Genomic DNA, 72,089 nt, shown 5'->3' with positions numbered 1-72,089 from the left:
ACCATGTAAAACTCTACAACATCTTTATCCCTCCTAATTGTTCAAACTAACCAAGTATTTTTAGACCTTTGATATACCGTGGTATATTCGTTTAAATATTCCTTGAACTTGGGTATAACTATCTTCAATAATTCCATATCACTTGCTGCCAACATCCTACATATTCCAGTCCCATATTCTTTCTCATCCAGACCCATTGAAATTAAAATTTAGAGACCAAAACCCTTGGAGAAAACCCTATCCTCCATGTTAATAACAAAAAATATGGGTATTTAACAATTAGTGACAGTCTAGTAACCCAATTGTTAACAAGGAAATTCAAAACCTGCACCATTATTGTTACTCTTTTTTCCCCCAGAGGCCACCATAATATGAGGATGCTTACTGCATTCCCTGCGAATCTCACCCTCCCACATCCTAAAACCACCAAGTTATCGCCCCTTCTTAATTTTCTCAACAACACATCTACGAATTGTTCTAACACACACCAAAAGGATTAGACAGAGAACCGGGTAAGTAACAACAAGAACACATAGCAAAGTGTCAACCACGAAGTATCAAAAAGGACACATCGCAAAGTGTCAAACACGAAGTATCCATCATACATATATACTGTAGTATGTAAACACAACCAAAGTCCTAAACTAATGAGTAAAAAAGTTAACACTTCCTAAAACCACCAAGTTAACAAACCCGCTTAATTTTCTTAACAAGACATGTCTACAAATTGCAACAAAACGGATAAAAAGGATTAGGCAGAGAACCAAGTAACAAAAAGAAAAAGTAGCAAAGTGTGGAACACGAAGTATCCATGAGATGAATTATCAAAAAATAAATAAAAAATAAAAGAAGTATCCATTAGACATAGGTATGTAAACACAAATAAAGTCCTTAATTAATGAGTATAAGAAGGTCCACATGTTACCAATCAGCAGAAATTGTTTGACAATAGATAAATATTTGTAAAAAGGATGCATCTTAGGAAAAGGGGAGAAGCTCTAGACTGCACTTAGGCCAGACCACAAATCCCTAAAGTCAACCGGACTACGATCTCCATTTGTGCAAATTGTGTTTGGATTGATACATTGATAGTGTGTACAAATTAGTTATCGGATGAAATTTGTTACCTCTGCATTCCAACACATTATCATTTTCGTCCATAAATTTGCAAATATATGCACCTCTCCATTGGTAGAGCTACCTCAAAGATTAGTCGAAAATGGAGGTGCTCATTTGCTAAACAGTCGGGCCGGGGGCCTATAACTGAAATTACTTGATTTCCTTAAGAAACTTGAATTAGGTTTGTGTCAAGTGAATTAATAACTTGAGAATGAGATCATTCGCCTCCTTAACAGTGGTTATAAGCATAGTGACAAATTCATTAACGATGGATAAATGTATACTTAAAATTCCAAAGCATCACTAAACCAATGGAACTTTGTCAATTAGCATGGAGTTATTAGAGATAGAATTCTACCTTATTACAGATAGAAATCTACCAGAGTTTACATAAAGCAGCATAAATTACTAAAATTAGATCATCAAAGCCCCATCTAGGTAGCAATACTCTGACACTAGGATCTATTTCATCATATATATTAGGCTTATTAGCAAAACTTTGACCATACAAAGTATAATCACCAACAGGTGTGTCCATTGCTTCAAAATCCTTCGGAAAAAAAAATGTTACAATTCACAAAACAACCTCAACAACTTTCATGTTTGCAAAATAAGGAATCTTTAATTCAAGAATGATTGTGGGGCAAAATATGGAGATGGCTATGTGACTGAATCCAAGAGACTGATCTTTGCACAATTGTTTCAGCTCCATCATGTAGCACTACTTAACAGTCTTGACTCGAGATTAACTAAAAAGGTGAGCTACAAAGAAATATCTACAAGTGGAAAAGATGTTCTCGGGCATGCATCCACCCATGTATATGCAAGCTACAAACAAGACAAAAAATACATCGATGATGTTCAACATCAATGGCTAGGGCAAGGTCAGCCCTTACACTGTGCCTAGTTGTCAGAAACGAAAAAGGTAGAACGAACTTGAAACAATATCAAAGTTCTTGCAAAATTACATTCTATAACACATCAAACTAGTGAAAAATATTAAACTAGTGCAAGTAAAAGAACTTCTAATTAAGAAATTATTGTGCTACCTCACTTCTTAAAGTTTAGTATATGCCTTCTTATCTCTTCAACTTTCCCCCAACCACAGCTCAAGGGTTCTATCTGAAGATATACACCAGCAATACGAGGATCATACGCTGCTTTTATAAAGTTTTCACAAATTTGAGGTAGGGATAGCCCGGAAAAGAAAAATGGCTCTTTAGCGATCTGATATCTATAACAATTAAAACACAGGTACATCATTTCCCACTAAAAAAATCAAGGTATCCAACATGAACTATGTATCCTTTTTGAAGTATACAATTATCATTTGTATCGTTTTATATTTCTGTTGCATGCTACTTATCAGCAATCCTCCTATGCCACAACTCAATATCTACTTGAATTTATAAAAACTAGACACTCTTGTGCAATGAGAAGCCAAACCTTTCCTCACAAGTTAATCGACAAAACACTACCATTTTTAACGCGTTCCCAAGACGAAGCAAACAACATTCTAAGCTTAACCACAAACTTTTTCCAACCAGTAAATGCCTTAATACTCAAATTCACCACTTCGGTATTCCTCCTTAACTCCTTCTAAACTCCCATTACTACCTATATCCTTCATATCACTTTCTAAACTAGATACATTTTCACCCATATGGCACCTGATAATTGTCATTAAATCTGACATAATTAGCTTTTACCAGAAATCATGAATCAAGGAATCATGAAATTGTGATCAAAAGCATGAAATTCAGGAATCAAAATCATAATCAGGAAATCCACACAGGCTTTAAGAGGTCATATTCAAGATTAAATTGAGTAGAAACATGAACCATATTCATCTGCTTCTACACCCAAGTTCTACCAGGCAACAATAGTATCAAATGAATCACAAACCAAAATTCAAAGACAACCAGATTTGAGCACCCATGCATATACTAATAGGATACGATATTTAAAACTGATCGAATTGGATAATCAAAAGGAGAAAAACCAAAAAAAGGTGCATTCCTTCTGCTGAAGCTTCTGAAACAATAGTGTCATGTTTCCAAATCAATAGTTGTTTGACAGCCCGTTGAATTGCTTCAATAAGATTGGGGTTTTTTTTAGGGTTCGAAGGGTTTGCGCGATAGAAATGACCGGTTTCACGATTTGGGGGGGGGGGTGTACTGGGCTTTTGGTTGGGCTTTATTGTTTGGGCTTGGGGTGGAAGCTGCCCAATCTAATTTCATTTGCGCCCAATGCAGGACCCTAAATAAATAGAAAAAAAATCAGTACGCGGTTACTGAGCAGTAGACGACATCCCAAATAGCCCGGCCCATAACAGAACTGGAGGAGTAGTAATATAAATAGTAGGTAGTCGACTACGAGTCATCTAGAAACACCGAAAAAAAAAGTGTTAAAAATCATGGAAGCAGCAAACGATAGTAATAATAATAATAATAATAATAAGGCACAGCTAGAGACATTCTGTGCATTAACATCATCGACACCAGAAGAAGCAATTTTCTTTTTAGAATCACATAACTGGGATCTCGACTCAGCCGTTTCAACTTTCTTCGAAAACAACACAACAACAGAGTTTCCTCCTCCTCCTGGATCTACGGTACCCATCATGTCTTCTTCATCATCTCGAGGAGGAGATAAGAAACCTAAACCTACGAAGAAGCCTGTTGGTGGGATTCATACTTTATCTGATTTGAAATCTGATCACGGTCATGGTTCGGATAGTGATGATGATTCTGATGGGCCTCAGGAGTATTATACAGGTGGACAGAAAAGGTATTTATATTTGATATTTTTTAATTATTAATATTAGGGTTTTATTGTATTTGATGTACATTCATCTGGCGTCTGGTGTGTGAATCAGTTGTCCAACTAGACCAGGTGAAAATCAGTACTCGGTCATTTCAGCTGTCCTGTGAATTCTCCCTTCTGAAAAGGATTCACCAACCATTAGAGTTGTTATGTGGTTTATCTATTAAACGACTTGTTTTGAACATATTTTTATGTGTTTGAACTGTGTTAAAACTTTAGATAACTTTTTTTACATCCTTTATCTGTAATTTTTTTTTTATATATATTTTCCAGTGGGATGCTTGTCCAAGACCCTTCTAAAAATAAGGGTAATGATGTTGATTCAATATTTAGCCAAGCTCGGCAGTTAGGGGCCATGGAAGGACCAGCTGCTCATGTTCATCCATCTTCAAGTTCAAGAAGCTTTACTGGAACTGGTAGATTACTGTCAGGGGAGCCAGCGCCATCTGTTGCTGTCGCTCCTGAGCCGCCTCAGTCTGTTGTCCACAATATCTTTTTCTGGAGAAATGGTTTCACTGTGGACGATGGCCCTTTAAGAACTTTGGCCGATCCTGAAAATGCACCCTTTTTGGAGGTAATACCTACTTTGTCTCTATGTTCGTTGCGGGAAAGCTTTAATTCTTTTGTAGTTTTGTATAATACATGCTTAGTTGAACATCTGTAACCTCTTTCACGTTTCTTTTATGTGAATGATTCAAATAGGAAGTTCTTAATTTTATCCTTCTTAGGTATGATGTTTAGGTTTTCTTTCATTATTAATTCAGTATTCAATTGTGATGTTGGTATTATTTGCTAATTTTTACAAATTGAATAATTTACAGTTAAGAAAGAACGTTTAGTAGTATAAATTTGGCTCGAGTTAGTTAGTAGTTCGTTGTGTCTCAGGGAAATACTTGGTTATTGTGGTTTTTCATTCTCATGTCCATAGTACAAAATATCGGGATATGGCAAAATATCGACTTCTGATTTATGGATATGTATCGTGGATATATCCCCCTGTGTGGGGATATATTACATTTTGGCATCTGTAAATATTGTGGATATATCGACAAATATCGACAAACTATGTGTGGGTATTTCTGACTGCAAATATCGTGGATATATCGCGATATATCGACAAATATCGATAAATATCCACAAATATCAACAAATATCGACAAATATCTATATTTTCTTTAAATGTGGTCATTATAAAGGTTGAATTTGATAAGTCCTTACAAGTGTGAATAATGGAGAAGATTGTGATGGATCGAGTTTTGACTGAGCTCGCTTTGGGACGAGCTGCCCACATATCAAGATTTTGTGATGAACTTGAATCAAGTCAGACATTGTTCCCCCCTTTCCTCTGCCAGCTTAAGTCCCTGTCTTGATGAGAATAAATGAGCTTTTAGACAGTGTATTTATAAGCGAGACTGATGCTACGACTTTAACTAACACGCCTACGTTGGCGTTCGCCGTTATGCGTGCATGTGTGAGGTTGTCACCTCGATCAAGATGATGGATGTTATGTTATAACGATCTATCATGAGATACGGAGGTTATCATAGTTTAGACAAGGTGCTATGTTATAACGATTTTCCATAGTTTTCCCGATTGATTGTTGGACACGTGCATAATATATATAAATATATTATTCGTTAGAGTGTTGGATACTTTTAATATAAATTACTCTCTAATACTCAAAAAATAGGCCTCAATTCCTACATATTACATTGACTTTTCATTATTTAACAATGAATTGAATTTTTTCTATATATTACAATACTTGTGCAACAAGTATTGTAATATGTAGAAAAATTCAAGATTCATTAGAAATAATGAAAATTGAATCCATGATGAAGCGTGAAGGCCTATTTTTGATGTCCATAGAGAGTAATTTATATTAAATCCAACACTCTAACGAATAATATATTTATATATAATGCATTGTCCATCCACTTAATCGGGTTGTCTCATGGAAGATCGTTATAATTACACCACTTGTCCAAAACTATGTGATAACCTAGTATCCTCCATGATAGATCGTTATAAATAACATCCATCATCTTGATCGGGCAATCTACAACATATTGTAGCCCTTTGGTTGAAGCCGGATTTTACATCCTTCAATGGAGGTTGTTATTTGGGACAATAGGGAAGCATAAAAAAAAGCGAATAGAATGGTCTTGGTTCGTCCTCACCCTTGATGGAAAGAAGGTACTTGAGAAGATCCAGAGCCTTTAAAGCATCAAAAGCAAAGGGTGATTCCAAGTACTTCCCAACAAACAACATTGAATCAAGAAGATCCTCTCTTTTTCTATGATCATGATCCTTTGCCTCTTGCAAGAACTCTAGAACCTTACCCATCGTCTCGTTCAGACCATTGACCATCATTATTTCCATGTTTTTATCAATATAACTCTCATTGATTTCAGAGACGTTTTCTGCTGAGACCGATTTCATCATCTTTTCTGTTGAGACTAATTTCATCATCTTTTCTTATGATGATTCCTTCACGTATGAATCTTCAGCACAGATGCGCGCACACAAGAACAACTAACCCTAGCATTTCCAAAGAGATAAGAGATAAGAGAACGAAGATAACAATAAAAGCGATCATTTGAATACCAAAGACACGTGGCATCTTTAATTATTACAAAACTCAGGACGTGATATAGACCAACTAAGCAAAACCTAAACTACACAGAGACAAAAAAATCCTACAAAAATTTTGGCAGAGTTTCCTCTGTATTTTCGACATTTCATAAATTTAAATCCTGTCATAACCTTCAAATCCAATAAAACTACACCCAACTACTAAAAGAATATCGATTAGCGAGAACCGCTACTTAACCATCTCGACTAGTGCCGGTTAAGTCAAGTAACCAATCCTCGAATCAAAAAATCCTACAAAAATTTCGTGCAGAATTTCCCTCGTATTTTCAACATTTCATAAACTTAAATCCTGTCATAATTTGAAAATTCAATAAAACTGCACCCAACTACTAAAAGATATACTGATTCGTAGAACCGGCTACTTAACCATCTCGACTAGTGCCAATTAAGTCAAGTAACCAACCCTCAAATCAAAAGAAAACAATTTATATACAAACAAATCCCAGAAACCCTAATTTAGGTCTTATACAATACAAACTAACATACATACATCTCTACGTTATCATAACAACCTCAACAATATATATCACGTCTTCCACACTACTTATACATCAAAACCCATCTTCCAAAACAAAAGAGCTCAAATATGATACAACTTCATCATAAAACAAATAAAATTGATCAAATACAATACCTTCTAGCCGCGATTAGGTCTCCCACTGCTGTTCTCCATCTGCGTTCCAACACAGAACGCACCCCCATGCAAAAAACATATTACGAGGGGGTAAGCATAAAGCTGGTGTGAGTGATTTAGGGATAAGGCAGGTAGTTCCTCCCTCATAGGCATCGTAGTTCCTTATTACCCTTAACAAAATAATCAAAGTATCATATACGTGATTATACAAAATAACTATATTTAACTTTTCTTTTACCTTTACCCAAGTTAGTTTTTCATAGGGTAGACACGCGCCTTGCACAAAGAGTTAGTAGGGTCACCCTCTTGCAAATTACAATTCAATCAAGTGAATATAACTAACACTTAAGACATTCGTAACTTAACTATATCATCATATTTTATTTATAACATTGCAGACAAATATCCTTAGCCACGACCACGATAGTCACTTCTACACACTACTGTGACTGATACATATATCCAGGAATGACAATGCTAGTGGACGGAACATCGCCAGCATTCCCAGGTACTTCCTCCTCTAGTGTACCTAGGGCGCCCCGTTCTCGATTCCACTTCAATAGAAGGTAGGTCGTTTCTTGGTCCTCATATTTGTCGAGCGCGTTGTATGCATCCTGTGCTTCCTTGGCAATGGCCTTGCATTTCTTGGCATACTCAGTTACAGCAGCCAGCTCCTCCTTCAGCTTGGCGTTTGCACTGGCCAATGTCATCCTCTCCAACGCCTCATCATTACTCTTCTTCTGACGTTCCTCCGCCTCCCTCTTCTCCATCTCCTGGACAGCCCGGAGATTCGCCAACTCGTCCTTCACCTTCTCCAGCTCGCCACTCTCCAACTCAGCGATCTGTGCTATCTGCTTCAACTTTTGATATCCTGTCAACAGCTGCATAATAACACATAACATCTAAGTTCAGATCGCTCATCAAAAAATAAATCAACACCTCACGAACATCAAAGCTTACCAAGCATTGAGCCAGATCCATCGCTCTTAGATTCTGCCTTAAGCTCTTGGTGTCCATCTCCCTCCTGTCCCCATCCAAGACTGAAACGTCCAGGACACAGCTCGCGATCGGGGCCACCTTGAAGCTGCAGTCCGTTTTCTTCACAGAGCACTCGTCCCCGGACCGCTCATCAACGTAGACCAGGCGGCGATCCAGTTCGTCACCAGAGACTGTGGTGTTCTGCTTCTTTCTGCCTCCCTTGGTAAAAGCAGCAGCCTTCCCCTTTCCAGCAGTGTCCATTCCAAAACCCGTGCCTGCATCCACTCCCTCCAAGACGGGCATCCTCAAGTTCAGTCCCAGCTTGACGTTTCTCCCGCTTTTTCCCCCAGTTCGCTCAGCTGAAGTTTGCAGCACAGTACGCTGCGCGACCTTGGCCACCTTGGCCGCCCTCTCCTCAGAGGCACCCGCCTTCCGCTTCGCTGAACTTCCAGGAACAAACTCCACCTCCTCCAGCTCAAGCGGAGACCCCTCCCTCCTATTCCCCCGAGGAGCAGGCCCAAGAGTACCAGCCCCTCCTCTCGCGGCAGTTCGTCGAGCAGAAATCATAATCCCCGACAACTCCGCGTCCCCTCCAGGCTGCTTCGACGACCTCACAAATTCCACTTCACTTGCAGGACGCTTTCCTGAACTAGATGCCCCCGCATCACTACGTTCTTTACCATCCTTTTCCTCTCCTCCCTGGTCACCAGTTCGCCACCATCCTTTACAAAATCCGATATACAATACTTTCTGTTAACGTGATAGGGAAAAGAAAAGAAAAAACATGCAGAATATTAAGCAGCAAATTATGTGCATCTGCCAAAAGTAGAGAAACAAAGCTTCTTTCCATAATTCATAATACTTAATCTTGGGTGATTAATTGAACTATTCAAGGTCCAAACTCCAAACAGTGGCCCTTTAACATAAAAACCACATAGCAAACATCCCCCAACTAAAACCTCCCAGTATTTGAGTCTAGACTCTAGAGTAGTTATATGTTGTTTGTTTCAAGTAACAAGCATATTACAGTTAAATACTAATCATTTCCTGCGTCAGAATCATCTCCTAGATCGAAATCCTTGACTGCTATTGGATTTCCAATTTGTTTTTTCGCTTGACGAAAGGTTCTTGTTTTTTTTTTGCTAAATCTTAGTGATGTACACACTAACACACTAGATTGTCCTGACCCTAATGCATGGAGTTGCCTACTCCGCTTCTCAAATTGGAAGAATGATTGACAGACAAGCAGACTAATACTTAGAACTACTTTTCTTCCTAAACCACGAGTCTTTAGTCGACAAAATCAATTATAAACTTTGGATAACCTATTACAGGTTTGTTCTGATCATCTTCCCTCAATGAACTCATCAAAGATATCAATTTTAGAGAGAGAAAAAGTTGTGAAGAAGGAAAAAACTATATGACCATAAGAGCAACTATTCTGTGAGCACTAATGAAGTAATGAGTATATCTTCCGAGGTATTGCGGATAAGACATTGCCTATATAGATAGAAACGGGAGAGGAAAATATAGAATATCATAATTTTTGGCATGAAGTCACGAATGCTTATTCATAGTTTGGCTTACAATCAGTAACCCTTATGGAATCAGCCCTCACCCCTACCTAAAAATAATATTAATAAATAAACAAACAAACAAATAATAATAATCATCATCAGACTGAACACTATGTTCCAATTGCATCCCTCTCCAGCATGACTACCTTGTAGGCATCATAGATGCAACAGGGCATAAAACGCAGAACATGTTGGTGCGCCTTGCCAACTCACTAAACTCTACGACAATTTCGGACTAAATACCAGGCACTCCGTCTCGGACGAGGCGCCAGTCCAGCATATCCTTGGGGTTTCACAGGCCTAATTAGCAAGGAACGATATCCACATGGCTATGTACAAAAGAAAAATAACCAAAGAATTCCTTTGCAGACATTGAAGAGCAAATACCAACTTAAGTAACTATTCAATTGACAAACTCAAAGGGCCATGATACTAAGTAGTAAGTACAGCCTCATCGTCATGTGAGAACTGCAGGTCTTGCGCCGGGATTGAACTGCTGTCAGACTAAACTCAGGTCTTGGGGCGGAACCTAACCAATGTCAGACTACACTCCGGTCTTCGTCCGGAACCTAACAGTTGTCGAACTAAACTCCTAGTGCAACGTCAGTTCGTCACCCTATCTATATTGGTCAAGGTGCCTTTCAAGCATACCCGAGGGGTATCATAGTTCCCCGTCTTAAAGATGAGCAGAACCTAGCTCTATTACCAGTTTGTAAGGACCCACTCCATCACCATGTCGCCATTTTGGTAGGGGCTGGATTATGTTAGGTAAATAACTAAATATGGGTCATGAGTCAAATTAAGTAGAGACGCTGAGCGAAAAATAATACTAATGCTAATCGGTGATTGAAAGGAGAACATTGATCAAGCTTTCAGTGATTTAAAGTCAATCAACTTAACAATCAACTTAACTCAACTCTGAAATGCTTATACAATAGACCTCCTTTAAAACACATTTCACGGTATAGTAATGGTCACAATTTCATCTGAAAACAAGTTATTCTAATCAATAATTACTGACACTTTTATTTGATGCTAAGCCATACCTTGGCAACACATTGAATATTCATCACCCAGAGCATCCAGAACTGGTCGTGTAGTCCTCTCAGCTTGTTCCTACCAGCTCGTTCCTACCATCAAAATTCGCAAGTTCGCAAGCTCTTGTGCGAGAGTGGAGAAGGAGCTTTTGTAGCCATCAAAATTCGCATGGCTTCGGCGTGGGAGAGGTAGAGTAGCTTCGTGGGGGGAGAGGAGTAGCCTTTATTAATTTTGTTCGTCGGTTTGCAATTGTTCGTCGGTTTGCAATAATTCTCTCCTTTCAGGCACCAATTATCTCCGATAATATCGGCATTAAAGCATATCGTCGATATTTCACGATATATCAACAAATATCGTCGATAAATGTATTGGTATTTATCCAAATTAGTATTGCGAAATTTATATATCCATCTCTGAAATCTCGATATTTATCGCGAAATATCGCGATATATCGCGATATTTTGTACTATGCTCATGTCATTCTGAAATTTTGTTTTTTAGGGCTTTTGTATATCTTAATTCCATGGAAGCTTGTTATTTGCTTATTTATCATTCCTTTCCATTAAAAAGAAGATAGTGTCCTTATTGGAATGTGGACTAACGAAATTGATTTGTTAGAATACAAGGCTCGTGGTCCAGCTCAAAATTTGAAGTTTTGGGACATTTCTTTTTTCCCACTTCTTGTTTGACATGTGCATCAGCTAGCAAATTAGAATTTCCATTTCTGAAGGCCCTAATGTTCAATAATGTTCTTCAGTTTATATTTTTGTAACTGATTACATGTCAAAATGCAGAGCATCACGAAATCCGAGTGTCCAGAAGAACTTGCGCCAGCAGATAGGAGGACTCAAGTTACTGTGAATCTCATAAAGAAAGATGAAAACTTCACAGTGCGTCTCTTTGTCCCTTAGGCTACTTTTCTGCTTAGGTCATCTGCAACTTTTTATAACATATTAATTCCATGTATAACAGGAGCCCGAGAAGCGCCATGTTCCATTTCAGGGTGTGGGGAGGACATTGGGTAGCACCAGTGCAGCTCCAACCTCTGCTGTTACTGCTCCTGCACCTGTTACTGCTTCTGCTCCTGTTCCTCTTAACACCGCTCCATCGCGTTCTATAGGTCTCGTAGTAGATCAAGCTTTGCCCTCAACTTCTATTCAACTCAGGTTGGCTGATGGGACACGCATGGTTGCACGCTTCAATTACCACCATACAGTCAATGACATTCGTGCTTTCATAGATGCATCGAGGCCTGGAAGCCCTAGAACATATCATTTGCAGACTGTTGGGTTTCCTCCCAAGCAACTCACTGATGCGAGTCAGACTATAGAGCAGGCGGGCCTTCTCAACTCGGTTGTTATCCAGAAACTTTAAGCCCGAAGAACAAGAATATTTTTCTTTGTGGTATGGCACAAATGTTTATTTCACACAAATGTTTATTTCTTAGAAGTAGGGACCTATATACAACTTGAGAAGCCTTTCTGCTTTATGAGGAAGTACTCTCTCTTCTCTGACATTTGATTCCATGCAGCAAGTACTTGAGAAGTTCGTGTCAACTTTGATTATATTTTGTGTGTTTGTTCTGTTTTGCTTGCTTAGCTGATAGGAGCATGTGGTTGTCGTCTTTACCTGTTATCAGAGGTGGTGTGAAGGTGGGAATCAAACCTAAAATATTTGGCCCTCCCAACCTCCCAAGTCTTAAACCATAAGGCGACTGGACACACATTATTATTAACAGGTGTAATAAAGTTGTGAAGTTTTCTCTACTCTGGCTGGAAATGAAGCCAGGGGCCGGTAAGAAATCTTCTATTGGGAAATACTTATTAGCAATCTTCTATTGCGTGTATTATAAAGTCTTTTAGGCGTTCTGCAGGACTTCCATGCGTGTTTGATATTTGAATTAAAAATTGCCTTTGATAAAGCCCGAGGTGTGACACATGTTAGATTGTTTGAAGCCAAGCTTCCACAGGGATTATATGTAAAATTTTGGGATACTACGGAAGCAACCTGTGTTATAATTTTTCTATGACTATATCTATATTCTATACATGCATAGGCGGTTGGTGAACAAATTGGATTCTTGTCATGTGTCGTAGTGTTCCTCCCAACCCTTTCCAACTGTTTTTGTTTTTAAAAGCTGTTGGAAACTACTCTTTTGGCATATACGTCGGCTTTCTAAATGTTAGCATTTCGAAAGACAATGAAACACATTTATTAACCGTACAAGTACAGAAATTAGGAATGGAATGAATCTGATTATACCAATACGTTTACATGCATCTTGAGAATAACAAAGTGTTCTCTCGTTGACTTCTTTCCAAATTCTCATTCCTTACCCTTGTTGTCGTAGTTCCCCTTCTCTACTGTTTTCTTGTACCCTTCTTTGGCAGACTCTGCTTTGGACTCGCCAAATAGAGCTTCCTTAGCACCTTTCAAGGTTTCTTTTGCTGTCTGACTTGCTGATTCCGCCTTTTCCTGGGCGAGTCTACTGAACTCTTCAGCTGTCGAAGTTGCCTTCTCTTGTACGTGAGTTTCTCTATCCTTGCTCTTACTGCACAACTGAAACATTCAGAAACATTTTAAGAGAGAATAAATTTTCAGCCATTTATATATGATGCAGGACTTATTGTTGTACACTTCATATTAAGATTGACCATTTTCCTGTTTTGATGGGAGGTGAAAACTTAGTGCTAGAGTGCCCTACTTGAAAAGCACCAAGCTACTAGAGTGAAATGCCCTACTTGGAAAGCATCATTAAGGTCGGTCACTGTACATATGTAGAAAAATGTACGCATAATCGGTAAGAAAAGGAGTAATTAATAAACAATAGTCTGCAAGAATTGTGCAGAGTAAGTGTTATGGATGGGGATACACTGGAATAATAGATGCCGGTTACGTATGAAGTTTCAGTCCAGGTGCAACTAAGTGAACTAAACTGTTCATTTTGAACTACAACTAGTAACACAGTAAAACGTTCACACAAAACAATGTCTAAGTATCTTAGGTGAGGAGGATAGAAAGCAGTATAAGAGTGATACTTTACTCATTTGCACGTATTGTTACCTTGATGTTCTGGAACCGAGAAGGTGTTGATTGAAGCTGTAGCTTGAAGAGATATGAGCCTGATTTGGAGAAGAATCGATTAGCCATCGTATACGCTTTAACTTTTGCAAAACGAGGAGAAGATGTTGGTCATTGGTACGATGATGTTAGTGAAGATAAAGAGAGATTTGTGGTTACACATGTCAAATGTGTTGACATGTGCTTGACTGCCTGAATGACACGTATTCTGTCCATGCAATTTTTTGTTGTCTCATACTCTCATTTATCCATTTCAGTTTTGTTACTTGAGGCGACATAGTCACTCCGTCACTGCTTCACAGACCCAGTTGCGAATCTTAACTACTAATCTTGTAGTTACTTGTAACCAGGAACATCAGTACAAGTGTACAACACTACTACATACTTTATATCGAGAATTAACCTTAAGGTGAAAGATTGTATCCACTTCGTTATGACTGGCTGTATTAAATATTAACCGCTGCTATTGAAAAAGGGCTACAAGGTTGGTTCGGCTGTATTAAATATTAACCGCTGCTATTGAAAAAGGGCTACAAGGTTGTCAGAACCATTGTTTTAGAAGAGTAGAGATCAATTCTGACTCTCTGATTGCAGTATAGATTGCTAATGGTTTGGTGCAATCCCCATGGTACTGTCAAAATATAGTGAAATCTATTACTATGTTGTGTAACCGAATGGATGCTGGAATAGTTAGCCACTGCTACAGAGAAACTAACAGGTTAGCTGACTACCTTTCTAAGGTTGAGATATGATTCCCTATTATTTGCTTCACACCTCCTTTGGATGCCACTCGTGACTCTTCTGTAAAAGAGGATGCATATGGAGCTATCTATATAAAGCCAGCTAGGGGTCTGCCTAAATCAACCATCCTAAGATTCTTCATATTCGTATAGAAACGCATATCTAAAGTGCTTTTAAGAAGAGCTTGCGCCTAGTTAACACGCAAATTAACTTCTGCATTAAGCGAAGTATCAGCAATCTCTCTAAAAAGAAAAGACAAAATATCGAAAACCGTATCTAACCATACAGGGATAATACAGAATTTAAGCTTTTGTACATTCACTAAATATCACTTCCAAGTCACAAACACGTTTCTAGTAAGGGTTACTAGATTTTGAACCCGGGCATACGCCAGAGATCTTTTAGGTATTTTGCGTATATAAATCGCAATATTCGAACATTGTTTGTGTACTGAAACACTATTAAGATCAAATGTGTTCTATGTTTCAATGCGTACTCTATTAATCTATCACATGTGTCATATGCAGTCCAAGTAAGGCATCCATTTCCGGTTGTGGTTTTGGTCTAGCACTTTTTTATGGAAAATATTTTAAGTTATATGGCTCTTTCACAGAAATCTCCTATGAGTATAAGCTACTAAACCCAGTGACCCACTACTAACATTACTAACAATTTGTTTCATTGCACAATCTCTCTCCTCAAGTATCACTTTTATAATGTGTGATTTATGTAATGTTGGACTGAGTGGAACAATAACATATTAAACAAAAATTAATGCAGAGAACATAGTGTCTAGACTATTTTTGAACGTACAATATAATTTCTTTAATTGACTCTTGTTTTGTGTAAATTTAAGTAAACAAACAAACTAATAATTGAAACAATGCAAATCTTCAATAATCATTGCTAATATTGATGAATTTTTCTTTGTCGTTGGTTATGCATTACCAGTGGTGAAGATAAAAAAAAAATCTAAAGAGTTAAGGCCAACAATTTCTGAGGATCCCAATAGACATTTATGGATACTCTCCCATGTAAAGGTTTATATCAAAAAGTTCCCAACTCATAAACATTGCCTCTTTAAAAAAAAATGTAACCAATGGCTTCTGTGTTGGCTGGAGGACCAACTGTTTGCCTATTCCCATGGTTTACCTCCAAGTTGGCTGGAGTTATTGTTTGAAGCTAAAGCAATTCCAGTGCCTTACTTTGAGTTCTTGTGCTTATTTGGAGAGTTAAGTTAGATGATTCTTGCGGCAACAAAGGGGGGCAATATTGAGATCTCTCAGCGGGTTCAGGAGATCAGAAAAGCTAATTATGTCCCAACTCTAAGCCATCATCTACGTCTAAGCTATAGCATATGAGAAATTTTTATGAACTGTTCGTTCTGTTGATAGTAGATTATGAAAGATTTCTTAGGGAGTCTGAGGATTCAAGTTAAAATTCTATTGTTACACAACTATCTCTTAATAAAAACCTCATTCAAAGTGTTGATGTTCTTGAATACATATCGACTATCTATAGACAATATATAGCTTCCAAATTCAAGGATCTTCTATAGCTTACTATCTTACCTTTGCTGCAGCAAGTTGCAATTTCTTACTATATATATACAATCTATAGCTCACACATTCAAGAATCTTATATAGTTTATTATTCTTACTATATATATATATACAATCTATAGCTCACACATTCAAGGATCTTATATTTATGATTCTTACTATATATATACAATTTATAGCTCACACATTCAAGGATCTTATATAGCTTATTATCTCACCTATGCAAGAGCAAATTGTCATTTCTTGAGAGTATAGATGGGAAGATCGAAGTAGACTTGATCCTGTGGGGAATTATGAGAAGCAAGACTGAAAGTATATATAGAAATTCCAATTGTATTATTTTATTTGTCAATGAATCCGGAAAAGAGATTGGACTTGTACAAAACCGAAATTGGAAATATTGAAATACACTCAAACTCCTTGGCTATGTGTTCCAAAGAGAAATTGGACTTGTACAAAACCTATTTTATGGAAAGTGGAAATACCGAAAATACCATAATACACTCAAACTCTTCAAAGAAGCTATGCGTGTTGTGTTGTACATAACCTATTTTCTTCAAAGTGGAGTTAGATACTGACTTGTTGTGGACTCTGTAAAGATTATGTATATTTACTGATGTTGCATATGGAGCAGACTTATAGAATTTTCCGAGCAAAATTGAAGACTCCCCACTTTTTGTCAGGCCCCAAAATTGAAGACTCCCCACTTTTCGCCAGGCCCCGAGTCTCTAGAATGTCGCCTGTGTTGATCTAGATGATATACCATTTGATTATCCAGGTTTTGGGAAAAATCTCCCTGATCCAATTTTCAGTCCATAAAACCTCCCTCTCAGCAGACCAACCCACTAAAACTTCCTGTTTTTGAAAACCCCACAACACGGACGAAAATGCCCCTGAAACTACTTTAATGGTAGAAAACAAACTCCTCTCTCTCTCTCATCGAAAACTTATCTTTTCTTAACAAATCTGAAAATTACAACAACAAATGAATTAAAAATTACACCACTACCCTCTTTCTTCTTCCTTTCTCACTTTATCTCATTCTTTTGTTCTTTTCAAATACAAAATTATTCTTTTCTTTCTCTCAATCAATTCCTCTTGAAATTTATTATTCTCCAACCAAGCAAATAAAATTTCATAAACAATATCAAGATTTGAAAATTTTGTTTCTTCCACTCAAAACTTGTCTACTTTTTCAATTCAAAGATGAAATCTCTTTGCACTGTTGTTTATTTCAAATAATTTTACATATGTTATGATCGATTTGTTTTCTCTATGAAAATTTAATTTTTCATAAATCAAGTTATTGTGTAAATTTAAATTTACATAGATCAGTTCTGTCGGATATCAGTTATAGTAATCTACTGTGTAAAAATACATTTTAACAGGTTGTATAAAATTACATGAGTTCGTTATGTCAAATGTCAGATTGGTCAATTTCAAAGAAATGTTATGTGAAAACAATTTATCATGCATAATTTTTTATTTGTTTGCAGATTTGTAAACACACTTCTAAATTTAAATTTTCATAGATCAAGTTACTATGTAAATGTAAGTTTTCATAGCTCCAATGACTATGTAAATACAGTTTTACGTATATATGACTATGTTAAAGTACATTTACATATATTCTGTCAGGTGTCGGAAAATTTTCAATCCCAAAAGTTACTATGTAAATTTAAGTTTTCATAACTCCAATGACTATGTAAATATAGTTTTACATATATATGACTATGTAAACATACATTTACATATAGTCTGTCAGGTGTTAGGAAATTTTCAATCCTAAAAGTTATTATGTAAATTTAAGGTTTCATAGGTCCAATGACTATGTAAATATAGTTTTACATATATATATGACTATGTAAAAATACATTTACATATAGTCTGTCAGGTGACGGGAAATTTTCAATCCTAAAAGGGTAAAAAGGAAATAAGATAAAATGGGAAATAAAAACAGACCAGATTTTATCTATTTTTTGGAAAACAAGTAGGTTATTTAATAAGATCTAAATAATAGGGAGGTTATGTAGTATGGGCCGATTGGAGGGAGTTTATAATCAACCGAGTTAGAACCAAGGGGTTGAGCCTCATTTCTTGTTTGATTCTCTAGCATTGTCATCAATGTTGGTTACCTTGAATTTGGTATGTATGGTTCAGACGGCTATATTCTGGTAGTTTTAGATAGTACAGATATTTAAGCTATATTATGGTAGTTTCACACAGTACACATACTTGGTCATTGGAACATTCTCTGGTTTAGAAAGGAAACTAACGCTTGGATCTCACTTTACGTGGTTCAGTACACTGAAGACTTATTGAAGGCTGGGAAACCCAAGCTTCACGTACCATGGTGCCATAAAAAAATAAGAGGTATTTGAGTGTACGCATACCAAAAATTCATAGTTTTTCATCTTTTTTTTGTATAGTTTTACCTGCTTCAAGTGATTCAGTGAATGTTACTCGATCTTTTTGAGGTTCAAGCACTTTTATCCTCATGACATAATCATCAGCATTGAGTTTCATCTAATCGATTGAATATTCTTATATATTGTCTCAGAAAAAAAAGCTTCGCACCAATCTTCTCGTCCTTAATTGTGGGATGGTATTTTCCAACGGATTAATTCTATCAACGTATTAAATATTTTGTGCCCCATCAAGAAAATATATATAAGTCGAGACTCGAGAGAGAGATAAGCAGAGGTAGTATAAAAAGCTTTGCCAATTTGGAGGTCTTTAGGTTTCTCAAGAAGGCAAAAGTTTTAATTGAGAGAGAAGTCTACGAGGCATTGTACGAGTATTAGAAAAGGCTAACTCTCATATTAGAGTGCCACCTAGGAGAGAGAAAATCTTCCATTGGAGGTCTCTACTTTAGTATATAGACAAGGTTTTAGACCCAACCATATGGTCGGAATCATTTCTAAAATTCACATCCCATAAATTTTTGCGAGGAATTCAATGATTGGTAATTATTAGCATAATGTTTTAGAGTTGATTTAGCAAGGTTTTATTATTGGAGTCGTATAACATTTCCTTGCCAGATGTTGATTGACTTATTAAAGTTGTGGTTGTATTAGGAAATTTCTTAAGATTAAGAGCTCATGTTGTATTATGAAACTTCTTGTGATTTAAGAGTGTCCACGTGGCATACCTCTCTCTTAAGAACACGGTACCTAGGAAAGAGATAGTCCACATAAGATGTCATCTGCTTTAATATAGAGAGAGGTGATAGTATATTAGGACCCTGGTTTTCACTATTTATGTTGAAACCTTCAAGAAACCCTACTTTTTGGTATATTATCTCCTAAGAGTTGTCGACAACCATGTACCACCACCCTCCCTTCAGATTTGTCAACCTTTAATTCTTGGTTCATCATGTCTGGGATAGCTTTCTCCTGTGATTCATACTTGCACTTGGCCACCTCTAAGTCCAGGTCACCTCCCAAAGCTTCCACAATAATTTCCTCAGCTTTGTCAAATGATTGAGTTTGCTTGATTTGTTCAGCTTTTTCTTCACACAGCTCTCCAAATACTTCCAAAAGTAGCCTTTATGTTTTCTGTTGTAGGTTCTTCTTTCTTTGCCTTCTCTATTATAAACTCTTCCTACCCCTTGCTTTGAGTGTAAAACTAACAAACAGATAAACAAAAGATAGTAGAATTTGTAGTTTAGTTACTCAAAAGTGGGGACTTCATTGTGAGTTGTCATCGGCCCTGCTAGATGCAACCTCCAGGGCAGTTCAAAAAGAACCTTGGAATATTTAAAGCATGATAAAAAGATCTCATGCAATCAGGGGAGGGGGGCAACTTTTCTGTTAAAAAAAATACTAGTTATATAATAAATTATTTCACCTAAAAAAAAAAATTATAGCAGCTCCCCTTGATTCAAAATCCTGGATCCACCAACTGGGGAATACATTGTTCTCATCTTCCCGCAGGTGATTATTAGATTAATTGTCATGTCACGTGAATTGCTCTTACAGAAATAGAATAAAAAGACAACTACCACCAAAAATATATATGTCTGAACAACTAACTTATACCCTGATACAGTGGCAGATCCAGGAATGTTAAGCTGGGGGGAGGGGTTAAACTTTAAAAAAAAAATTATAACAATGTCCCACCAAAAACTATATAGCCATCATCTTCGCTTTCATATTTCCGACAAACATCATACCAAAAAGTAATCATCTTCATTATACTATTCAAAATGAACAAAAAAAAATGTCTTCACATAGACACATACTCACAATATATCTTAACAAGTATAACATAAGACATCCAAAAGTTAAAACATGACACTAATGAAATCGTGACTTGTGAGGTTTCTTATCAAATTCATCTATTACTAACTCTATATCAACTTTGTTAGCAAACTCCCTTTCAATGTATATAACCATGCAATCCGCAAGAAACTCTTCATCCATCTTGTTACAGAGTCGTGTTTTGACAAGTTTCATAGCTGAAAAGGCTCGTTCATCAGTCATTGTGGAGATAGGAAGAGTCAAGACAAGATGAATCAATCTATCAATCAAATGATAAATAGTTGACTTTCTTGTTTCAACTAAAGCTCGACATAACTCAGAAATGGTAGACAATTTCTGAAAACAAGGATGACAAGTCACATCAAGCTTATAATGTTGTAGTTGACTTCTGAAAATAAGTATCTCATGTTTCGTGAAGTCTTCACAATAATATTTTTCGGCGAGCTTGCAAATATCATCAATATGAAAGTGCTTAAAAGCATCATTCGGGTCCAAAGCCGAACTAAGAGAAAGAAGCTTCATTATCTCCTCAGAGAATCTACTCTTCAACTCCACCAACTGGTAATCTATTACAGCATTGAATATATCAATGTGGTAGTGGTGCTCAACTGTAATACAATCATTATGCTGGCAAGAACGACGTGTACCCTTCATATGACGAGAGCTCATATTAGGAATATCAATGTCATGCTTCTTGCAAAAAGAAATCACATCCCCAAGGAAACTATCCCAACTTGTTTCTCTAAACTCTTGAAGAAGCTCCTTCATACTTGAGACTAAACCCATGGCATTTATAATGTCTTGAGACTTCACTTGCAAGGCTTTGCATAGTACATTTGTGATTCCTATAGTCTTATGCAATAAATGAAACATAAAGACAAATTCAAAGTCTCTTATAGAAACATATGAACCCTTAACTTCCCCACGCATGGTGTTACTAGACCCATTCTTCATGATAAGTTCAAGAACAGTACAAATTGCATCATACATCTTCATCAAGCTACAAATGGATTCATAGTAAGAACTCCATCGAATTTCTCCAGCTCATTGCAATGTACAAACTTGATTAGCACCTCGTCCACTATTAAACTCACCAATTGCTAACAAGTTTTCCATTTCCACTTTTCGAGCTTTCTCTAACTCTTTCTTCCTCTTAGGCGGAACATGGAGATTAAAGAATGGATGCCAACTTTTAAAATAATAACCAAACATCAGAAACATCTTTAGAACCCACAACTAATGCAAGTTGTAGTCGATGCACAAAACAATGAAAATAATATACATAAGGACACTCTTTAAGAAATAGTGCTTATAATCCATTCCATTGACCACACATATTACTAGCACCATCATAACCTTGCCCTCTCATATTTTCAATAAGTAAATTCTTACTAGCAAGAACTTTGGAAATCTCTTTTTTCAAAGTTAATGCACAAGTGTCTTCAACACCAACAATAACAAAAAACCTCTCTCTAACAAAACCATCACGATTAACAAATCTTATAATAATTGCCATTTGCTCTCTCCGTGAATTATCTTGTGCTTCACCCACAAGGATACAAAACTTTGCATCATCAACATCCTCATGTATTTTCTTTCTCACATTTTTGGCAAATATATGCAAAAGTGCCTTTTGAATACCATGTGAAGTATACATGGCATTTCCCGAACAATTACCTACTATTTCAGTAACTTTCTTGTTCAACAATTTTGAAAACTCGAACATTGCAAGGAAGCTTCCACAATTCTTTGATTTTTTTGACTCATCATGGCCTCTAAAAGGAAACCCTTGTAGTGCAAGCATCCGAATACATTGAACAATATTTCGGAGTTGGATCCAATTATTTGCAATCGCTTCATTAGAAAGTCCACTGATAACACTATCTATATGTCGAGAAGGATTCATTAGATTCTCATAATACAATGTTGCCGACCTATGTGGAGAACAAAGACCACCTTCATGTTTCAAAAAAGGACATTGCTTCCCACTGTTAACTTTCCTCCAATTTTGAAACCCATCAATGGTAAACACCGGATGCTTTGGAGGATTGGTTTCAAAGAGAAAACAATATAAACAATATGTTCTATCCTTGTGGAGTGAGTACTCTAGCCAAGGAAATAGTTTGTACCAATTAGCGTTGAACCGACATCCTTGCTTTCCAAACATAGTCAATGGATAATCTTTTTCATTCTCACGAGCCAGTCGACAAGGTCCCATTCTAAGATAAGCTACCCGGACTTCTTGAATTTTGGAAGAATGTTCAACTCCGACTCTTTGGACTCGAGAAGAATGTTCAACTCTTTCAATTTCGACAACTTGAACTTTGGTAGGACGTTGCTCATCCCCATCAAGTTTTGAAGTATCAAGAATAGATGTTAAAGTTTCACCACTTTCCGGTTTATCATCTTTTTGCTTATAGAACGATAGAAGAGTTAATGGTTTTTTGGGCGCTTGATGATGCTACATTGTAACCTAAGATATTAAATAATTATCAATATAGAATACATAGAGAAAATAATTATTATTGGGCGTTATCACATCATCCACACAATCCAAAATTTCTAATTCATAAAACAAAATAGTTCTATTGGTGTCACTAAACCCTAGACAAATAAATGAATTCATATAAATAATTTAAATAAATTGGTGTCTTAACTAAACTAATGTCTAATGCACAAACATTTAAACAACTAAACGAGTATCATAATAAGTTAATAAATTGAGAATAATTGAACTAAATTTTTTACCTTATGAGAATAATACGAGTTTGCACGAGTCGAAGAAGTGAAGAACCAAATAAAAGAATAAGAAAATACTCCCAAGAGACCAATAGCGAGGAAGAAGAACCGAGAGTGTGATTGTGTGAGATACTACCCATCACCCGAGAGTTACCCGAGAGAGGACGTTTCTCTCTGTTCCTGTTCGTTGGTATTTCTAATTTCTTAGTTTCTAAGTGACTGGGCTCAATGAGTCAATGGGTTGGGCTAAATTTGTTGGTCTTAAGTTTCTATTTTGAAATTTGAACACTACTAGTTTTTTTTTTTACCAAATCTTGGGTGTGTTGCAGCCCACCCCCGCCCCCTTGGATCCGCCCCGCCCTGATAGAAATCATAGAATGCATTCGTGGACTAAAATCAAATCACAATGAAACCAATAGAGCATCCATCTTAGAATCCACTCAATGGTAACCTAACTCAACCTAGTTGGTAGATCCCAAGATCTAGGGTATAACATGTGAGCTGAGGGAAGCTTCACAAGAAATTTGTTAGGAAGGATTTTCGTTCTAAAACACGTATTGTACAATTCAAGATATATTGATTCCGGCTGAAAAGAGCTTAATGTATGATAAAATAAGAAGTTTTGGTGTCTCTCCATAATACTGGAAGACTAAATTTCTCTGTACCTATAATGAACTTTACAATGTACAAAATAGAAACTTTCTCCTTCTGCAAGTGACTTATTCACCAAGGATTACAATAAGGGAAAGTACTTGCTACCCAATGGATACAATAAAAGGAACAACCAAATCTGAGAAAAGAAATACTTGCATCACAAGGAAGGAAACACTTGTGACTCAAGTTACACATAGCCGTGTGTGAATACTTCAACACTCCCCCTCAAGCTGAGTGTGTATGTCAATAACACCCAGCTTCCGATCAAATGATGAAATGAATGTACTCCTAATGGTTTGGTGAAACAATCTGCAATTTGATTTGAAGAAGGCAGATAATGAGGTGCGACAAGTTCTTTTTGAATCTTTTCATGAACAAAGTGGCAGTCAATTTCAATGTGCTTTGTGTGCTCATGGAAGACTGGATTTTTAGCTATATGTATAGCTGCTTGATTATCGCAGTACATACTGATCGGTGATGAATGATGAATTCCAAAATCTAAAAGAAGATAATGCAACCATTGAAGCTCACAAGTTAAAGTTGCCATAGCACGATATTCAGCTTCAGCTGAAGAATGAGATATTATACTTTGCTTCTTTGTCTTCCAAGAGATAGGACTAGAGCCAAGAAAAACACAATATCCTAAGGTAGACCGCCGAGTAATTGGGCATCCTGCCCAATCTCAATCACAAAAAACATGAAATTGAAGAGAGTTTGTTGATGACAAAAAAATTCCTTTATTGATTGAACCTTTAAGATAGCGAAGAACTCGAAGTGCTGCCTCCATGTGACTACTTCTTGGATATGTCATGAATTGACAAAGAATGCTAACAGAATAAGTGATATCTGGCCTAGTGACAGTCAAATAGATAAGTCGCCTAATAAGTCGATGATAAGAAGTTGGATCAAGAAGCAAGGTGCCATCATCAGGAGATAACCGTATATTTTGTTCCATAGGAAAAACTGAAATACGACCACCACTCAAACCAGCATCTTTGAGAATATCCAAAAGATATGTTCTTTGAGATAAAAGTAATCCTTTATGAGAGCGTGCGATTTTGATACCAAGAAAGTACTTAAGACATCCAAGATCTTTAATGAAGAATTTGGCTTCAAGAAATTTCTTAAGGCGCGTGATTACTAGATCATCATTCCCAGTTATAACAATATCATCAACATAAACTAACACAAAGGTTAAGGAGGTACCTTTGATGTTAGTGAATAAGAAGTAGTCTGACCTTGATTGAATGAATCCAGCCTGAATAAGTGTTGAAGAGAACTTTGCAAACCATTGACGTGAAGCTTGCTTTAGGCCATATAAAGACTTATTTAGCCGACAAACTTTATTTTCCCCTTGTCGTGCAAAACCCGGTGGCAAAGTCATGTAAACCTCTTCATCAAGATCACCCTGTATAAAGGCGCTATTGACATCCAATTGATGTAATCAATTCTTAACCACAGCAACAGACAACAAAGTACAAAATGTAACAAGTTTTGCAACAGGTGCAAATGTGTCATGATAGTCCAACCCTTCCACTTGATTATAACCTTTGGCCACTAACCTGGCCTTATATCGCTCCACTGTCCCATTAGAATGATACTTGATTTTGAATACCCATTTACATCCGATAAGCTTCTTGTTGGAAGGAAGAAATGTGATACTCCAAGTATTGTTTTGTTCAAGGGCCTCTATTTCTTTTTGCATTGCTGCTCGACATTGTGGACACTTAACGGCTTGATTGAAAGACTTAGGTTCTTCTCTAGAACAAACATTGGAAAGAAATTATCTATGTGCAATTGAAAAGTTAGAATTGGAAAGAAAATGATTCATAGGATAGGGAGTACCTGTCGACTTAGAATTGGAAGGAGTGGATGAGCTATCATGAGTGGCATTGTTACATACATAATCAGCAAGTGTTACAGGAGGATGACGATCACGTGGTGGCATAAGCATTCCTTGATTAGCAGGAACAATAACAGGTGCCATATCAGGGAGTTCCAAGTTGTCGACATTAACAACAGTGTTGTCAACAGTTCTTCCCTGCTAGTATCGATCTCAACTTCAACCGGATTATGAGAGTGATTTGAAATGTCAAAAACATCATTATCATTCAAGGGAAGAGGAATAACACAAGGTGGTGAAGAATCGGATTTATTTAGATCACGAAAAGGAAAAATTCCTTCATATTAAATAACATCTCGTGAGACATAAATAAAGCTACTAGTAATATCAAAAATACGATATCCCTTTTGACCATGGGGATAACCAACAAAAATTCCAGGTTGAGCTCTTTGATCAAATTTGTGTTTGATGTTATTATTGTGAGTGTAACAAAGAGTACCAAACACTCGTAAATGTGAGTAACACGGCTTAGTATTAAACAAGACCTCATGTGGACTTTTACCAGACAAAAGAGGTGAGGGCATTTTATTTATGAGGTACACTGCGGTGAGCACACATTCACCCCAAAATTTTAAAGGCAAATGAGCCTGAAAACATAAAGCACGAGCAACCTCAAGGAGGTGACGATGCGTGCGCTCTACTACACCATTTTGTTGTCACATAACTTCTTTGGTGGATAACACCATGATCTGAGAAGAAAGACTGCATGACATTAGAAAGAAACTCTGTACCATTATCAGAACGTATCTTTTGGATTTGTGAGAATAGTTGAGGACCATTCCCTGAATACAGTGTATGAATGTGAGTTTTATATTGTGTTCTAACCATGGCAAAGAAAGACTGTAATAATCTTTTTGTTTCAGATTTAACATGCATCAGGTAGATCCAGGTACATTGACTATAATCATCTACGATAGTCAGGAAATAACGAGACCCATTTAAAGAAGGATAAGAAAAAGGACCCCAAATATCACAATGTATTAATTGAAAAGGTTCACTAGTAGTGATATTACTAGAAGGAAAAGGTAAACGATGTTGCTTAGCTTGCGGACAAACTTGACAAACACTTTTATTTGAACACAAAAGAAATGGAACATCTTGACTTAAACTTTCTAAAGAACGATAAGACAAATGCCCTAAACGCCAATGCCAAAGATCGATACTAGGTGGCTTGATAACTGCTAAAGCCGACGAAGACTGAAAATAATATAACCCTTCATGATAGCTACCTTGTCCAATCCTCTTCTTCATTGACAGGTCATGGAAAACACAATGATCATGTAAAAAAATCAGTTGACAATTAAGAGATTTCAAAATTTGACTAACTGACATGAGGTTGAACTTGAAAGATGGAATGTAGAAAACATTTTCGAGCTTAATATTAGGTGCGAGAATAACAGTACCAATAAGTGTAACTAAAGAATTAGTTACATCTGGTAATTGGACAAAAGAGGGCATGGAACAAGATTTATATGAAGAAAATAGAGACAAAGAATGACACATATGGTTTGTTACACCAGTATCGATAATCCAAATAGAACTAGGAGGAACAGTAAGAGCTATACCTGCTAGGTGAGAATTAGAATTATTGCTACCTGACGAAAGCATTGCAAGTAACTTATTGTATTGTTCTTGAGTGATAACTGGAGGATTCACAATAGGCTTATCTTCAAGTTTTGATGTTGAAGCGGATCCAACAGAGTCCTCTAACTTTGGAGGAAACCCATGTAACTTGTAACAAGTAGATTTCCAGTGCCCATCCTTACCACAAAATTCACAGTGTGGGCATTGTCGCGGTTTTTTATATCCTCCACTTTGGTTGTTGACAGAAACATTAGGCCGGGGCAGAGGACTGTTCATACGAAATCCGGATTTTGTGGTGTTGAGTGCTGCAACTTCAGGTGTAGGAGACAACATAGAGTGAATCTCTTGTTATTTCTCCTCTTGATGTACCAAAGAATATATTTTTGTGGCATTGGGAAAAGGTTCCATTAACAAAATCTGACTTCGAATAGCCGAAAAACAATCGTGGAAACCTTGGAGAAATTCCATTGCTTGATCTTGTTGAATTCGTTCCATGTTAGCTTTTCCATTACCACAAGAACACGGATGAATAGCACATAATGAATTGAGTTTGTTCCAAAGAGATTTGAGTTTTGTAAAATAAGCAGACACAGACGACTCATCTTGTTTTAGTGATGCAATAGACTACTTCAATTGATAGATCTTCGGAGCATTAGATTGTGAGAACCACTCCTTCAAATCAGCCCAAACTTCAGCAGCCGTGTTAGCATACAAGATACTACTGCGAATGTCACTAGATACCGAGTTTAAGATCCAAGAACTAACCAAATCATTACAACGCTCCCACTTATACAGATCAGTTTGAGATTTAGGTTTTGAGATTGTACCATATGTTGGAATCTCTTTGTTGTATTTGAATCTACTTAAGAGTGAGCAAAGTGGAGGTGGAGAACATTGAGTGTTCTCTCCACTTTTATGCTTGGAAGATAGTCCCATATTGCCTAAACTTGTTTTGCTTTTGGAACAAGTTTCGGATTTTTGTTTCCAATAGGTTTCCTATTCTATTTCTGGAAATCGACTGTGACTCTCTATATAACCAGGACTGTGCGTCCAGATCAAATATACTTATAGAAATAGATCTCGTAAAAACCAAACCCTAGCTCACCACAAAAAAATTGAGTTTAGCCGACAGACCCAGTAGAGGTACACCGATAGCTATAATATGTTGGTAGTTGCCGACGGTTTTAGCTCATTGGCCTCCAAAATATCACCGTCGGATTAGTTATTTAACATATTATTAGATTTTTTTTTTCTTACCCGACGGATATCCCACTGTTTTAAGCCGTCGATATAACCGACGGTTAATAACATTTGGATATTTTCGACAGATATTTTATGCGTACCAACTGTTTTTAGAGTTGGCCAACCGGTTGGAATGAAATACTGCTGAAAACATTCAAGGATTTAACAGAGCGCGAAATAAGTTTCAGTTCCCATCCAAAATAATAGAAGGAAACATAGTCTGAAATAGTCTTACACAACTAAGCAAACAACAACCGACAACAAAAGGGAGGCCAAGGTATTCTCTCTTTCTCTTGCACACTTTTGTCTTAAAAATCTCTCACCCCCAATTTTTTGCTCTTTTTCAGTAAATCCAACGCCTTCTCTATCTTTTCAACGCCTTCAATCAAAGGTAATTTTTCTTCCTCTAACTCGTTTTCTATTTTAGTTTTAAAGGTAGTATTTTTTTTTCCCTCTAACTCATTTTCTATTGAGATCAAATGAAGTAACTTTATTCATTTTTTGATAGTGATGTGAACAGGTTTGATCTGCGTTCTCACATCAAGGTGCGTGTTTATTTTTTCCTTCCTTCTTTGGATTTGTTTGGGTTTCTCATTCTAAGCATCAGGTTATATATAAATTAAGTTGATTTTTTTTATGTGTAGACTATGAGTCTGTTTTGAAGTGTGGGCTTGTTGATTTATGCCAACTATTTGCATGATATTTGATGAATTGTCTTAAAGATAAATTTTTGCAAGTTGGGTGCTGATTAAAATTTGGGTTTTGGGGTGTATTGAGGTTGGTATTTGGTTGGAGGATACTGATACATCTCTTATCTAATAGTGTATGTGAATGGTGAATTTTAGTATTGATTCCTTGTTTCTAATCTAATGAGTTTAACTCACTAACCTGAACTATTAATGAAATTAGGCAAAAAAAAAAAAAAATGAAATCTTGAGTTATATATATGTTCTTATTTTATTTTCTTTGTTCTGAATTGCTCTCTTTTCTATTTCTTTTAGAAGTTTATTAAGTTATGGAGTCAATAGGTTTGATAGGCAAGAGTTGGATTAACTTGGACAATTTTTGAGATCCATGTTTTATAAAAGGTGTTGAGGATTTTAGTTCCTTTGCCGTGGAACACCATCACAACAAGAATGTTATACCATGCCCTTGTAGAAAGTGTCGAAACCAAGGCCCGGCAATGAGTCACGATGATGTTGTGATACATTGTTTTAGCCATGGATTTGACAAGATGTATAAATTCTGGTTTTTGCACGGTGAGAAAGAAAGGCCAGAACAACTCAATGAAAGTGGATCAGGTTTCCAAGTAGACGTGCCTGTGGTGGACATGAATGCATCATTCACCATTCCTGCAGAAGAACTTAGTCTTGATAACTTGGACGCTGTTTTGGGTGAGGATCCAGGAGGTCGTACCGAGGGAGAAGAACTCGTTGAAGGTGTTGAGTTTAATGATAATTTGTGTGAAGCCATAAATGAATTGTATCCTAGATGTACTGACTTCTCTGTTCTTAGATTTGTCGTGAAATTTCTTAATTTGAAGATCACAAATGGGTTGAACGATAAGGCTTTTACTGATTTGCTTCAACTACTCCGGATGGCGATGCCTAGTGGTAATAAGATACCCGAGAATGCCTAAAAAGTAGATAAGATGATTAAAGACTTGAAGTTGAAATGCCAGAAGATTGACGCATGTAGAAATGATTGCATCTTGTATTGGGGAGATAATGAATTTGAGGTTTCTTGTCCTACATGTGGATTTTCTAGATACAAAACTGCAACCATTGATCAATTGAGGACACAGACCAGTAGGGTGCCTGCAAAGGTTTTGCGATACTTTCCTCTTACTGATAGGTTGAAGAGATTGTATAGTGTGGGTTGGGTGGCGAAGGAGATGCAGTGGAATTCTACTGGGGCATCAAAGCCTAGTTCAATGAAGCATCCCGTTGACTCGGCAGTGTGGAAGCAAGTGGATTCAAAGTATCCAGATTTCTCTGCTGAGCCACGCAATGTTCGTCTAGGACTAGGCATTGATGGTTTTAATCCTTTTGGTACTTTAGGAACACAATACAGTTCATGGCCTGTAATGTGTGTGACATATAACCTTCCCCTTTGGTTATGTATGAAATCGCAATTCACCATGCTTACAACACTCATTGAGGGTCCAAAACAACCAGGTAATGATATTGATGTATATTTGCAACCCTTACTTAAAGAGCTGCAAGACTTGTGGCGTGATGGGGCGATGGTTAAAGATGCATTCAAAGGTGAAGTGTTCAAAATGTATCCGGTTGTAAAACTAAAGGTAGATTTAATTTGTTTGCCCTGCTTGTGGTTCAAAAACTGCTTCTTTGTGGCTTAAGCATGGAAAGAAGCATGTGTATATGAGAACTAGACGATGGCTTCCATTGATATCGAAGGCTAGACATGATACAAGGGAGAGCATGTATGATAAGAAAAAGGAACTAGACGAGAAACCAATTAGGTTGACTGGTGTTGAAGTTAAGAGAATGACCAATAATTTGAAAATCAAATTTGGAAAAGACAAGAAAAGGAAAGATGGTGAAGGTGATGAACAAGAAGGCAATGTTTATTGTTTGCATGTTTATTTTTCTTTCTCAAACACATGTCTTTGTGCTAGCGCTAGTCTTTTTCTTTCAACATGTACGTTTGTGTGATGGTGAGTGGGTGGGTGTTGTTGCATTTTGTGCATAAGTGTATATGTATGGTACATGGTATTTTGTGTGTGTTATGCTTAAAATGAGTACTGCCTGATTTTGTTGGTTTGTAAAGCTCTTTGAACCATGGAGGATCATCTAACACATAGCCACTCACATTCACTAAGCAATGACCTTGATGAGGACATGGGTAAGAGCACAACTTTTACTTTAACCTTTTTTTTTATTTTTTTATCGTAGTTCTTATGATAATGTATATATGCAGATGACACACACGTTTCTGGTCCATCCACTTGGTCTACATAGACAAGAGGCCCTTCAATTGGTTTCTCGGAGGAAATTCCCGATGATTACCAAAAGAAAGTTCTTACGTTTAACAGTTTGGGTCAACCAAGTAAGCCTAAAAAAGATGTTGATTTCTTCATAACCAAATTGGGTCACATTGCTCGTCGTGACATCCCAATTCGATTTGAGAACTGGAAAGAAGTTCATCTGGACAAAAATGACAAATGCATCGTAGCCAAGGCTGTTAAGGCGTTAAGGAAAATGTTTGCATTTGAAAACTTGAGTTCGATTGATATAGACTGGACACGAAACAAATTCAGGCTTGCGTGGAAGGAGTACAAACATGAATTGTATAACAAGTACGTAAAAGATCAGCCTCCTTCCATCGTGAAGGAAAATCCCCAAGATGGAATTCCTTTGCAAGATTGGCGACGATTTGTAGATAATTGCAATTTAGAAAAGTTCAAGGTTGAGTTATTTTCTTTGTTAACTTATGGCAAGTATATTTATTTATTTTGATATATAGAGTTCACCTCTACTAACTTTCTAAGTCATGCATGCTTCTAGTCTAAAGAACTTAGCTAATTGTAAGAATAAAAAAAATTCTTTATGTCTAGGAAGGAAATCTGCAGCTGTTGCTCGAGAGGAGATGGCTATGGCAAAAGGCGTCCTTGAATCATTGATTGGAAGGGTGGAGTCATACAAATTTATCCATAAAAGGAAGAGCAGGGAACCACAAGATCCAGAATTGGTGGTTAGTATACTGGAAATTTCTCCTCATATCTTATGTACTCTTGTTGGACTTTTAAAAATATAGCGTGGCCTATATATTTGGCTATGTCATATTAATAGGAAAACTTGATAATTATACTACTTTACACCCGGAGTCACTAGAGACATCAGTGGATGATGCACTCATACAGGTTTGAAGCTTTGATCCTTGAATAATTAATTGGTGTTTTTTATATATGTTGCAGCTACTAAGACTTTTATCCATTTATTGTAGGTTCTTGGACCAGATAGTAGAGGTCGTTTTGAGGCCTGGGGGAGGGGTGTGCAAAACAACGCTAAAGAAGATGAAACCTGTGATGCAGCAAAATATTGCCTTGATGGAGAAAAATACAAGTCTTGAGAAAAAGGTAGATGTGCTTCAAGCTTCAATTCTAGAGAACACAGCTGTTTTGAAAGCCTTTATGAGCCAAGAACGAACCTCTATGCCTGATGTTTCATCACCATGTTCTAGTCATGCATGTTATACCGCCTCTACGCCGGTAATAATATAAGTTATATGATAAATGGTATGATCACCATTTTGATGTTGCAAAGATTGACAACTTTTTTTAATTTCAGGTTGTGAATGAATTCATTGGTAAAGAATGTGACTTGCGTGGTGGTTGGCCACTTCGAGTTGTGGCTAGGGGTATTGTGCAAGATGTTGATCCTACTATTGAGTTTGGTGACAGGAGATTAGAGGAGGGGAACTTTAAGGTTTATGTCAATGTTATTTATGACGAAACGATTGCACTTCCACTTTCTCATGATGCGTGGAAATCAAAGCTTGGCGAGATTGCTCAAGGAAGTGTTATTTGGCCCAAAGAACTGTTGATGTTCTAATATATTGGTAAAGTTCTGACACATTTGGATTCCCATCCAAATAAATAGGTTTTTGATATTTTGTGTAAGTAAGAACGTGTTCACATTAAAGTTCATACTGCATAAGTCTATGCACTTAAGTTTTTGGTTGGATTTTGTAGTCCAAAGTAGTAAGTAAAATATGTAAACCATGAACTTTTGGTGTTTTATGTGTTGTAATGTTTTTAATGGACGTTGCATTATTATAATTTTGTTATAAGCTATATTTTACTAACCCAACCCCCTTTTAACTCCGCCAGTGCAAACTATTGTCAAGTTTGCATTGCCGGTCCCAAGCCCGGATAAAGGAGGAAGGAAAAGGGCAGTGTACTTTTCTCTGTTAGTTCATGAGATTTTAAGTTATTAATTATTTATTTGGTTTTTGCTTACTCTGCTTGTGTTTTCTGGTTTTATAGAACACGAAAGTGAAATAGCTAGTGAAGAAGTTGTAGGAGATGGTGTGAATGATGCTAATCACAGTGGCAATGCCCTAGAACTTCTGAGCCATAGAACAATCATAAACCAGGTGATGTTATGTTTCTTCCCACTCATTGCATTGACAAGGTACTGCTTTTCTTAGTTGTATCTTAGTTTATCACAGACCACAATAGATTCCAAGGTACTACTTTTCTATGTGAGTTGTCTTGCCTAAAAGGAATAACAGGGTATCTATGCTTGTCAGGCAATTTCAAGCATTGATTTGTGTCATTTAGTAAATGGGATGTTTAGGTTACTAGGGGAGATTGCCTTTGCTCAAAGCTGAGACAGAATTTGACTTGAAGTACCCTCAATGGCAGCAGTCTTAGCATTCAGAAACACCATTGTGTTTGTTAGTTTAGATAGATTAAAATAACTAGAAAGGTTTAGTATTGTGGAATTTACGAAAGACGATTTTGAACCTACCCATTCTTTAGTTTCTTCTGCATCTTTAATTCAACAAAAGCTTTGACTTGGCTAAATACCGTATGTTAGTAGTTTCCTTGGAATTTTAGATACGGCACTAAGTTTTATATTCACTTAAGTTACTATTGTACAATTGAATTCAGGTTTCGTGGAAGCGCTAGCTGATAGAGAACCTTGGGTTTGCTACACCTTATATATTTAACTTATTTTTTTTTTGTAATTCTTATACATGTGTATGTACTTACAACTGTTCATACTTTTGCTCTAGAAACTATGAGGGAAAATTATGGGAGTTTGTAACTACTCAAGCATCTTGCCTTTACCAGTAGGTTATCTTTTCCTTTTCCTTTTTTTAAGAGAATAGTTTATATCATTTTTGTTCCTTAAATGGTGGTGTAACACATTTATTCTTAAGCTGTAGTTTGTAAGCTGTTTATTTATTTATTTTTAAATTTTATCTTTTAAAGGGTAAAGTTCATGTCATATGTGGTGGCCCTCCCTGCCAAGGTATTAGTGGATTCAACCGTTTTCGCAACAAGGATAACCCTTTAGAGGATCTGAAGAACAACCAACTTGTTGTTTTCATGGACATCATCCAGTACTTGAAGCAAAAATATGTGCTCACGGAGAATGTCATAGATATCGTAAAGTTTTCTGGTGATTACCTTGGTCGCTTGGCGCTAGGCCGTTTGGTTGCCATGAATTATCAGGCGCGACTGGGACTACTAATTGTCGGATGTTATGGGCTGCCATAGTTTTGCATGTGTGCATTGTTTTTGGGGGGGCTGTTCTACTGAGGTAAATCCACAAGAAATCAATAAATAAAACCAGTTTATCATGTAAAGGTCGTTTATTGACCATTGTTTTCCTCTTCAGAAGCTTCCGCATTTCCCATTACCAACCCATGAGGTGGATGTTCATGGTCAAGTCCCTAAAGAGTTTAAGGTATTACTGCTATTTGATATCAATGTCTTGGAAAGATTACATCTTAAGTTATGACTACTATTTTCTATCAATTTCTTGAAAACATTACAATAAATCGTTTTTCACAACTACAGCGTAATGTTGTTGCCTATGGTGAAAATGACCCTTGCATAGTAGGAAGAGCTAACACATATACTAGTCTGATTTCCTAAGGCTAGCTATATTATCCGCTGCAAACAAAAACATGGCTGTAAAATGGGGAGACCCAACCTTGCATGAATGTCTGCTCAACCCAAAGAAGGTGAGTAGTTGTATACATTTTACCATTTGTATAAACAATTAAACTCAAAGCTTTGTTATATTAAATTATCTTTGCTTGAACATAATATGATGTTTGGATCTCATACAAATATCTCTTCTTAACAAAGATTTATATCTCTTCTACTTTGTAGTACATTCCTAGAACAAATATGGTTTTTCATGGACTTAAGAAGGCTCATGAACGTGCCGATCTCAATGCATACCTGAAATTAGCAACTTCATCTTAAGCTGCTCCCGACGCTTCAACAAGAGTAAAAACAATATTGGGGACTGGTTGTGCTTGTGTAGTGAAAGGTTTAGTAGACAATATATGGTGTTAGTATTTGAAAGCTTTAAAACAATTTTGCTCCTCGTTTTTACCCGTTTCAATGGTGTACTAAACGAATTTGTAAGCCTTATCTTCTTGATTCATTTCTACATGTTTATCTAGTCAAGGTGCTCACAATACAATCTTGGGGGTTAAAGAGTTTTTGTTATATTATACAGGGTTCTTATTTTGATGTGACCAGAGGAAAAATAAATATTTTTTTAAAAAAAAATAACTTTTCCGACGGATTAAGTTCGCAGGAACATTCTTTACCGACGACTACAGACCAATTGCCATGTGGTCCAGAAACAGCTTTGGCATCCAACATAGACCATCAGCATAGGTAACTTTCCATCGGTTCAGAGCAGTGGAAGTTTTGCCGGCGACCCTATACAATGGGTACATTTCGACAGTTAATAGCGTCACACATTTGTCGGCGTAGCATATTTTAGTAAACGGCCTATTCCGACGGTCAAAAATAGTCAGTAGGCTAACCCGACTGGCCATTTTCCAACGACTCTCTGACTGCTTTAGGTCGTTGGGTATTCTCTTTCCCGATTGTTGTATTCCATTGGCGAAAGTCATTAGTTTTGTAGTGGCTTCTCCTTCTCTTCTTACTATTAGCCACCAGAGAGAGTTATATCGCCGTTCTAGAGAGAAGTCTAATTAGTGCAAAACTAGCCTTCTGTAACCATTGAATCCTGTGAGGAGAAGATGTCATTGTAGCCTTTTTACACCAGTGGAAGGGTGAAATCTTTCCTTAAGGACAGTCTTATCGACGCCTTGGTTGTTCATTGTTCGTCTACTGTTCCTTTTGTTCTACTCTAGTTGCTATTTTCATACAACTATTCTAATAATCTTAAGGAAAGATTTTTGTAATAGAACAAAGGAGAGTGCTTTAATACAGCAATCAAAATATAAGTCTTTTACTTTGAGTTATTGTTTGTGTTATTAGGTTTTGACTTTAGAAATTTTCTAATAATTTCATTTTTGTTAGGGAAACCAATTAAAAATTGAATCTTAATTGATCTTTTGTGGTTTATCAAACCCTATATGGTTGTAGATCTTTAACCTACGTTTGTGGGAGTCAAATCTGAGATTTCTATCAGGAAAAACGTCAAAGTTCATCTTTTTGACAGCTGCATCACTCTTTACGGAAACTGCTATAACATTTAGCTCAAAGCTCGGTTTTGCAATCCGCGTTTTGTGTTGGATAACTGATTCAAAGAGCTTTCCAATGGTATAAGGCTTGATACCCAATTCGTTCTGAGCTAGTTCAGTGTTATAGTTCTTTTGAACTGTTTTTATGGAAGGAGGAAAATATGGTAATTCGGTTTTTCAATCGGTTAGGTATCGTATTCTTTCACTCTTTGCAATTCTTTTAGTTTGATTATATGATGACATTATTGCCTTGAGTTGCATGCTAGTTTTTATTCTTATGAGGGAAATCCCTAAGCTTAAACTTCTTTAATAACCTAGTCAACAAATTATATGTGTTTATCACTAAGATATTAATTGGTTTGACTAGAAGTAGTTTGATATTAATTTTCTTTGTATATATGTAGATGTATGTAGATGGTCTAAGAGAGACCTTAATTAAGATAGTTAATATCAACCACACTTAAATCTTGGGTAGTATTATAATGTTTTCAATGCATAATTGCTTACCTCTATTGAGTGTACGTGTTGTTAGACGATGGTTATAATTGTAATGTTGTGAAAATACATGTTAGATGAAGTAACTTATAGCTTATATCCAATATAGCATATGTTAAGGTTTTGTAGCATTCTAATTTTGGATATTAATCATCATGGATTTACTTTGAACTTGATGATAGTTTTTTGGTAAATTTTTTCTAGTTGAAGACAATAATGGGTTGAGCCATTAGATGTTGTGGTAGTACTTGAGGTCTTGTTGATGGGGTATTCTATCTTACTTGAGCTCATGTAAGAAGAGGAGGTGGAGTCCTCAGTTGTTTTGCATATTCAGTGGCTAGATTTGTTTAATATCGTATACCTTTTGTTGTGAGGGGTACAGTTAGATATTATTTTTCCTAAACCTATGATATAATATTAACCATGTTTGGCATGAATGCATTATTTAATATTGACATGAAGCTTAACCATGTCATATATTATTAAGTAATGAGCATCATTGTCTATGAGAGGAAACAATATGGGAAACAATCAATATCCTCCTAAACCTAATTTAGTCAAGGAGATGTAAGGTTATGGATTGTCTTCTTAGACAATATCCTCCAGTGACTATTTTAGACAATGAGAGGTAACACTTGTAGATTGTCTTATTAGGCATTATCCTCCTATGACTATGAATAAATAGCCAAGGTGATGTACAAACGCGTGGATTGTCTCACTATGTAAGTTAGAATGTTGAATAATGAAAAGAATAATGATAATGATATTATCTTGGGTAAAACCCTTTTCATCTAATTCTTCTATTCTTTAAAATTTATTAGAATCATTTGTAGATTTCCTTTCATATAGATAGCATGATCATAATATAACTATGTTTAATATGATTCATAATCATAGACTTGAGTAACGTATATTCTTGTCATAAAAGTGCACATTATTGTTGTAGGTTCTTTTAGTGTTTGTGGGATAATGTGTTTTGTATGTAAGTTTGATTAGGTTGAGTAACCATTGAACTGTGGGGGGTTGTGACCCACATGTATGACATGGTTTTACCATAGTTTATCTCACAAGATAACTGGAAAGACTGACCTACAAAGTATGGAAAAGTCTTGGGCATATCCAAAAATGCTTCATAATGTGAGGGGTGTCTTGTCAAGGTTATTGGGAATGAATCTAAAAGAAGTATTTTTTTTAGACCTAGAACTATCTAGTAGATGTTCATTGGTGAAACTCATAATAGTGATGTCTGTTTTTAGTTGTTATGAGTGATAACAATCTTGTAGATACCACACTATTATTGAATGTCTTATATGCTAATTTTATTTGAGGTTGTGTTTTCTAAGAAATTGGCATAGAGTGGTTGAATGTTCATAATGAACTACATAAGAGAATCCCATAATTTCTGAACAAGAAACTTAGAAGACTATCAATGAGTATATCCACCATTCACGGTGATGACGTTTATATGTTTCTTGAGGATGATTCATTAACCTATAAGGAAATTGTCTGTCTATGAGAAGTGTCCTTTTTTAAGGATACAACTCCTCTAAACTGGACTTTTGATTTATACAAATCATTAAGGGGAGATAGTTAATCTACCTATTGGGGGAATATATAGGTTGAATTGGATCTTCAAGAAAAAACTAAAACGTGATAGTTGTATTGCAAAATACAAAGCTAATAATAATAGCCAAGGGGTTTCACTCAGGGAATTTTTTTTTTTTACTATTTTGGAACTTTGCTCATGTAACTAGAATTTTTTTTTCCAGAATTCTAAAGACTCTAGTTGAGTAGTTATGAGGAACTACAATACCAAGTAGTACTAGGTGATGAGCTTAAGGTATATAATTTAGTTAAATCATTGTATGAGTTGATTCAAGTGCCTATAAATGCCATGAGCAATGCAACAATATATTGGTGTCATATGGATGTCAAAGTACCGTTGTTGATAAAGATGTGTACTTTCTTTAGAGTAAAGCAAGACATATGTGTTAATCTCTCTTTGTTTAGATGATTTAATATAATGAGTGCTGGCATTGAGAATGTGTATGAGACAGAGAAATTTTTATTTGAAACACATAATAGACCGTCATTGAAAATGATAGTTCATTATGTTGTTAAACTCATTTCTGTAACTGCTATATTCAGTTGTCAAAATGTTGATGTTTGAATATGTTTGAAGCCCACAGCGTACCGACCGGATGGTATAGGGGAATTTCGGGCACTACAGAATTGAATGACTGATGAATATAGGAATTATAACTCTTGTTGGTCTCATTATGCTGTTTTAGCACTTAGTAGAAATATTTTCATTAAAAAGTATGGGTATTACGTCAGTAAGACTGTGTCAACACTTCTTGTGGCAAATATCCATCTTATGAAAAATAATCTACTTGTGTTTTCTCATACTAAATATGTCAATATCATTGGTAGCCTATTATACTTGATGGATTATATATGTGAGACATGACATTGCCCATTGTCCTTATAAGGAACATTGATGTATATTGTCAGATTATCCAAGTACTATAGCGGAGCCACTGATTATGGACTGATATTTAGTAGATTTCCATCATTGTTGGAAGGGTAATATGTTATAAACTGGATCCAGTAATGTTTATGTGTTTACCTTTGGTGGAAATTGAGTGTCTTGGATATCATCCAAGCTAATCGCCTTAGAAAAGGCATGTGATGATGCTGAGTAGGTTAGCAAACTCTTGGCAAATCTTCCCATTGGCTCTAAACAGCCTCCTAATGTGTATATGTTTTGCAATTGTCTCATTGCAATAACTAAGACATAAAGAAATATGTGCAATGGGAAAGGTATACATATAAGTTTGAGATATAACTTAATCAAGCAGCTACTAGAGATTATGTTAGGTTGGACTTAGTTTGGCCACATGTCTGACCGCACCACTTTTTGGAGGCAGTGCAAGTGGTTATACGTCGAGGGGGATGGGACTTATGCCCATATAAAGGGCGACACTGACGGCAACCCTACCTATGTGATTGGAGACCACATGAAGTAGGTTCAAAGGGAAAAACAAGTCACTTCGTCGTCCTATAGTACTATCATCTTATTTTTATGAGACGTCCCACCCTATGGCGAGATAGTACTATAGTATACACCGTATAACTAGAATTGCAGTGAGTAAGGATGAGTTCTTTAACTCATAATTATTGGATTCCATAGCCCATATTTTTTTTAATAAGGTGGTGTATTTAAACGGCAATATACACCTGATGGAAATCCACCTACATGAATGTAGAATTGGGTCGGTTCTTATGAGTATTCGGGCAAGTACTCTAGAGCATTCATGGAACACAGGCAGCACAGGGCCAAAAAGCGCAACACCGCAAAACTGGCATATAATGAAAAAGCAATGTGGGTGCATGTTATCTATTTCACTACAAGGGAAATTGGTTCAAAGATTTTTTAATCTACCACTTTCACGTAAGAATAGACATCTTATCCTATGATTGGTTCAAGCCCGAAAGGCACCAGTATCTTAGCCATTGCAATTTCATTTCTCTCTGGCATTTCGTAAACCTTTTTTTTTTTTTTTGTAATATCCTATTCCAAAATAGTGGGGGACTATAAGTATTTTGAAATAGTGGGGGATTGTTGGAATCTCTTTGTTGTATTTCAATCTACTTAAGAGTGAGCAAAGTAGAGGTGGAGAACATTAAGTGTTCTCTCCACTTTTATGCTTGGAAGATAGTCCCATATTGCCTAAACTTGTTTTGCTTTTGGAGCAAGTTTCGGATTTTTGTTTCCAGTAGGTTTCCTATTCTGTTTTTGGAAACCGACTATGACTCTCTATATAAATAGGCCTGTGCATCTAGATCAAATGTACTTATAGAAACAGATCTCGCAAAAACCAAACCCTAGCTTCTCTTTCTTTTCTTACTATTAGCCGCCAGAGAAAGTTATATCGTCGTTCAAGAGAGAAATCTGATTAGTACAAAACCAGCCTTCTATAACCATTGAATCCTGTGAGGAGAAGACGCCATTGTAGCCTTTCTGCACCAGAAGAAGGGACAAAATCTTTCCTTAAGGACAGTTTTATCGATGCCTTAGTTGTTCACTGTTCGTCTATTGTTCCTTCTGTTCTACTCTAGTTGTTGTTTTCATATAACTATTCTAACACCTGACCTTACTCCTTTTTGTGTTTAAGATGGTATATGGATGATGTAGATAGATGATGGTCGTTGAACAAAATAGAACGTATCAAAACCTAATTATCCCTCAATAAGTAAAGGATGAGTAGGGTATCGTTCCACTTTTAAGTGTATGTTATGTGAATGACAAAACTTGAAAGGGGGTTTGAGGGATTAAAAACTATGATTGTAGAGATTTTAGATTCTAATGCTAAACTAAACTAAACTAATTAAACTATTGAGAATTTATAGGAGAGAGAATTCAAGAGATTAGAATCCACCGATACCTTTGATCTGTGACCTTTTGCTTCATGGTGGTTCTCACAAGTATACTACAATTAGGCAATCGAGCGAGTACCAATGCCCTCTTAGACGAAACATCGTTAACGAATAACTCTACTTAAGGTTGTTCCTATGTTTATGCTATTAATATCTTCTTTCCTTTTATGTGAGCTTGGGCAGCTATTCAATGAATCACCATCTAAGGCAAACACAAGGAATACTTTCCTTACTCTAAAGCACTACACAACTAGAAGAAAAGTATAGAATAATAGTATAATATTCAATTACAATAAATAAAACCATATTCTAGCATTATATTCAATTGCAATAAATAAAAGCATGTCACTAGCAAACATTCAATTGCAATAAATAAAACTCTAAACTAGCATGATATTCGATCGCAATAAATAAAAACCTTAATCTATACTTCCATCCCCTGGTCTGGGCAATGAAACTAATAACTAAAAACATAAAGAACTAACCTGATTGGAAATTACCATGAACCAGAAGAATCAACGAACCCTAAGCACCAGCTTCATCTTCTCCCTTGAAGGAGAAGATTAGCCTTCCATAAAAAAGGAAGAACACGAAGAACGAGAAGAAGAAGAGTCGAAGAACATAAGACTAGAAAGACTAACTTATTAAGACTCGACTAGTTAAAACCGAATCTTTTATTATTAATCTCTCTCTGCCTCAAGTTATGGAGACAAGAATATAAGTGAATTGGCAAGTTACATGAGGCACTTAGGTCCACTATTTATAGAGGTTACAATGAGTTCTAGAAGCATTCCAAATTGTGGTTTGTTTCCTAGTACAAATCAACTTCTTTCAGAGTCCAACTTTGTCTCTAAATCTATGAAGGAATTGGCTATAGTGTCGGTTCTCACATCTGGACGCATGAACCTCGCATCTCAGACGCGAGCGTCGCGTCTGAATGCACGATCCTCGCGACTCAGACGCGAGACTCTATTTTTCCTCTTTTGCTCTATCCTTTTTTCCTCTTTTGTGGGCTTTGGTCAAAGCAATGAATCATTTTGCCTTGGACTTCCAAATAGGCTTTAAAATAGGTTCAAGTCGCATCTTTAATAGCTTCAATTCCTAGGCCTTCTCCATGATTGTCCACGAGCTTCCCATGTGATCCTTAATGCTCCGAATTGCCCCCTTTTCTCTAATATTATACAAAATTCTCTTTTTCACCTGTAGAATCATAAAACATAACTTACAAACACTATTAGTCCACTAAGATGGCTAAACAAGAAGTATAATCGAGGGTTAAAATATACTTTTTAAGCACTTATCACAACCCCCAACTAGCCTTTTGCTAGTCTCTTAGCAAATAAGATAAAAAAAATAGATAAGTGATCAAAATCACATCCTAATAACAAAAATAAAATCCTAACTCATTTTCGCAAGCATCGCAATTGCATTTACCATATGCAACAAGGCTTTAAACCTTTAAGTTCCCCAAAAAGGACGAGTTATAGTCTCGTAAGGGTTTTCAGGTGATACCCACAAAGTCAATCAATAGCATGTTCATGAATGATAATATTTTTCAGAGAGAGAAATTCATTACCCACTTAGTGCTTACTCTAATAGACGGTCTACATTGCTAACTACATTGATGCAAAGACTCATAGATTATGATGGGAGATAGTAAAAATTGACAAAATTCTCAATCAAGGCTTATGTGTATACTCAGTTAATCTCCTATACTCTCATATCCAAGAAACGGAATCCCTAGTTTACCTTTAGACAGATAATCTCGACTTTCAATCCTCACCGGTCATACTCTCAGAAAAAAATCTCTCAGAAGATGGTCTACTATTTTACCTCATGTATGTGGGAAAAGAATAATGAATACAAACATCCCACATACTACCTTGAAAAACGGACTTCTGGATGAAAGTAGTCTCATGGAAAGAATGTCAATCACATATGAAGTGTCGGGTCCTTCACTTTAGCATCCTCTCACCTATTCTAGACTTCGTACCATACTGTAGTGATAAGTCATGGGTTGTAACTTGGCTTAGGTATTGGTTTATGAAGGAAAGGTAAAAAGGATTCAAAGGTTGTTTTTAAAAACACTAAGGGTTTTTCTTCTTTCTTTGGAAGATTTCTTCAAATTCTGTATTGCAGAGAAAATTCTTCCTTTGTCTTAGCTTTTCCATCTATTCTGTTTAATTTCTTTCTTTTTCTTTTTGACTTTCTTTTCTATTATTATATATTTTTCTCTAGCTTGGTGGTATATCCTTGATTAGTACTGGATATGCTTGTTTTCCACTAGCTTCTTTCACTTAGAACAGAATGATGGTCTTCATTGTATCTCTCTGATATTTCCTTGTAATCTTCCTTTTGTGCTCTTTCTTCCTCCTTATGCCCCTCATATTCTCAGAAACATATGGGTATGGCTGATAAAGATTTTGGGTTGTACTCCTTGTCTAGAGTTGGGTAAAGGATAAAGAGTTTTTGGAAGAAATGGCTTGATGTAAAGCTCAAAAGGGTTTAACATGATGGTCCTACTAGGTGGGATAAAGGCTGAATGGGTTCACTACTTGACTTATCAGTATGATACTCTGCTTCGAATAGACTACAAGACCTAATGGCTATCTCCCCAGTTGATGTCACTTCGTGATTTAACTAAATCAATGAATAATGAGACTATATTACAACGATATAAAGAACTAAAAGATGTTGAGTCACTAAGACTCGGATTTTTCGTAAGAACTCTCCAAAGAATGGGTATAAAGCTCAAGTCTCACGGGCTAAGTTTCAAAAATCTACTTCCAGTTTACTAGGGGTTAAATCTCTCTTCAAGCAAAAGTACATAAAACTAACCAAGTACTATGGTGGTGCCTTGATAAAGATTTCTATCAACAAGAACTATCTCTGAGTATAATAAATAGTCTAAGCGGTAATGAAATCAATAATATCAACTATCTATCAAACTCAACACTAAGCAGTATATAATCTATATCCCAGACTCATCATTAAAATTAATTTTTCTCATGCTACTGATATAGAAACAAAAATAATTTTTCTCATGCTACTGATATAGAAACAAAAATATTTTTGTTTTTGAAAACTAATTTTCGAAATTCATTTCTCAAGTACACCCTCCCCCAACTTAACATATGCATTGTCCTCAATGTATAGAAATTAAGTAAATGAAATGAATGAGAAAAAAGTAAGATGTTACCATTGATGCGAATATCATTACATGATTCTTTTTCTGTCAAATAAAGGTTAAGCTCACAAAAATAGAGAAAATCATGTATAATTAGTCCAAATCAAAATTAATCCAAAAAATAATAACATTTCCTTTCACCAACATTTTTTTTTCATTTTTCATTTTTATTTTTATTTTTTTATTTTTGTTAGGTCTTTTAAATCAGATCCCTAAGACTATATATCATGCATTATCAATTTGGAGTGAGGAGATCATATTTTCTTACCCAAATCTGACGAATGTTTGGAGGACGAGGAGGTCTCACCTTGTGGGTTGTCAAAAATACTCCTTGATATGCTAGAAAGGTTACTGGTGAAGTTGCTTCTCTACCTTGAACTATTTCAGGTCTAATGATTGTGTGATAGGCCTTGTGGTTCCTCTGTGTAGAAAATTGATGAAAATCTTTCTTTCTAACAGGACAATAGTATCTGATGTGCCCTTTACCACCACAGTAATGATAATGGATGTATGGCTGATTGCGCTCAAGGTGGGTGGTAGACTGGTTCACATACTTCTCTCGTTCAGACAATGATGGTGTACAAGAAGCTTCAACAGTGCAATGCTTCTTATCAATATGGTCCACTTTCTGCTTCAGAAGACTCATTTCAGTTTCTAGATTCTATTGTTTTTCCAAAACTTCTTTAAGCTGATTCTCTAGCAACTGATTTTTCTAGGCAGAAGTCTGTTGTTCATCCTGAAATATAGAGTTCATCTTCTCAAGATATGATACTCTCTCTGTCAATTTTCCATTCTGCTCACTTAAATCCTAAATTTTCTGCAGAGATTCCAAGAACATGGCTAGCAATGCCTTTGTGGTGGGGTTCTCAGGTTCATCACAGTTTTCGGTAGATTGAGCACTCTCAATTGTATCTTTGAATGGGAAGGATCCTTGTATCATGCTATCAAGGAAGTACACCTCTCCACCTTCGGCGTCATCACAATCCTTATGCAACAGGTGAAAGATATTTATGTCCATGGACATCTTACCAAAGTTTATCTTCATTTCACCATTGTAACAATTTATCATAGCTTTTGCGGTAGCGAGGAAAGGTCGGCCTAGAATAATTGAAATTTTATCAAAGGCCTCCTGGGTGTCTATCACAATGAAATCCACTGGATAGTAGAAATCGGCTATTTGAACAAGAACATCCTCAACTATGCCTCTGGGAATCTTGGTAGAACCGTCAGCCAACTTCAATTTGACTTTTGTAGGCTTTAGGTTTCTCGTGCCCAACGCTTTGGTACACATGATATGGCAAGAGATTAACACTAGCACCAAGGTCTAAAAGAGCATTACCTGTGAATTTTTCTCCTATCTTGCATGATATTGTAGGACTTCCTTGATCTTTGAGCTTGACTAGAGCTTGCTGATGGATAATAGATGTTGTTTGTCCAGCTATAAACGCTCGCTTTGGAACATGAGTACTTCTCTTTATGTTGCATGCATCCTTCAAGAATTTGGCATATGATGGCAATTTGCTTGATGGTCGTGGAGAAAGGGATATTGATTTTATCTTTCTCAAATGCCTCCTTCATCTCTAAAAATTGCTTGTCCTTTTTGCTTTGAGCAAAAAGTATAGGAAAAGGTTCCTTCGGTACAAACACATCAACATGTGTCTGCTCTTCTTTTTCTTCGGCATTCTTGCATATCTTGTCTTGGTTATCTTGACAAATGGGAGCTGAAAGGATTTCTCCCACTTCCTTTTGAACTTCATTTGAAATCTTGACCGATTGCTCTGTAGCAATGTCATCATGAGAAGGTAAGTCAACCTTGTTGTCTATCTTCAATCCTAATCTGAGAGTAGTAACTGAGCTGACATGATCATTAAGGTGATCAGTACTAGAAGTTGTCCCAATAATACATACATCTTCACTCCTTAATATTGGTTCCAATAAGCTAGGTTAAGTGGCTTGTATCTTTACAGACAAAGCAGTAGTGAGTTAGTCGACCTTAGCCTCTAGAGACTCCATTCTAGAACATTGACTTGCCTGAGATTGCTGGAGATTGAGTTGAGACTGTGCAATAAGCTCTAGAACACTTTCAAACTTCTGATTTTTCTGTGATAGCAAAGTAATAGCATTCTCTAGGTTGGCGGGTGTGGCATAATTTCTCCTAGGGTCAAGCATTAACTCTCCACTTGTATTGGAATTCTACTGAGAGTATAATTGTTGTTGAGGAACCAACTGTGAAGCTTGACTTGTCTGTGGAATATAACTTTGATCTTGAGAACCTGGGGGTCCAGCGTTATGTCTCCAATAATTGCCTTGAAAGTTATTACCACCTTGGTTGGGCCTCTAAAATGAGTTTATATTGTACTCTCTAACTGATGCATGTTGATAGTAACCAGGACATTCTAGAGTTTCATGGGAAGTGTCCGAATAGACTTCGCAGTACTGACTAGCTTGCATGATTGGGAGAGATTTAGCTTGAGACTTGTTGATCTTGGAGGAATTCATGGAGAACTGATTGAATTTCTTACTCAAAGTTTCAATGCTAGTGGCCAGGCTAACCAATGTAGACTTTAGTTCTTGATCTGATTGTTCATATGCTTAGTAACCAAATTGCTTTGGCTCCCCCTCCATGCTAGTGACATCCTCGTTGCTAGTAGTCCATTGTTGTGTTTCTTCAGCTAACTTCTCGAGAAAGTTGTAAGCTTCCTCTCCATCCATTGATGTAAACTTGCCTTTGTGCATTGACGGTATCATCTGCTTGTTCATCATCGAGAGTCCTCGATAGAAAAAATAAGCCAGTGTGCTCTTGTCATATACATGATGTGGACACGAGACTAGCAAATTGTTGAATCGCTCCCAACTATAATAATATTATTCAGTCACTTTTCCTTTGAAATTGCTAATAGCTTGCTAAATTAGTCTTCTGGGGTGGGTAGAACTTGTTCATAAACTTCGTTCTCAACTTCTCCCAGTTGTCTATTGAATTGATCGGCTGTGCAGTTAACCATTCGAAGGCTTTACCTTCGAGTTTATACTCTCATCTTTGATATTCTGGTTCTTGAAAGTTCTGAGAACTGATAGAAATTTATTCATGTGAACATATGGCTGAACATTGTCTGAACCATTGAACTTTGGAAGCTTAGAGATTACTGATGCTCTAAGTTCAAACTGGTTAGATTCTGTCTCTGGAAAAACAATACTGCTGGGTGGGTCTCCAATGATTGGCGAATAGAAATCGCTCAACTTCTTCCTCTGCTGTACTTGCATGGGTGGGATAGCTTCAGGATTATTGGTGTCCATAACACCTCCATCATTGTGTGCAGCCATTGTATCAATCTTGTCTAGTATTCTTGTGAGTCGGTTGTTAAACCTTGTCCATTGTTGTGTTCTTACCGGACGATGATATGGACGACAGAGCATACACTAGAAAATGTTATGCAAAAAATGACGAAAAACTATCCTACAATACTTGAACTAATATGCAACTATTCTAAATTATACTAAAAAGCGAAACTACTTTCCTTCAATTGGGTTAGGCTTTGCAGCTAGTATCTCGCCCGTTGTCTAAAGCTGTCTCTTCTAGGGTTATGGTGAATCACTTGGATTGCTTAAGTACCACGGCCTGGGCGATAGTCCGTTTATCAAGATTGACAAGAAACAAAGTTTGATGTTTCTCTTACAACTTCAATTGTTGAAAAGGTTAAATGCAATTATACTAGAAAGCAATAAAACTAAAGTAGAAAGGAATGTGCCAAGTTCTTATGGGCTGGAAGCTCTTGGATTGTGTGTCGACCCCGTTAAAGGTGTGGATTAGGATTTATGAACTTACATAGATGGAATATTAGTGCGTATTATGGGTTTGATCTTTAGATTGGTGACTAAAGTAGACACCATATGGGTTGAAGATGTGGAAGCAACATATCAAGTCAAGTCACTTTTGGACTATGAAGATGCCACAAGATTGCTTTCGTGGACATGGCGCTAAAGATTCTAAAGAACGGCGTGGCCAAAAATTCATAAAATACACCGTTGCCAATGGGAATGACATCCTATTTTGATGTTTTGTGATGACACAAATTGAGTGCCATCATTGAAAATGGGCTTGTCATTTGAGAGAAACTATAAGGAAAGTGGAGATAAACCAAAGATCCGTCGCTGATAAAATAGTATGGACGCCACATCGAGTGGTCTTTTCACATCACATAGTGCCTACGATGCTCTAACTTCAGGAGAGAAAAGAAAGGTCGCATAAACCGGGTGTGGGACAATGGGTACCGCCAAGACATTCATTCACTACCCGCAATTGTTCTCAAATAGCAAAAGACAGGTTGGTACAAAGAAAAATCATTAATTATAGTAGCAGAGAGAGTTCTCGAACACTTGTTCTTTGAGTGCTCTTACCGAGGGAGATTATTAAGCAATAAAATTTCTCGGGTATAAACGGATAATAGAACGCCTAACGTAGAGAATGGTCCTCAATCCAAAACTATAAATAACAAAGCATTAAAACTCGAAAAGCTGTAAATCAGCTAGGATGCTATTTGACAAGATGGTATGTGAGAACTGAAATAGTTCTGAAAACCGAAATTAAAGAGTCCATCAAAGGAACCTTAACCGGCTGAATATAGACAAACTATGATGGACTCCTCCAACGGAAAACTAAAGGCAAATCTTTGATGGGGCGTTGAGTTCTAATGGGAATGCGGTGGCATGAGTGTTCTAGCTTGTTTTAGTGGAAAGGAATGCTCTTTCAAGAACTAAAAGCTATCGATGTTTGTCTACAGAGATGCTTGTCGAGGGATACAAGGAAGGAGAGTTGAAACGGACTCCTTGAGGGCAGTGAAGGGCTATCAATAAGGTTTGGAGAAGCCACCTTGGTATCTGGGATATCAATCACGGAAGCTATTGATGGGATAAAAAAAGCTTTGTCTCTTGCTTGCATGTGTATGAGAAGAAAAACAGAGCGTGCAGATTATCTAGCATCTCTAAAACAGGGTAGTTGTAATCTTTCCATTCATTTTGTCCCTCCATTAAATGGATGGAATTGTAAATGAAGATGCGTGTGGACAAATGTATGTAAGAAAAAGGTTAATCAATACAGTGGAGGTCTGCTTTAACTCAAATTTTAATTTTTTTTAAAAAAATAAATAAAAAATAAAACTAAACTCTGATGCAACTATACTAAGAAAGCAAAAACTTATGCAACTATACTAAGAAAGCAATAAACCAAAACTATGATGCAACTATACTAAGAATGAAATAAAAAGAATGAAGAACTAACCGGATAGTAGATCTTGTCTTGAGATGTCTTGCTTCTCTCTTTCTCAAAAGGATGGAAACGCTAAAAACATAAGATCCAAACTTCTAATCTTGAAAGAAAACGTTAAACATAAACAACTTAAAACGGCAGCGGCGCCATTTGACACGCGCTTCTTTTGTGTTTATTTGATGGTATATGTATGATGTAGATAGATAATGGTCGTTGAACAAAATAGAAGCATATCAAAACCTAATTATCCCTCAATAAGTAAAGGATGAGTAGGGTATCATTTCACTTTTAAGTGTATGTTATGTGAATGACAGGACTTGAAAGGGGGTTTGAGGGATTAAAAACTATGATTGTAGAGATTTTAGATTCTAATGCTAAACTAAACTAAACTAATTAAATTATTGAGAATTTATAGGAGAGAGAATTCAAAAGATTGGAATCCACTAATACCTTTGATCTGTGACATTTTGCTTCATGGTTAGTTCTCACAAGTATACTACAATTAGGCAATCGAGCGAGTGTCGATGCCCTCTTGGACGAAACATCGTTAACGAATAACTCTACTTAAGGTTGTTCCTATGTTTGCTATTAATATCTTCTTTCCTTTTATGTGAGCTTGAGCAGCTATTCAATGAATCACCATCTAAGGCAAACACAAGGAATACTTTCCTTACTCTAAAACGCTACACAACTAGAAGAAAAGTAGAGAATAATAGTATAATATTTAATTACAATAAATAAAACCCTATTATAGCATTATATTCAATTGCAATAAATAAAAGTATGTCACTAGCAAACATTCAATTGCAATAAATAAAACCCTAAACTAGCATGATATTCGATCACAATTAATAAAAACCTTAATCTATACTTCCATCCCCTGGTCTGGGCAATGGAACTAATAACTAAAAACATAAAGAACTAACCTGATTGGAGATTACCATGAACCAAAAGAATCAACAAACCCTAAGCACTGGCTTCATCTTATCCCTTGAAGGAGAAGATTAGCATTCCATAAAGAAGGAAGAACACGAAGAACAAGAAGAAAAAGAGTCGAAGAACATAAGACTAGAAAGACTAACTTATTAAGACTCGACTAGTTAAAACCGAATCTTTTATTATTAATCTCTCTCTGCCTCAAGTTCTGAAAACAAGAATATAAGTGAATTGGCGAGTTACTTGAGGCACATAGGTCCACTATTTATAGAGGTTACAATGAGTTCTAGAAGCATTCCAAACCGTGGTTTGTTTCATAGTACAAATCAACTTCTTTCAGAGTCCAACTTCGTCTCTAAATCTGTGAAGGAATTGGCTACAGTGTCGGTTCTCGCATCTGGACGCATGAACCTCGCATCTCAGACGCGAGCGTCGCGTCTGAATGCACGATCCTCGCGACTCAGACGCGAGACTCTATTTTTCCTCTTTTGCTCTATCCTTTTTTCCTTTTTTGTGGGTTTTGGTCAAAGTAATGAATCATTTTGCCTTGGACTTCCAAATAGGCTTTAAAATAGGTCCAAGTCGCATCTTTAATAGCTTCAATTCCTAGGCCTTCTCCATGATTGTCCACGGGCTTCCCATGTGATCCTTAATGTTCCGAATTGCCCCTTTTTCTTTAATATTCTACAAAACTCTCTTTTTCACCTGTAAAATCATAAAACATAACTTACAAACACTATTAGTCCACTAAGATGACTAAACAAGAGGTATAATCGAGGGTTAAAATGTACTTTTTGAGCACTTATCAACACCATCCACAAAACCCAACTTGTTTTTAGCACGAAGAGCCATCGTTACTGCTTGAACCCAAGTTCCATAATTGTCACTCGAGAGAGATGGAGAAATGAGAATAGCCAAGGGGCTATCAGAGTGATGAAGAAAGAAAGGATCATTGGTTAATCCTTGATCATTGAGAGAATTGTTAGAGGACAAATCAAATGGTGGAGTTTTGTGATTGTTGGGCTTAGTCATGATAGCTAGCTAGAGAGGACTAAAAAAACAGAAAAGAGAAAGGATCGTTACTTAGCTCTTGATACCATGGTAAAATAAGAAGTTTTGGTGTCTCTCCAGAATACTGGAAGACTAAATTTCTCTATACTTATAATGAACTTTATAATGTAGAAAATAGAAACTTTCTCCTTCTGTGAGTGACTTCTTCACCAAGGATTACAATAAGGGAAAGTACTTGCTACCCAAGGGATACAATTAAAGGGAACAACCAAATCTGAGAAAAGAAATACTTGCATCACAAGGAAGGAAACACTTGTGACTCAAGTCACACATAGCTGTGTGTGCACTACACCAGAACAGTTGAAAAAATACATCAAAGAGCCGTCGGTTTTTCAAAAAAATGACACTTTAAAGTGTCGGATGGTGACCCGTTTTTTTAGCAGTCGTTTTTTTTATTTCACACTAAAGGTGTGTCGTTTATCAAATTTTCATGTTTTTTTTTAAAACGTTGAATGAGCTAAAAGAAACCCATTCTACAGAGAGGAAACCAAACAAAATGGACATTTCTTCCTAAACAGACCCATCTTCATACAACAATAACAACGGAAGCCAAATATAAGTAAATTCAAATTCTTTTCCATTTCCACACCTATTAAATAATACAGTCATACCACTCAACAAAATTCTAAACTTAAAATTTCAATTCATACACTTACAATTATCTAAATTGTACAAAAATCTAAATACTCTAAAAATCTCATGCAGAGAACTTTCGGTTTAACTTGAAGTGAGATTTCAACATGAGGTTCTAATGAACTGAATTTAAGCCTATAGCAAATATCTCCTTCTAAACATAACTGCCCACGGTCATGTCAATCATCGACAAAGAATGCTCCTTCTAAAGATGTGACAAGTTGAGGGGCTTAAGGAAGACTTGACCTTCCAACACAAAGCAATTACTGAACCACTGACTAATCCTAATCCTTAGTCCACAAAGAAAAAAGCTAATCCTCAATACATTCATTTGCTTGTCAAAAGCCGCAAAACAGTTATCTTGCATATTGGCCATAGACTATGATTTCTTCGTATCTTGTCAAAATGAATCTAATTGTCTCAACAAGATTAGTAAATATATAATGGCGTCAGCATGGCTCAATTTTTCTTTATTCCTACTTCTGTACAATTTTAGTCAGCATGGCTCATTATGCAACTTTATTCCTTTATTCATTTTCCACCTAACCCAAACACCATTAAGGAAAGAATGAAACAAAACGTGGGGGGAAACTTGCATAATGACAGGGTAAATTATGGGAGAAACGACAACAACAAAAGCACTATATACAAAGTAATCAGAAAGAGTCGAACTCACGAACTCACGAACACTAAACAGCAAAATGAAGAGAATCCAACTAAATGTTCTTCGTTTTGCTACCAAAGCAAACAAACAGTTTATTTAAACAATACATAATATTGGTCCATGAAAGAAGGCTAAACCCTGGACTTTATCAGCTCCTCCCTAATTAGCTGTCAGTCACATCGAGTTAAACCGACCATATATCTGTGTAATACTGATCAAGATCCAAATAAATTTGCATTGTTTTCGTATAAGGCGCACTTACTTAATATAAAAGCACAACATGTGCATATTTCTTTCAGTTTTTTATCCCCTCCCATGTCCAACCTCTAAAATTTAGTCATTCAGATATATGAAGCAAGCCACATTGATTTTAGACCAACATAACCTTAAAATCTCAAATCAAGGACGGTTTGATGCAAATATATACAAGATTTCTTATTATTGAATTCAGACTAGCTGGTCAAACTCAAAGGTGAACAACTTCAAAAGATCTGCAATGTTCTCTCTTTCTTTATATCTGACTAAGTGAGATAACGATAAGGATTTTAAATATTGAGGTTAATCAACTGACCGAAAACCCAGATCTTTGTACATTGTCGACCACTTTCTTTAGTAAACATTTTCCTACTTTGTCCAGTGCCCCCCCTAGAAAATTTCTAGCGGAAAAATGGTACTTATTTTTCCTCATCAATACCAAAAATTTGCAAAGATAAACCAAAGAAAGAAACAAATGAAACATTGTTGGTAACAACAGTAGCTTTCTCTAGCCAAACATACACACATAAACAACAATAGTAGATACAATCTATATTACATTATTGCTCGGTGTCAAAGGGAAGTTATTTAAAAAATTAAAAATTGTGTGCACATAAAGGGTGGTTGATAAAAGTAGACTTGAGAGATCTAAGGTAGTAAAAATTTGATCAATAAGGAAACCTATTTAAGAAGAATTCTGTTAAGAAACATGCTACACGTCTTAAGCAAACATGCAATCCTTTAATTCATTATGTATAAAGTTTCTTAATCATGACAGTTTCTTATATCAATTGAATCCTCCCTAAAATACCATTCCCTTGAAAATTTAATGTTATCTCCCCTACCCTACGTTCAAAAAGACACAAACATATGCTCCAAAAAGAGAAACATGTGCTCCGAATATGAGTTCAAAGATATAAAAAAGAGAGACAAACATGTTCTCTGGATATAAGTTCAAACATGGCATGAGTGACGTAGTCACAGGTTATAACTAGTAACAGTAACAACACACCTCAACAATTACACAAGTAGGAACTGTGTAATTCAACAATTACACAAGTATGCAAAACTATATAAGAAAATGAAATATTACGAAAAGAAGAATGTATAATAATAGCAGCATGAGACTAGGGTGAGATCCAATGTTATACTAGGGTGGATCCAATGTTATACTAGGACTTGGGGTAATAGGCTACTTGTGTGGCACATGTAGGGCTGTTTTGTGCATTTTCGTGTTCCTGTGCTCATAGGCTTTCTCAACCTACTTTGCTTCTTTTATTAATGAAATTCTATTTTACCAGGAAAAAGTTAAAATAATATATACTATAGGATAACTTATCATCGGCAAGATCATCCACATTTCTCTAGTTTTATAGGTTTATAAAAAAAAATGATAACAAGAATGGAAGCATCAAGTTAGTAAGCTAAACATGCAAAGGTTAATCAAATGAGAGCTGAAGTGCTAATTGCTAAACCATATCATCATTTCACTAAAACTAAAAAAATAAATTAAATTAAATATCATCATTTCACTTACAACTGTCTTTGTCATTCAACTTCAGAAATCGGACAAGAAATTGTGCTTACCGGCCGGGTTCCCCCTTTCAAGTATGATGGGTCATTGGTTTAACGAAACTAGGACAACCATTTTCAAGTTTCGACTTCAAGTCCTCGACTCTTTCCATCACGGGGTTGACTCTAGAATCAGTAAATTTGTTTCTATCACATGGTTGACCCTAGATTCCTCTGAATACTCTCTGTTGACAATCCGATTTGATAAATTAAGTACATTACACATTATATCCCATCAGGCAATCTTCTAAATACATATATCGTAACCACAAACCTCGTAGGACTTTCTTCGATAACTTGATTGGGATCTGAAAAATGAACATTTGGGGTAAGTGAACTTCAAAATGCAATGTGGATATAAAGGGAGTAACTTGGGTCGAAGAGAAAATGACTCACTTCTTTGTATCTTTGGAGTTGCCAATTTAGTAATACTAGATGATCTTCTTTCTCCGATAATTGCTACCGGGTGGCTTTCCTTCAGTATACACCGGTTGGCAATTTAGCCCTAGTCTTTTCTTCAGATATCTTGGAGTTGGCAATTCAGCAATCTGAGATGATCTTCTTGGTTCAAGCTTGATCATTTCTTTTGCGAGAAGGTCGAGGTCTCACTGCTTCCTCTGTTATCCAATTAGAAGATTGAAAAACAAAATAATGAGATAATGGAGCAAGTGTGAAAAGGAAGAATTACCGGCTTTTAGAGGCGTCCACGAACATCTTGAGCAAGTTTAACAAAGGCTGATTTCCGCATTCTTTTCTTGTTTTCCTCTATTCTTTGCTTACATATATCTTCATATGATGTTTTCTTAGCTTTCTCCATTTTCTTCACTTAACTTTAAAACATTGTCGAAAACCAAGTAACTCAAAATTTCAAATCAAAGCCTAAAACCCATATGAAGTACAAATCGAAAAAAAAAGATTAAAGTTTTAAACAACAAAACAACAACAAAAACGTACCCTTTACATAAATAGCTCTCTCTGAGAATGGAGTGTTGCTGCTGGAGTTGGTCACTTGGTTGTTGAAGAGAGTTATAGAGTGAGAGTGAGAGAATTGTTTGGTGAGTGGGTTAAGCACCAAATTTAGAAAAGAATTTGAATTTGAATTTAGTAGACCTTACAATTTTGGTAAATGTGAGTTCCAAACTAGTTACAATTCTCTCAGAGCAAGCAATAAGATATAAAATCAAAATAAACTATAACTTCTATGTTTCATAAAGAATGAGGGTGAAAGTAAACTATAACTTCTATAATGTGAAAGTAAACCATAACTTCTATGTTTCATAAAGAATCAAAATTATCATGTGAATCAGGTCAAGCAAATTTGGCCAGGTGAGCCTACTTCGTCGAGTAGTGTCAGATCAAAGCCCAAATAGCAACAAGTTACTACATAGTTACATAATAAATTAAACAGAAGTAAAGCATCAACAACCAAATAACTCAATTCAAAATCAACAATCTAGGGTTTCTAATTCGATTTAACCACCGCAACAATCATAAACAATGAGTGAACTAGATTTTGAGAATAAAAATTACCTTTCTTCTCCATTGTCGATTCACTGTTGAATAATCACGCTTTGCAAAAGGTTCAGTAAATCTCCATTGTCGAATTTGAGGATCATCAAATCTCCATTATCAATTTGAGTAGAATCGCCAGAGAGAAAGAGAGTGGAGGCCTATTTTTTTTTTTTTTTCTGTTTTTGAGAAATAAGAAAAAATATTTTTTTTGGTTTTTTTTTCCTTTTTTGATAGGCCACTCCGACGCTCTTCCACGACGCATGTGGTGCGTGCGAGCAAATGACAAAAATAAGGCGTCGGTATCTTTCTCTTTTTCTAATGAATATGGTGTAGTGGTGAATACTTCAACAGGAACTGCTGCACTATGTCAGTAAAGAAAATGTGTGAATGTTATCGTCTTGGTATACATTAACGACTGAACAATGTAAGACGTGTGTCCTCTGAATAAGAAAATAAAGTAATAAACCCTGAACTCTACGTGAGTGAGAAATTATGGGAGCAAAGAAGACGGTAACTCTACTTCCCAAATGTGAACCAGTCCAATTAGAACAACAAGGACTGGGTTGGAGTATAATTGTAAACCACAGATCTACACATCTTCTTGCAGCCTGTTCAACAACTCTATTTGCACCTAAAGCTCAAATGATGGAATCATGGACGGAATGACAAATGGTGAATAGAAAAAGGCTAAAGATAAGTGGTAAAGGAAACATGTTTCTAAGGATGGCCACTAAATGCCTAAGAGACTGATGAGTGCTGAAGTAGCAAAAGTGGAAACGCTGGCATTACCGAGGAAAACAATAGTTCAAAGATCCAAAAGCAAGATAAAATAAAGGTAAAGCGCGCTTCTAATGATACATGTATGTGGGTAAATTGGAAGTGATCTGAATACCTGCATGGCTACAAGTAACATGTACAAAGTGATAGTGTGATAGGTTCCGAACTCCCTGATATTTAAATTGTGCCCAAAGCAAAAATGGTAGAAACTTAAAAAAAAAACACGTATATGAACGTAATGTAAACAATCTATACCTGAGGACACATCACCTACTGAGCTACAAACATTGGCAGACACAACAACTAACTATGCATTCTCTGTTACACTTGATAGATAATTCTTGTTTGAAGGGAGACCAAGCTGGATTTTCAGATGGGAGACACCCTTGCTTGATCCCATGTTATAGATTAGATTTATTTGCAAACTAATTTTCGGGGTAGTTGTGCACATGATTGGTAGAAGTATATAGTGCCTTCCTAGTAAGGAATATATACTTTCTCCAATGATACATTCCTTCCCCTTTTGATAATTTATATGTACTGAACACAATTATACACTCTTTTTCTCATATCAATACAATTTTGCTTAACTAGATCATAAGATATTAGATGTTGTTTTTCTGCTATTGAATATTGCAACTTCACTAAAGGGGTGCAGCAACAAACTTATTATTTGGATGAAAGATAGCCTAAGAGTGGCAATGCAGTGACAGAAGGAACCTTTGAAATAGCTTCTGATGTTTTTGTTACTTGAAATATCTCTCTACTAACTACTGTGACTAGAAAGGAATTTGATGAGCTTGAAGACGAAGCTTCCCCTAAGACCCAGAATCAAGAAAGGTCATTAAAGAAGTCAGTCTTGTGATATCAATATGGATTGATGGGAAAGCAACATGGACTACAACCCACGGATAAACAGAGCAATTGTTCGCCTGCATTGACAATAGCCAAAACAAGGATAAGGCCCACATAATAAGGCCACCATTGTCTTAGCTATGGAGAAGGATTGATCACATGTAGCTCTGACATGAGGTAGAGTCCTGAATTTGTATTGCTTGAGCGTTGTTATACCTAAAGGAAGTTGGCTGCTATTGTTTCCTTTCCTAGGACAGCATGCTGTTTCTTGCTGATAATCAGAACTTAAATCATGTTGTTTTTCAATATAAGCAGCCATTTCTGCACTTACCCTCAAATTGTCTTGGAGGCATTTAAAATTTTTCGTACGTCTTCACAGTATGTGTTGCCTTTTTTAGGGCCAAAGTTGCACTAAACAAAACATTACGCAGTCTAGAATAAATTGTATGTACTTAAGGTCTGGTAAGAGAAAAACAAGTGAAGCAATCCCACCTAAGAGAAGAAGAACCAATTCTAGAACAAGCCCATCCTACAACTTTTCTCTAGAAGTAGATAGACTGTTTTCTAGCATCATGGTCGAAGAGGTAGTAGATATTGAAGAGAGTACTTTATCAGACTATTACACTCCATTAGCTGAGGGACCTCCATCATGCATCAAACTCGATGATCCAGATAATGAGTTTTGTATCCCTCCTGCCATCATCAACATGTTTCCATCATACCATGGTCTAGATAAAGAAACCCCATACCAACATCTCAATAAGTTCAATGCGGTGTGTAGCACCTTCCACGATAAACACTTGTCCAATGAGGAAGTTAAGAAAATGGTATTTCCCTTCACTCTTCAAGATAAAGGTTCCATGTGGTTGTATTCACAACCTCCTAAATCTCTCCAAACTTGGAAAGATATAGTTGAAAAATTAATGACTAAGTTTTATTCGATAAGGACAAATGAGATGGTGGACAAGATCCAAATATTTAGGCAAAAATCCTATAGATACATTTTCTAAAGCATGAGATAGGTTCTATGACCTATTGCTAAATTGTCCTCATCACAAGTTAAATATGTCATCACTAGTCCATAGCTTCTTTAGGGGACTAAATAGTCAGACAAGAAGTCAATTAGACTGCATGAGTGGTGGTAACTTTCTTAGTAAGAAACCTACCGAGGAAACATATTCAAGTAGACACCTCCCCACATCCACAACCAAGACTGGTGGAATGTATGCAGTAAAAGCTTACTAAGACTTAAAAATCATGCTAGAGTCACTAAATAAAAAAATTGATGCACTATCTTGTCAAGTGAGTGAGGCAAGACTGGTCATATATGAATGTTAACACTTTATCTTGCACCCTGTTGTTAGTAATGACCATTTAGATACACTGTGTATGTCCACTATTCATTGAAAACATGAAGGAAGCGTGTGGTTTCAATATTCCAAATCTAACTTTGGTGGAGGAACAATCACCAACAAACCCCTCCTGGTTTCAACAATAGACAAGTGAGACGACCTTTCAATTTGTATCAGGGTCAAGGGCAAAGACAAACATATTCTGGTAATCAATACCAAACCCGTGCTATGGTCCCAGTCGCCCCCACAGTATCAAGGTCAACAATCCTGGCCCATAATGCTCACAGAGAGCTTGTCCCCATGGCACAACCCATGGCAGCCCAACCAGCTAAACCAGGTCTAAAGGAGTTACTCCATAAATTCATGGAATCAACTCAGAGTTCCATTCAACATATATTCACACTAAGTTGAAGAAAATGGCACATTTCCTGGGCAGTCGGTTCCAAATCCAAAGGCCACGCAAGTGGCCTATGAACTTTCAAATTGACCCAAAAGTGCCCAGGAAGAGGTGAAGTCTATCACCACATTATGTTTCGGTAGAGTTGTGGATAATCAGATTAGGATACCTGACCCAGTAACAGATAAACAAGACCAGACACCACAACTCATAATTGATGAAAATGAGCAAGAGTCTACACAAGATATGACTTTGGAACCTTCTAGGGGAAAAAAAAAATATGGAAGATAAGGATAATATTGAAGATAGGGGCCCCTTGAAAATAAAGATCAAAGATAAAGATGAAGAGTTTTAATCTATCCTTCCTCTACTCTGCTTAGCTTCTAAGGAATGTATCTTCCATGATTAATTATGTCATTGTACTTTCTCCCCTATATTCTCTATAATAGGGGAGTAGAATTTTGCTCACAGATGTACCTTGTAGTTTCCAGTTTTTAGTTTAATTCAATTCAATTTTCCACTATTGTCTTCTTAAGTAGTTTATTTCATGTTAAGTCTTTCCATTTCATTATTGTTGTTAGTCTAATGATCATGAGCTAATCACCCTCTAATGGGGAATTGAATGAAGCCTCCATGAGGACTTAATTAGCAGATGTTTGCTTGTTTATTAAGACTTTTCTCATGCTAATGTAGAGATAGAAAGTAATGGGATTGTCCTTGGCCTAACCCCTTCTCGATGGAAAACCGTCATTGAAGCGGATTCGTTTGGAGCCACAATTGTCAGCCACTTCCGTATCCTTACTCACAGAACTCTCCCCAATCTAATAGCGTCCATAATCAACCACACCTGTCATCGGCTTAACCCTTCTCTATGGAAAACCATCATACTCATACTGCCTGCCAAGTAAATAAACACAATTTACCCTTAAACATAAATAAATGAAACTCTAAAACACATTTCTTTAAAAAGATACTTGAAATCAGTACACAATCTTATAAATGATTTGACCGCTTCAGTTGAATCTGTACTTAGTTGTAGAATGTTTAGAACCGATACAATATCTCATTTCGTAGAGCACAATTGTAAATTTACATGGTTTTTCTAACATCTATTAAAAAAACAAAACTTTAATTAGAAAGAGTTACGAATAAAACAAAATCAAAAAACTGAAATTAAACAAAAACAACAAAAAAAAAATGAAAATTAAGGTTTGTAAAAACATCAAACCTGGTTTTCCCTTTTAGTTTAGTTGCAATGCATTTAGAAGTGAAAGTAGAAACTTTCTTCGAAAACCTCATGGCCAAGGGAATTCTACTTTCTTCGAAAACCTCATGGCCAAGGGAATCTTAGGTGATAGATGTGAAGAAGATGAAGAAAAGGGGTAAATTGGTAATTTTCCCTTTAACAACGGGGTAAATGGGTAATTTTGAAGGCAGACAAGATTGGAGGTGATAGATGTGAAGAAGATGAAGAAAAGGGGTAAATTGGTAATTTTCCCTTTAACAACGGGGGTAAATGGGTAATTTTGAAGGCAGACAAGATTGGAAATAAAATGGTTCTATTCTTTGAATGAGTCACTGTGTTTGAATTTGGGTGCGAGTTTGAGTTTGAGTTTGAGTTTAAGTCGGTTTGGCAAAAACCGGTGCCTTTCCTTTTCCTTTTCTTTTTTCTTTTCTTTTTTGTTAAATGTATTGCCTTGAGATAGATGTACTTTTTTTTTTTTTTTTTTTTTCTATATTGTATGTTGCAATTAGTACTTTGAGATTTACAAAGTTTATTTTAAGTAGGAATATATTTTTGTGTGACCTTCTTTCCTTTAGTGTTTCATATCTCAAAGAATATTTAATTTACACATAGGCTAATAAATATGGCCACTGTTAATTGATCACATATATTTATATACCTTTTAATTTGGAATCGGAGCTACGACTATCCACCACGGCTGCCACAATCCTCCACAACCACTCATCATAAATCACAATTAGTTGTCCATCAACCACCATCATCACTGTTAACCACCCCAATCATTGTTTTTCCACCACCACCATTGACAAATTGCCAAGTAAATAAACATAATTCACCCTTAAACATAAATAAATGAAACTCTAAAACACATTACCTTAAAAAAATACAAGAAATCAGTACACAATCTCATAAACGATTCGACCGCTTCAGTTGAATCTGCACTCGTTCCGTAGAGCACAATAGTAAATTTCTATTGTTACTCACAAAACTCTCCTCAATCTCATTGTGCGCCCATAATCAACAACACATGTCCTCGACCTCACCTTTCTCGATGGAAAACCATCAGACACATACTACCCAATTGCAAAGTAAATAAACACAACTTACCCTTAAACATAAATAAATAAAACTCTAAAACACATTACCTTAAAAAGCTAGATACATGAAATCAGTACACTATCTCATAAACGATTCGACCACTTCAATTGAATCTGCACTTTGTTGTGGAACGTTTAGTAGAACCGATACAATATCTCGTTCTGTAGAGCACAATTGTAAATTTCTATTGTTTTCTACGTCCATTAAAAAAACAAAACTTTAATCATAAAGAATAACAAATAAAACAAAAACAAAAATTGAAATTAAACAAAAAATGAAAATTAGGGTTTGTAAAAAAATCAAACATGATTTTCCCTTTTAGTTGCAATGCATTTAGAAGTGGAAGTAGAAACGTTTTTCAAAAACCCCATAGCCAAGGGAATGTTAAGTGATCGATGTGAAGAAAGATGAAGAAGAGGGGTAAATTGGTAATTTTCCCTTTGACAACGGGGTAACTGAGTAATTTTGAAGGCATATAAGTTTGGAAATAAAATGGCTCTATTCTTATGAGTTATGGTGTTTGAACTTGGGACGAGAGTTTGAGTTTAAGTCAGTTTTGGTGAAAACCAGTGCTTGTCCTTTTTATTTTCTTTTTTTCTTTCTTTTTTGTTAAATATATCTTCTTGATATAATCTAATGACTTAATTAGTAGGATATGATTAACCCCAGAAGCTCCTTGCATTATAGTCTCTAGTTAGATCCCGAACTCAGATATAGGCATATAACACTAACAATATTAGGCGATAACAAGAATAATAATGTTTTTGATACCTCTTCTGCATCCAGCAACAACGCTACAACGCAATGACATGGGCCCTCATAAGACTTTGTGTGGACTACATGACACTCATGGATGCAGGTCCTTTATCCTCTGCAACCAACTTGTTGTATCAACCTGAGAAATTAACCACAAGCCCCTTAGACTACATAGATAACAAGAAAGCTTAAGGAAACTTCTGATAGCTGAACTGAGAGGTTAAATCTTAATGTAAGTCCAAACCATCAAATACATTTTTGCTTATGTTAGAGTTCCAAGAGGATATCGCCCAAGGGGATTTATTTTAGGAAGCTTATATTATTATGTAAACTCTTACTTTTCTTATATATACATAAAAAAACTGAATCTCACGTAAGAAAACAAAATAAGCCCACTTGCGCACCAAAACATAAAACCCCACCAATAAAAAAGGAAATAAACCCCCTAATACTCTCTCTCCTTTGTGACCATTCTCTCTCCCTAATATACATACCATCTCTACTTCTCATGCGGTTTCTTCCTCTTGTTCTTTCTTTCCCCACGCTTTTCTCTCTCATCTCTATCTCATATTCACAAAAGAGAAAATAAATAAAAACAACTTCACCCGTTATAACGTAATGATTAATAGTTTTTTTTTTTTTTTTTTTTTTAGAAATTAACAGAGAATATAAAAGAATGTTGTTGTTTGATGTTGATAAGCAAATACTAGACTGTGAAGTGATGGTGAAAATGAGTTTTGGAGATTTATAGGTGGTGGTGGTCTGGTGCGCAGAGGCGTTTGGGGTGTCGTTTCTACGAAGAAAAGTCAATTGGTTCAAGTACCTCAAGTCCTCAACTAATTGAGCTAGTTCACAGATGAAAATTTGTTGTTCATGATTTAGTGGATGAATTCAATTTGTCATGTTTCATTGGCTTTGGTTTGCCAACTCTTAGATGTGCCCATATGAGGAATGATCTGCCTTTCTCACCTCAATTAATAAGTCGATATTGCTTTACCCATGACCGCTTCATGTGCACCCAGAACCTGTTATCTACATACAAATTAGCACCTCAATTAATAAGTTGATATTTATTGCTTTACCCATGACCGCTTCATGTGCACCCAGAACCTGTTATTTGCATACAAATTAGCAAACAAATTAAGAGGTGTTTCTTTGCATATAAATTAGCATCATTGATTCAAAATCAAAATGATTTTATTGAAATGAATACATAGTTTGGTGTAATTGAAACAAGACCAACATGGTTGCGTAAGTACACCCAATCTCATCGTAGCCAGGATCAATTTGCAGAGTCAATTACTTCAATTCTTTGTTTATATCTCTCATAGTGGGAAGTGTAAAGAGAATGTTGTTTACATGTCACCATCTATAAATCGAAATTTTTTTTTGCTAAAAAATAAAAGATCGTGAGAGAAAATGTTATGAAGAGAGAGACAGAAAAGAAAGAATAGGAGAGAGAGCGTGAGAGAGGAAAAAATATGGCAACTCAAAGAATATTAGGGAGAGAAAAAGTCAAGATGGAGAGGGAATGTTTATTTTCCTTTCCTTATTTTTCTCTTTTATTTGTGGGGGTTTTTTTTTTTGTACGACTGAGTTTATTTTTTTCTTTCTCACGTGATATCTTTATTTTTTGCCAAGTCCACATACGTACATCCTTCAGAGAGCCGGGTTGATATATATATATATATATATATATATATATTTATATATATATATATATATATATCTATTCTAGTTAAAAATCGTTTGTCAACCAACGGATATTTATACCATAGTTTATACCATACCCTCCACACCCTCCAAAATGAGTTAAAGGCTAATAATTTGTGGATATAATCTACTAATCATAGATAGCATCTACACAAAAATTCATCTCATTTGAAAATCTCTATTCTAGTTAAAAATCATTGTCAACTTTGAATTTTTTTTAACGGCTCAAATTATTCGATTTTGCAATCATCTTTTGACATATTTAAACATTATCAAATGAGTTGAAATTTTATAGAGGTGATTTTCATGGTTAGTTGAACACATCTACAAAAAACTAAGTTATAATTCGGGTTGAAGGTGAAGTTATGGGGCATGGTATAAAAAGTATGGTAAACAGAACCTGCTCGGTATAATAAATAGGAACTCACGTGTGAAACAAACAAAATCCCATTTGCAAAAAAAAACACAATATTTTCTCACCCTTCGTGACTTTCTCTCCGTGCTACCCCTCTTTTCTCTCTCCTAGTTCTCTCTCCCCATTTCGCAAGAATCATTTCTGCCTTAGTCTTTTTTGTATAGTTGTAAGAAATGAAAGGTTAGGAGGAGTCAAGAAGGTCTGTTCCTCTTTTGATCGAATTTGTGGTGCATAAAACTTACTTCAGAATCTTCTAATGGATCTTCATTAAGTGGTTTCTTCAAGACAACCTCCTGATAATTGAAAGTGGCCTCCTTTACCAAAAAAAAAATTCAAAGTAGCCTCCAGATTTGCATCGAGGACAGAATTTTGAAATGTTTCAGTAACCACGATGTAAGAAATAGGAATGTTGTACCTTAATCGTAGATATGCAGTAAGAGAAAAGAAACTAGTACCAGAGGAGAAAAATGCCAAGTATGTTTATCTACAATACTGAGTTAAAGTCACCAGATTACATGATATCAATGTCATGAGATCTGAACTCTTTATCATTATATTAGTTCAAGTTTGGCATTGGTGATTTCACTCCACTTCTTGCCCATCTCAAAAACATCTAAAGGCCAGACACTAAAACTGACATCTCTCATAATTTAAACAAGCTCTCGTCAAACATGTGATTGAAATCCCCGTCAACCACCTTGTAGTTTCCTCCCAACTAAATATAGGGCATGCTTGATCCTTCTAACATCTCGAGTCGGCTGTAAATTGAGCATTATTGGCTTTTTGAATGCATCGAAAGCAAGCCCTATGATGTCATTGCCAATAGAAAATTCTGGTCACCAGAGCTCGCTTCTTCTAGTTGATTTTGTCAATGCTTCCAAAAACCTATACATCCAACGATCCATCCTAACAACAAATTACATATTGATCATTCCAATATCTAGATTATTATAACTTTTTGGTTCTAGATTATTGGATGTTCAAAGATTCCCATGGAGGATTCCGAACTAAAGCTCCTCCTTCAATTCATATAGCCCAAGTCTTCTAGCTAGCGATTTCTGCGACTCCGTGAATTGTTTTTGTTGGGAATAAACAAAATTGGCACAAAACCACCATGTTCAACACAATAATTCATGGGGCTGTATATGTTTTGTTTTTTTTTCCGAAAAATGAGATTGCAATATCGTGTTTTTTTTTAACAGAGAGACGAGACAGAACCATGAGAGATAGTGAGAGACAAAATAATAGGAAAAGAGAGAGTATACATAGAAGAAGTGGGAGAAAAAGTAGGAGTGTAAAACGTATTTCTATTTTCCTTTTTTGGCGTGGGTTTTTTTTAGTAATTGTACGTCGGGTTTTTTTCTTTGTCACGTGAGATGTTAAGTCCATTTAAAGACGTCCGCTTAAGAGACCCACCAAATTAAAATACTGCGAAAAGAGTTTTTAGACTGTCCACATGTCATGGCTAATTAAGAAAAAAATAGGAGAAAAAAATATGTTAAGAGACCCACGAAATTAAAACACTACGAAAAGAGATCCAAAGAAAACCGCAAAACCTCTTTCTACCACCGAAACCCTTTCTTCTCATCGCTCATTCAAGGCAATTCATATCTTTATCTTTAGATATATATTATAGGTATACCCTCATCAATCTATTTTTTGGAGCACTCGCAAAGACTCTAGTTTTTTCTAAACTATTACTAATTACGAAAATGTAGGATATAAATAAAGAAACAATCCCATCTAGAGTTTTACAGAGTCTCTAACTTTTCCTAAACACTATAGCTAATTACGAAAAAACAATCACATCTAGAATTTCACAGAGTCTCCAACTTTTCCTAAACAATATAGCTAATTACCTAATTACGAAAAAATAGGAGACAAAAAGCTAAATTGCTAAAAACAATAGTTTCCACCGAAAACGACTTTCCTAATAAAACCCTTTCGATTTGATGCGTCATCCACCGTGGAATTTAGACATTTATTCATACTTAAGGATTCCAAAAATCATAATTCCGACCACAATAATTACAACATATTCTAATTAAATTTATCAATTTATAATTTTTCAACACTATAATCTAATTTCCAATTTTATAAAATACACACACACACACACACACACACACACACACACACACACACACACACATATAGGGCAGAATAACAAGATTCTGTTAAAGTAGATGTTGGGCTTAAATAAATTATATACCAAACCAAAACAAATTACATGTGGAAAATTCAATTATACAAAAAGTAACATCACAAAATATATAATAGAAAATGAAAAAATAAATAAAATAAAAGCAAACCAATAATGACAAATATATTAAAATATGTATAATATTGCATGAAAGTAACGTGTCTAAGAACAATTAACGGGGAACCAAAAATTGATTGCAAATGCAAACATTAAACTAATCCTAAAAAGTAATTAATAGAAAATCGGAATATGGATACAACTGTCATTAAACTAACCTTTAAGAATAATGAACGAGAAATCAAAACTTGAATGCAAATACATCAACCTAACATTAAAAAAAAATGTCGGAAAATCAGAAACTGGATGCAAATGCATTGAACTAACCATCAAAGATTAAATTAACGAGAAATCAGAAACCGGATGCAACTGCATTGAACTAACTTCAAAGAAAAATTAATTATAAATTGGAAATATGATGCAAATACGTGGAACTAATCTTAAAGAATAATTAACGGAAAATCGGAAACTGGATACAACTGCACTGAACTAATTTCAAAAAATAAACTAGATACAAATGCATTGAACTAACCTCAAGAAATAATTAACGAGAAATCGGAAACTGGATGCAAATCATTGAACTAACCTCAAACAATAATTAACTGGAAATCGGAAACTAAATGCAAATGCAACCATCTCAAATAATAAACGAGAAATCGAAAACTGGATGCAAATGCATTAAACTAATTTCAAAGAATAATTAACGGGAAATCAGAAACTGGATGCAAATGTATTGAACTGACCTCAAATAACAATTAACAGAAAATTGGAATTTAGATGCAAATGTATTGAACTAACTGCAAAAGAATAATTAACGAGAAATCAGAAATTGGATGCAACTGCATTGAACTAATCTCAAAAAATAAATAACAGAAATTGAAAATTGGATGCAACTGCATTGAACTAACCTCAAAATATAAATAATGGAAAATCAGAAACTGGATGCAAATACATTGAACTAACCTCGAAATATAGTTGGATTATATGTTGTGGGAATGTCTCGATAAATATAGTTTTGCATTTAAAATGGTATTTATCGTATCTCTTTTTCGTATGGTTGAGAACTCCTTGTTATTCAAGTAGCTTCAATATGAACTTCGCCTTATTAGGCAATCTCACGAAACTTCAATCAAACTTCTATTATCAAACTTATATTATTAGAAATTGGATGTAAATGCAATGAACTAATCTCAAAGACTAATTAATGAAACATCAAAAAATTGATGAAACTGTACTGAACTAACCTAAATGAATAATTAACAGGAAATTATAAATTTGATGTAACTACATTGAATTAACATCAAAAAATAATTAATGGAAAATCAAAAACTTGATGCAAATGCATTGAACTATGAACAATTAACAGAAAATCAAAAAATTGGATGCAACTACATTGAACTAACCTCAAAGAATAATTAACGGAAAATCATAAACTAAATGCAACTGCATTAAACTAAAATAAGAGATTAATTAACGGAAAATCATAAAATTGATGCAATTGCACTGAACAAACCTCAAATAATAATTAACAGGAAATTGGAAACTGGATGCTGGATGCAACTACATTTAACTAACATCAAAGAATAATTAATGGAAAATTAGAAACTTGATGCAAATACTTTGAACTAATAACCCTGAAACATATTTGTATTATATGTAGGGGAATAAAATGTCTAGACAATATTTTAAGTAGTGTTTATCATAATTCTTTTATTATAATTGGGAATGCCTTATTATTCAAGTAGCTTCAATATTATCTTGGCCACATTGAGCATTTTCACAAAATTTTAATCAAATTTCTATTTATAAAAAGTGGTGCAAGAAATTTGTGTGAGTGATTAATATAATTTTCATATCCCGCTGTACATAGTTGCCTGCCTGTACATAGTTGCTAATATTTATGGCCCCCCGTTTCGGTTAGAAAGCTAGTATCCTCTTTCTCTTTCCTCTCCATTCACAACAATATATGCCATTTTATTATATTGTTCTAAAATTAAAATGAGGTGGACCAACATTCATCAGTATATACAGTTCCAAATCATATACACTTAGTTGTGCTCAATATATTTTCATTTCTTGATTTATTAATCCAACATGAAGAAACACGTGACGGAAGTTGGTATAGAATGGGATCAAGACAATCCAACATGATGGAAAAACTAGGCTTTGTTTCTGTGTTCTCATCATTGCTTTGGGTCCCATTCAATTCGGCTTCACCGTGTGTATACCCGTTTCTTCACTAATCCTCAATTATTTCATTTTAATTAATACACTTATTGTTTTGAGAAATGAGGCTCAGCCCCTTGGTTCTAACTCGGTTGAGTATAAACTCCCTCCCATCAACCCATATCACATAACCTCCTATTATTTAGGTTTCGTTAAATAGCCTCCCTGTTTTCTAAAAAAGAGATAAAATCTGGTCTGTTTTTATTTCTCATTTTATCTTATTTCTTTTTGTACCCTTTTGGGATTTAAAATTTCCCGACTATATGTAAATGTATTTTTTTACATAGTCATATATATATATATATATATATATATATATATATATATATATATATATATATATATATATATAAAATTTATTTAATCATTGAAACTATAAAAACTTAAATTTACATTGTAACTTTTGGGATTGAAATTTTTTCGACACCTGACAGAATATATGCAAATGTATTTTTATATAATCATATATATGTAAAACTATATGTATATAGTCATTGGATCTATGAAACACTACAAGAAAAATGACTTTTGGCCACAGGTACAGATTAGCTTTAGCCACGGTCATAAACTGTTGCATAATAACCACGGGCTTTAGCCGTGGCTAAAACTTTTGACAGGTGTGGCCAAAGTTCTGTGCGGTTTGAGTTTAATTGGTTTTTTGGTCACGGTCATGTTTCTATAATGAACCGGCCCAAAAATTCGGTCCCGAATGTAAACCGCCACAAATACTCTTCGTTTATCGAAAGGTTTCTTTTTTTCGATAATACAAAAACAAATACTATTTTCTCGGTTTTCTTCCCCTCTCCTCTCTCTCTCGCGGCGTTGACATAAAACACACCACCCCCTCTCTCTCGGGTAACCCTTTCTCTGTTTTTTTTTCTTCTTCTTTTGCTAATCTCACTTCGAACATCTCTAATTCACTATCTTTTCGAGAAAAACTTCATCTTTAATCACTAGGTAATTGCTCTTCGTCTTTCCCCTCATGTCTCTCTATCCCCTCTCACAATTCTTGTTTTTTAAGAGTTAGTGTTTACCAATTTCGATGAAAATGTAGTGTTTGTAAGGTTTGTTTTGTTAAAATTTAGTTTAAATGAAATAATATCACTCATGGTTTATGATATTTGTTGTGAACAGGTCCGGATTATTTTTTTTTTCATTTACATCAAGGTGAGTTTTTCTCCCATCTCTGGTTTGGTGTTAACTTGAAATGGGTTTTTTCTAGAAAAGTTGAAATTTGTTTTGTTTGACTTCTCTTGGTTATAGATAATGTTAGTACTAATTCTATCACCAAATGGGGTTGTGTTATTGTTATATGTTAGTCCTAATTCTAAGTTAAAATGGGTTTGTGTTGGTTGTTTGAGTTTTTTAGGTATAACTTTGTGTTATATTGAATACAAGTTAAGATATTGAATACACTGCTACTGGGTTAACTCAAATATGCTGCTAATGTGGGCGGAATAATTATATTTCTTCTAGATAACATCCTACTTGGTTGCATATGATATCATCTTTGTTGTTACTGTTCTTTATCTAGTTTCAATTTATTTTTTTAAGTGAGAATGTAGTTTGTTTTTTCATATGCATGCCTCAATCGATCCATTTTTTTGTGTGCTTCCAATTTATTTGAATTTATGGGTGCAACTAGGTTAGATTGATTGTTGGATGTAGTACTTGTGCTATTTTAGTCTCTCCCAGCGTGGAGTTCGTTATTTACTTATGTGGTGGTCTATTATGTGTATGGTTTACCTGCCATTGTATTTTCAGTTCTAACTATTTTTTATTTATTCATATTGCAAGAACTATAGTATGGAGGGGTTTGGGGTGATAGATAAAAGTTGGATTGATCTACCAAAAGAGGACGATCGTTTTATTCATGGTGTTAATCAATTTGTACAATTTGCAAGGGATAAATATCACCACAAGGATGTGATCCCATGTCCATGTGATAACTGTAGAAATAGGGGTCGAGCACTAACCCATGAGGTGGTCACATTGCATTGTTATCAAAAAGGCTTCTACAAACAGTATACATTTTGGAGAATGCATGGAGAAACAAGTCAACCACCAAGTGTGGCATTTGAAAGGGGTGGAAGGTCAAATTCCACTAATTTTGAGGTGGGAGGAGACTTCCCCTTTTTTGAGGAGAATGTTGCATTCAGT

The 72,089-nt window shown here is 35.8% G+C and overlaps 4 protein-coding genes and 3 long non-coding RNA genes across 7 annotated transcripts; 3 read left to right on the top strand and 4 right to left on the bottom strand.

Annotated features, from left to right (window-relative positions):
- Positions 1-3,462: 3,462 nt before the first annotated feature.
- PUX4 (plant UBX domain containing protein 4) lies at positions 3,463-12,383 on the top strand. Its single transcript, XM_086557218.1, has 4 exons — positions 3,463-3,909; positions 4,219-4,519; positions 11,622-11,717; positions 11,800-12,383. The coding sequence occupies exons 1-4, from the start codon at positions 3,536-3,538 to the stop codon at positions 12,199-12,201; spliced, it is 1,173 nt and encodes a 390-aa protein (XP_086413344.1). The 5' UTR covers positions 3,463-3,535; the 3' UTR covers positions 12,202-12,383.
- LOC147504130 (uncharacterized) lies at positions 7,588-10,965 on the bottom strand. Its single transcript, XM_086557217.1, has 3 exons — positions 10,836-10,965; positions 8,195-8,934; positions 7,588-8,115 (listed from the first exon to the last, which is right to left on the bottom strand). Exons 1-3 carry the CDS (start codon positions 10,846-10,848, stop codon positions 7,675-7,677), a joined length of 1,194 nt encoding a protein of 397 aa, XP_086413343.1. The 5' UTR covers positions 10,849-10,965; the 3' UTR covers positions 7,588-7,674.
- A 671-nt stretch (positions 12,384-13,054) lies between the features above and the next one.
- Positions 13,055-14,339, bottom strand: LOC147504128 (uncharacterized). Its single transcript, XM_086557219.1, has 2 exons — positions 13,891-14,339; positions 13,055-13,386 (listed from the first exon to the last, which is right to left on the bottom strand). The coding sequence occupies exons 1-2, from the start codon at positions 13,975-13,977 to the stop codon at positions 13,153-13,155; spliced, it is 321 nt and encodes a 106-aa protein (XP_086413345.1). The 5' UTR covers positions 13,978-14,339; the 3' UTR covers positions 13,055-13,152.
- Positions 14,340-20,509: 6,170 nt separating this feature from the next.
- Positions 20,510-21,463, bottom strand: LOC147504127 (uncharacterized). The gene has a single exon (XM_086605065.1). It carries the CDS (start codon positions 21,461-21,463, stop codon positions 20,510-20,512), a length of 954 nt encoding a protein of 317 aa, XP_086461191.1.
- Positions 21,464-28,854: 7,391 nt separating this feature from the next.
- On the top strand, positions 28,855-31,636 carry LOC147504126 (uncharacterized). Its single transcript, XR_015220344.1, has 4 exons — positions 28,855-28,986; positions 29,104-29,140; positions 31,389-31,463; positions 31,539-31,636. It is a non-coding gene; the product is annotated as an uncharacterized LOC147504126 (long non-coding RNA).
- Positions 31,637-34,975: 3,339 nt separating this feature from the next.
- Positions 34,976-35,726, top strand: LOC147504125 (uncharacterized). The gene is made up of 3 exons (XR_015220343.1): positions 34,976-35,038; positions 35,152-35,318; positions 35,470-35,726. It is a non-coding gene; the product is annotated as an uncharacterized LOC147504125 (long non-coding RNA).
- A 24,962-nt stretch (positions 35,727-60,688) lies between these two features.
- On the bottom strand, positions 60,689-63,900 carry LOC147504124 (uncharacterized). Its single transcript, XR_015192990.1, has 2 exons — positions 61,545-63,900; positions 60,689-61,509 (listed from the first exon to the last, which is right to left on the bottom strand). It is a non-coding gene; the product is annotated as an uncharacterized LOC147504124 (long non-coding RNA).
- Between the last annotated feature and the right edge of the window lie 8,189 nt (positions 63,901-72,089).

Source organism: Coptis chinensis, chromosome 4, assembly GCF_015680905.1.
Source record: "Coptis chinensis isolate HL-2020 chromosome 4, ASM1568090v1, whole genome shotgun sequence".
NCBI lineage: Eukaryota > Viridiplantae > Streptophyta > Magnoliopsida > Ranunculales > Ranunculaceae > Coptis > Coptis chinensis.
The sequence above is the reverse complement of the archived record's forward strand: the minus strand, read 5'-3'. Positions and strand labels throughout refer to the sequence as shown.

Bases quoted from the DNA above. Each gene is read 5' to 3' on its own strand.
- PUX4 (XM_086557218.1), top strand. From the start codon at position 3,536: ATGGAAGCAGCAAACGATAGTAATAATAATAATAATAATAATAAGGCA. The intron at 3,910-4,218 runs GTATTTATATTT...TATATTTTCCAG, and splicing joins TATACAGGTGGACAGAAAAG to TGGGATGCTTGTCCAAGACC. The intron at 4,520-11,621 runs GTAATACCTACT...GTCAAAATGCAG, and splicing joins AAAATGCACCCTTTTTGGAG to AGCATCACGAAATCCGAGTG.
- LOC147504130 (XM_086557217.1), bottom strand. The intron at 8,116-8,194 runs GTAAGCTTTGAT...GTTATTATGCAG, and splicing joins TGGATCTGGCTCAATGCTTG to CTGTTGACAGGATATCAAAA.
- LOC147504128 (XM_086557219.1), bottom strand. From the start codon at position 13,977: ATGGCTAATCGATTCTTCTCCAAATCAGGCTCATATCTCTTCAAGCTA. The intron at 13,387-13,890 runs GTAACAATACGT...TGAATGTTTCAG, and splicing joins CTCGGTTCCAGAACATCAAG to TTGTGCAGTAAGAGCAAGGA.
- LOC147504127 (XM_086605065.1), bottom strand. From the start codon at position 21,463: ATGTATGATGCAATTTGTACTGTTCTTGAACTTATCATGAAGAATGGG.